This window comes from Nicotiana tabacum, chromosome 3 (assembly GCF_000715075.1).
Source record: "Nicotiana tabacum cultivar K326 chromosome 3, ASM71507v2, whole genome shotgun sequence".
Classification (NCBI taxonomy): Eukaryota; Viridiplantae; Streptophyta; class Magnoliopsida; order Solanales; family Solanaceae; genus Nicotiana; species Nicotiana tabacum.
Window position 1 is genome coordinate 169,338,968 of NC_134082.1, and position 72,089 is coordinate 169,411,056.

The 72,089-nt window shown below is 38.5% G+C and overlaps 2 protein-coding genes and 1 long non-coding RNA gene across 3 annotated transcripts; 2 read left to right on the plus strand and 1 right to left on the minus strand.

Moving 5' to 3' along the window:
- Window positions 1-27,575: 27,575 nt before the first annotated feature.
- LOC107825650 (uncharacterized) lies at window positions 27,576-29,256 on the plus strand. Its single transcript, XR_012704348.1, has 2 exons — window positions 27,576-28,116; window positions 28,617-29,256. It is a non-coding gene; the product is annotated as an uncharacterized LOC107825650 (long non-coding RNA).
- A 6,819-nt stretch (window positions 29,257-36,075) lies between these two features.
- On the plus strand, window positions 36,076-39,833 carry LOC107825649 (GDSL esterase/lipase At5g45670). The gene is made up of 5 exons (XM_016652526.2): window positions 36,076-36,403; window positions 38,312-38,436; window positions 38,560-38,805; window positions 38,952-39,207; window positions 39,329-39,833. The coding sequence occupies exons 1-5, from the start codon at window positions 36,151-36,153 to the stop codon at window positions 39,550-39,552; spliced, it is 1,104 nt and encodes a 367-aa protein (XP_016508012.1). The 5' UTR covers window positions 36,076-36,150; the 3' UTR covers window positions 39,553-39,833.
- A 2,250-nt stretch (window positions 39,834-42,083) lies between these two features.
- LOC107825647 (uncharacterized) lies at window positions 42,084-43,761 on the minus strand. The gene is made up of 4 exons (XM_016652523.2): window positions 43,206-43,761; window positions 43,000-43,115; window positions 42,504-42,812; window positions 42,084-42,440 (listed from the first exon to the last, which is right to left on the minus strand). The coding sequence occupies exons 1-4, from the start codon at window positions 43,759-43,761 to the stop codon at window positions 42,084-42,086; spliced, it is 1,338 nt and encodes a 445-aa protein (XP_016508009.2).
- Window positions 43,762-72,089: the final 28,328 nt, after the last annotated feature.

Sequence of the window (72,089 nt, forward strand, 5' to 3'; positions counted from 1 at the left end):
TACTTGTGCTAGAGTTGTTTTGCTTTAGGTTCTTGTTAGTTATTGTGGTACCTCCTTACCGGAATGTGAGTAATTAATTTATGAGCTGTGTATGGTGCCTATGAATGACCTGTTATGGTATATTTGGTTGTTGTTGATGTGGTTATGGTATTTGTGACATGGATATTTTTTAGATAGTCCATTTTACAAGGAAAACTCTGCCGAAATTTTTAAAAATTTAGGGAGCTAGCCAAAATTTTGAGTCCCTTGGAAGAGTCAGTAGTGCTAAGAAAATTTAAGAGGTTCAAGGACCTAAGGAATGATTGTTAGCTTAAGAATAAGGCCCTAACAATATTCGAGGATGAATGTTTTTAAGGAGGGAAGATTGTAACACTCCTCAAATCTATAAATTTTTCAAGACATGCTAAATATAGAATTTAATTTTTTTAATCTTTAATTATACTTCTATTACAGGTTTAAACCCTTGTGATAGTGAAATATATATATATATATATATACACACACACACACACACACTTAAATAATTGGATATGCAATTAGAAAATATTAATATTTTTAATATTACTAATTACTAAAAATGAGTATCATTAATTATTAATTAAGTTAAAATGAAAAATGAAAAAGAAAAAAAAGAGAAAGGAAAAGCCTAAAGCCCATAAAGCGGGAAGGCAAAAATAAAACTAAAAAGCCTAAAAGCTAAAAAGCCTTAACAAAACAAAAGGCTTAAACGTTCATTCAAAAAGCAAAAGGGATAAGAAGTCTTATACGATAAATTGAAGCAGAACGCTAGGAAACAGAGGCAGCGACTCACGCAGTCAACGAAAAAAATCTAGGGTTCTTTACAAATCACTTGTTCTTGAATTCAGGTATATAAAATTCTCTATTGTCAATTACCCTTGTCACACCTCCTTTTTACATACCCGCGAGGGTACAAGGGAGTTTTTTCCAATTAAAGGACAATCAAAACGGGATTGGTTTATTTATTTCAGAGTCGCCACTTGGGAGATTTAGGGTGTCCCAAGTCACCAATTTTGATCCCGAATCGAGGAAAAGGATGACTCTATATTGTAGTCTGCGTACCAGAAATCCGGATAAGGAATTCTGTTAGCCCGGGAGAAGGTGTTAGGCATTCCCGAGTTCCGTGGTTCTAGCACGGTCGCTCAACTGTTATATTCAGCTTGATTATCTGATTTTATACAATTATGAACCAATGTGCAATTTTTATCTTTTAACCACTTTGATCATTTACTGTTATTTTTATCAAGGATTGCAACGTTGTAAAAATGTATCTCAGACCGCGTTACAATCAATGTACCCGTGATCGTCGACACACTTTGACTCCGTTGAGATTTAGATTTGGGTCACATAAATGTGCACCCGAGTTTAGGAAGATACAATTATTAAATACGTGCCTAAAACGACTAAACATATTGTTATTTTGGGGAAGGACGTAAAATTTACTAAGCGGCCTGTCCCGGATTCTATGTATTTTAGTATATATGCATTCAGAGGGCCCCGCAGCTTATACATTTTTTTTGTTTGTCGAGGCCCGTCTCGTTCTATTTTAAAAGGAATTTGCGACGTCATGGACATGCATCTCGAGCCACGTCACAATCAATGTGCCCGTGATTAGAAATGCATTTCGAATCCGCCGAGAATTGGATTTGGGTCACGTAAACGCGCACCCGAATTTAAGAAGGTGAAATTATTAAATACGCGCTTAAAGAGGCTATCGCGTTATTATTCCGGGAGGTCGTGAGATTTGCTAAACGACCCACCTTAGGGACTGAGTGCTTCAATATATATATACATTTAACGAGGGCCCCGCAACTTGTGCATTTTTTTCTTTATTTGTTGTCGAGGCTCATCTCGTCCTTATTTTAAAAGGATATCCTATAGCAACTACGTTTCTTGTCGCGTTTGTCTCTACTAATTGAAAGCAGTAGATAGCCCTGGTTAATTACATGCTTGCAGGCTTATTTATAACAAGATTCAAAATGCTTTTACAGAATAATAAAAAACGTGATTACGCCCATGGACAACTAATCGAACATTATGGGCCCAAACCTAGTTCATGCGAGATGGGCCAGACTTGGGCCACTGTTTATCCGATACGGGCCTGCTTGGTCTGTTTCGATCTGGGCTCGACCTTCATGAGGTTGAGGCCCTGAACTAGTTCTTTGTTCTGAAAATGAGTTTATCAATTTATATGCGACAATTCGACAGAAGGGAAAGAACTTAACTAATAGTGGATAGTTTTCATACTTGGCCTACATTAGAGAATATACTACACCATCAAACTAAGTCTAAGATACAACTTATTGCAATGGGAATATTTTCATCTAACAACATACATATTGAACTAGCATTCACTAACCTACATTGATATACTAAGCATGTAGGCTACTTCTATTGTCCAAACGAAAATGTAACTATTATATACTACATGACATTTAATACAACAATCCATGTATATATAAAAACAATCTGCAGATCTTCTCTTTTGCATTCATGCTCAAACTTTCAAATTACATTGGTGGCATTGATCGTGTACCTGGTAAGGAAAGGAAAGGAAGAAGGAGAGTAATCAGTTGAGTAGTATGCAACAAGCAACAACAACAACAACCAAACAGCAACAACACAGCAACAAACCAACAACCACAAATGTTCTCCACAGTCCACAGACAAACAACAACAGTTTCCAGAACAAGAGAACCAACAGATGGTCGAGCCCCAAATAAACAATCCCAGAAAAGAGTAGTGAAGCAACAGAAATAACAGAGTATTCAATGCAGCAACACCAGCAGTTCAACAATCACAAGCAGCTCAATCAGGGCAAACAACAGAACTTGGCCAAGACAGCTTGACCAATATGAATTCTTCTGTAGTTTTTAGACAGTGTTTGGTTATAGTGTTTCTGGAAATTTCCTTATATTTTTTCAGTTTTCTTCAACTCACAAGACCTCTCTCAAGACTAAAATTTCCCAGCCCCTTTTAAGTTCTGAAATAGCCTATTTATAAGCCAAACAACCAGTGCAGTCAAATTGCCTGGATTCTGCCAATTTGCAGACTGCCCATATCCTTTAAACCCATGCCTAAGCATCTTTTGATGCCAGCCATTTGTTCCCCACGCCTGGCTTATTCTTTAATCAAGAGTCATGGGCTCATTTTAGTATTCATTTTAAACCCCATACTCTTGTGTCTTGTTCCCCATTGGTATTAGTTTAATCCCAAATTAGTACCCTACTTGTCAACTCATTTAAACTAATCATTTGTTCTTTTCAAACCCCAGACTACCCCTGTTAAACCCTGATTATTACTGCCCTAAACCCATCGTAACATCAGGGCATTTTGAACTTCTGAAAGTTCAATTTCAGAATTGCCCTAGCCTGATTCTTTTAATTGTTTACAATGTAGTTACAAACTAGCATTCACAGATAATGTCCACCATTTAATTCATAATACAGGTTCGTTCAGTCATGTGAGGTTGTACGCATTAGCATATCTGAATATTCAGTCGTAGGAAGTTAATCGACGACATTTATCAAGTCGACTATACTAATTACAACAGGTAACAATCAGTCGTTCATATAAACAATACGTACATGGACCCAAAGAGCTTCGGACAACTTTTGTGCAATTATTGGGAACCTATATGAATTATTTATGCGACGACTATCCTAATCGAACATGTATATCACAGAATACATTCAAAACATACACAGAAAACAATCGACCAAATAAAAGGTCTTTACAAGGACGAAAGAAATTAAGAAAAGCATCAGAAAATACCGAACAAACACAACAGAACATGCTAACAGACCCAATCACATTCAAATAAAACAAAACAGAAAAGGAAAACTTACAAAAAAATGTTCAAAGCAGGCCGACCCCATTCCGAATTAGATTTGACCATTTGAGGCCAAACAAACTCTAACCAAGGGTTCTCAACCGAGAACACCTTGGTTAAGGTCTATTAGACCTCAAACCCTCTATGAAGCAGGTCAGATTCCTCAGGCTCTTGTGTTCTAAGGTTCAGATTCTCAGATTTGAGTTTTTAGGAGTTGTGGGTAGATTCGGACCAAACCAAGCTTGGTTTGGTCACGAGGGAGGTCTGGGGACTGTCTAGTGGGAATCTGGGGTGCTTTGGTATAGATCGAGTTTCGTCTCGAATCTTCAAATCCAGATTCGAGATGATGGAAGGTGATTCGAGGTACAGGGTTAGTAGATTCGTGTTCAGGGTGGTTGGATGTTTCAGGGGTGTGAAGGGGGTGGTCACCGGCGTTCATGCCGCCGGGTTCTGGTGAAAGGGAAACTAGGGCGGCTGCTAGGGTTTGGGGGTTTCAGGGCTTGGGGAAGGAGATGAGTGAAGGGTGGGGTTCGGATAGGGGGCGTGGGGTGTGAGGGAAAGCTTATATACGGAGTAGGGGATTGGATCTGAGCCGTTAGATCAGATGATCTCAACGGCTTGGATCTGATGGTGAGGGGTGAGACGAGGTCGTTCGATATTAAAACGGGGTCGTTTGGTTTAAGTGATGGGTTGGGCTGAACCGGTAGCTGGGTCGGGTTTGGAAACGGGTTGCTGAAGGGGGTCCTGGGCCGTTGGATTGGCCTGGATGGACGGCTCAGATCAAACGCCTTTATACGGCGTCGTTTGGGGATGAGCCTAGGCAGGCCTGATATGGACTGGACTTGAGTGCTTGGTTTGGGCCCTTTGTTTTTTTTCATTTTGGGCCCAAACCGATTTTCAACTCTTTTCTTTTTGTTTTCTAATTCTTTTTTAAAAAAATAACAAAATAATAATAAAACAAATGAAATTAAAACAACAATGTAGCACTTCAACATAATTATCACACCAAATTAAAATGTTTAAGTAAGTTAAATCACAACCTAGAACGGACGGTGCACATATATATTTTTGCATTTTCTTTTAATGACACATATTTTTTGTATTTTGTTTGATAATGATTAAATGCGAAATGGACAGACCCACAAATGACTAACAACACATGTCACGGAAAACTCGAAAAATTGTACAGTGAAGTCATTTGTCACTATTTTTATATTCTTTTGGAGCAATTGTCCGTGAAGCAAAAAATCACGTGCTTACAGCTGCCCCTCTTTGCACGAAGACACGAAGGGTTTTCGCGCAAAGATAAAGCAGGCGATTTTTGCTCGTCCGAGTACTCCGTGTGAAGCATTTTTTGAAAAAGATTTGATCGAACCTTTGCTTCAAAGGTTTCCTACATATCCTGGGCTGAACAGGAATCAGGTCAATGTAGTTCGGGAAAATTTTGGTAGCTGGGACTACCGTGTGACTGTAGTGCTCGCTGCTGTTGTGCGCTGTTGCATGCTGCTGTAGGATGCTACTGCTCACTGATCTCCTTGTTACATTGTTCTTGAAAGGAAAAACAAGAAGCTAAGCTAGAATATGAGATCTCATCTATCTTCAACTTGTTCTCGTTGCCTTGCTTTCTTGTCGGCTAACGCTTTCCTCTAATGCCTTTATTTTGTGAACTTGGGGGATGATACTGGTCCTTCGCCTTTTCTGAATGCCAGTTTTCATCACTTCGCTTGATCTATTGGGAACATGGCCCTCTTCTTCAAGTCTTTCAATGGTTTCTTCAGTGGTATGACTTTCTTCATCAAAATTGTTATATTGGGCATGCTACAACGTTCCCAAACTGCTTCTTTTGAGACGCGTTCCTTCTTCCTTTTGAATTGCGCGCTTGCCTTTGCAGCCTTCTGCTTCTTGGTGCTGAGGATTTTATTATTTCCTGCTTGGGGATCTCTGTTGTAACCTTCCGCCTTCAGGTGGGGTTACTGATTCCAAAATTTAGAGCTGAAAAGTATTCCCGCATTATACTGGTGGGCAACCTAGAACTTAAATGTATTCCCGCATTTTACTGGTGGGCGACCTAGAACTTAAATGTATTCCCACATTTTACTGGTGGGCGACCTAGAACTTAAATGTATTCCCGCATTATACTGGTGGGCGACCTAGAACTTAAAAGTATTCCCGCATTCTACTGGTGGGTGACCTAGAACTTAAATGTATTCCCGCATTATACTGGTGGGAGACCTAGAACTTAAATGTATTCCCGCATTATACTGGTGGGTGACCTAGAACTTAAATGTATTCCCGTATTTTACTGGTGGGCGACCTAGAACTTAAAAGTATTCCCGCATTATACTGGTGGGCGACCTAGAACTTAAATGTATTCCCGCATTTTACTGGTGGGCGACTTAGAACTTAAATGTATTCCCGCATTATACTGGTGGGCAACCTAGAACTTAAAAGTATTCCCGCATTATACTGGTGGGCGACCTAGAACTTAAAAGTATTCCCGCATTTTACTGGTGGGTGACCTAGAACTTAAATGTATTCCCGCATTATACTGTTGGGCGACCTAGAACTTAAATGTATTCCCGTATTATACTGGTGGGCGACCTAGAACTTAAATGTATTCCCGCATTATACTGGTGGGCGACCTAGAACTTAAATGTATTCTCGCATTATACTGGTGGGCGACCTAGAACTTAAATGTATTCCCGCATTATACTGGTGGGCGACCTAGAACTTAAATGTATTCCCGCATTATACTGGTGGGCGACCTAGAACTTAAATGTATTCCCGCATTATACTGGTGGGCGACCTAGAACTTAAAAGTATTCCCGCATTATACTGGTGGGCGACCTAGAACTTAAATGTATTCCCGTATTATACTGGTGGGCGACCTAGAACTTAAATGTATTCCCGCATTATACTGGTGGGCGACCTAGAACTTAAATGTATTCCCGCATTATACTGGTGGGCGACCTAGAACTTAAATGTATTCCCGCATTATACTGGTGGGCGACCTAGAACTTAAATGTGTTCCCGCATTATACTGGTGGGAGACCTAGAACTTAAATGTATTCCCGTATTTTACTGGTGGGCGACCTAGAACTTAAAAGTATTCCCGCATTATACTGGTGGGCGACCTAGAACTTAAATGTATTCCCGCATTTTACTGGTGGGCGACCTAGAACTTAAATGTATTCCCGCATTATACTGGTGGGCTACCTAGAACTTAAAAGTATTCCCGCATTATTTATACTGGTGGGCGACTTAGAACTTAAAAGTATTCCCGCATTTTACTGGTGGGTGACCTAGAACTTAAATGTATTCCCGCATTATACTGGTGGGCGACCTAGAACTTAAATGTATTCCCGCATTATACTGGTGGGCGACCTAGAACTTAAATGTATTCCCGCATTATACTGGTGGGCGACCTAGAACTTAAATGTATTCCCGCATTATACTGGTGGGCGACCTAGAACTTAAATGTATTCCCGCATTTTACTGGTGGGCGACCTAGAACTTAAATGTATTCCCGCATTTTACTGGTGGGCGACCTAGAACTTAAATGTATTCCCGCATTATACTGGTGGGCGACCTAGAACTTAAATGTATTCCCGCATTATACTGGTGGGCGACCTAGAACTTAAATGTATTCCCGCATTATACTGGTGGGCGACCTAGAACTTAAATGTATTCCCGTATTATACTGGTGGGCGACCTAGAACTTAAATGTATTCCCGCATTATACTGGTGGGCGACCTAGAACTTAAATGTATTCCCGCATTATACTGGTGGGCGACCTAGAACTTAAATGTGTTCCCGCATTATACTGGTGGGCGACCTAGAACTTAAATGTATTCCCGTATTTTACTTGTGGGCGACCTAGAACTTAAAAGTATTCCCGCATTATACTGGTGGGCGACCTAGAACTTAAATGTATTCCCGCATTTTACTGGTGGGCGACCTAGAACTTAAATGTATTCCCGCATTATACTGGTGGGCGACCTAGAACTTAAATGTATTCCCGCATTATACTGGTGGGCGACCTAGAACATAAATGTATTCCCGCATTATACTGGTGGGCGACCTAGAACTTAAATGTATTCCCGCATTATACTGGTGGGCGACCTAGAACTTAAAAGTATTCCCGCATTATACTGGTGGGCGACCTAGAACTTAAATGTATTCCCGCATTATACTGGTGGGCGACCTAGAACTTAAATGTATTCCCGCATTATACTGGTGGGCGACCTAGAACTTAAATGTATTCCCGCATTATACTGGTGGGCGACCTAGAACTTAAATGTATTCCCGCATTTTACTGGTGGGCGACCTAGAACTTAAAAGTATTCCCGCATTATACTGGTGGGCGACCTAGAACTCAAATGTATTCCCGCATTTTACTGGTGGGCGACCTAGAACTTAAATGTATTGAAATTGTTTCCCCGTTCTTTCGAGAAAATTTTTGACAATCGGCAGAAAATTTCCTGCCCCTGTTTTTGGTGATTTCCCTGGCGTTGCGTTTTGCTGCCATTATCAATCCTTTGTTTTCCTACAACAGACAAAAGGATTCAGTTAGTTTCAATCGTGGTGGTAGAAGGCGTCTTTCTGGCGGATGATTTTTTCTCTCTTCCCCTTTTCTTGCTTTATGCCTCCATAATTGGTCGGTGGACAAAATTGCTTGCTGGGGGTTTCTAGCCTGCTGGGGCTGGTTTTCAATTTATCCCCTTCCCTGCTTTCTCTTTAAGCACATGCTGTGGGAGTCTGTTTTTCACTCCCGAAACCACTCCCTTTAGGAGCTTACTTCCTCCAAAACTGCCAGGCACGATCATTGCATTGTCTGGGACCGGCTTTTAAGACTGTTTGTGTTATCCTGCATTGGATGAATTCCCCTTCGGTCTCTGGTAGTAAGCTTTGAAAAATCCTTTTCAAGACAACTTTTAGGAAGAGAAATAAAAGATAGAAAAAGGAGAAAATCTTTCTGAACCAATATTTGGTGGGAGAAGAAACTCAAAAGAACTTATCTGGAGGACATGACTGGTCCCCGTGATCATGACGTGCACCATAGATTCCCGACCCAGTCTATTTGTATCAATCGATTTGCCCGATGGTCTGACTTGCTGGGGATGATAAATGACTGTCCATTTCGTTGCGAATGTGGTCGCTTTTTGTTGATCTGTCTTGTCGCCTCATAGTGCCCTTCGAGGGGTTTTCACCAATGAGACTCTCTCTTTTCTCTCATCTCCCGGCGCCTTATGGTGCCTATGAAGGTTTTCACCGATAAGACTCTCTCGTTTTTTATCTCTCATCTTACGTCGCCTCTCGGTGCCTGTGAAGGTTTTCACCGATAAGACTCTCTCATTTTATTTCTTCATTGAAGAATCGGGGTGTTGTCGATACGACCCTCTCTTCTGGAGATCCCTTTGACCATCAATTCAGTCCCAGTCTTATGATCTCTTCTTTGCTGGGGATCGGTGTATTATTCTCGGCTTTATTTGCCTGACTTGGCATCTCTTGGATATTGATCGGGAGGTCTTTTGGACGTCGATGTTGGTTTTGGTGTGGGGCTAACGAAAGGCTATCAAAAATGTAAATAATTTTGATGGGTGATCTGCTACAACTTTTGGAATCGAACCTTTGTTGGAACTTAAAACATAGCCTCTGCCCCAGTTTTCTTGCTTGGGGATTTTTTTTTATATACTTATGTTGAGCTATGTGCGTTACGCACACTGTGCCTACTATGTACATTATGCATCCTATATACACTATGATGCACACTATGACCGAGCCGTGAGGCGCCTACGTATCCTCTTTGAGGAATCAGGTCAAACGTAGTTCCCAACGGTTTTGTATTTCTTATGATTTTATCTTTTTTTTCTTTGTTGTTGTTGTTTTTTCTTTCTTTCTCCTTCTTTTCATTTTCCTTTAAAGATTTTTTTTTCTTTTCTCTCTTCTTTCTTTTCTTTTTTCTTCTTTTTTCCATGTCTTTTCCATTAGTGATTCCAAAAGAGGGGTATGAAAGAATAACTTAAGGCTCAAAAGGGGAAGCAAGGGTTAAAAGTGTTTGGATAGAAGAAAGAATTGCCTCCGTCATCTCATTATCCAATAAATGCCAAATACAAACAAACGAACCAATAATTGCCATAATTAAAGAAATTACGCATAATATCTCTTGACTGCATCAGAATTGATAGCCATGTCGACACATCTCCCCTCGATATCTGTCAAACACACAACACCATTGGACAACACTCTGGTTACAATATAAGGCCCTTGTCAATTTGGGGCGAACTTGCCTTTTGCCTCGACCTGATGCGAGAGGATCTTCTTTAACACCTGCTGCCCTACTTCAAACTTCCTTGGGCGTACCTTCTTATTGTATGTTCTCGCCATTCTCTTCTGATACAGCTGACCATGGCACACTGCTGCCAATCTTTTCTCATCTATCAAGCTCAACTGTTCTAATCGAGCTCTGACCCATTCATCATCATCAATCTCGGCTTCAGCGACAATCCGGAGGGACGGAATTTCGACCTCCGCCGGTATTACGGCCTCAGTTCCGTACACCAACAAATAAGGAGTTGCACCTATGGAGGTCCGGACGGTAGTGCGATAACCCAACAGAGCAAAGGGTAATCTCTCGTGCCATTGTCTGGACCCTTCCACCATCTTTCGCAGTATCTTCTTGATATTCTTATTGGCTGCTTCGACCGCTCCATTTGCCTTGGGACGATATGGGGTGGAATTGCGGTGTGTAATCTTGAATTGTTGGCATACCTCTCTCATCAGGCTGCTATTAAGATTCGCACCATTATCCGTGATGATCACTTTTGGGATCCCAAATCTGCAGATGATATGGGAATGCACAAAATCCACCACTGCCTTTTTAGTTACCTATTTGAAGGTTTTAGCCTCAACCCATTTGGTGAAGTAATCAATGGTCACTAGAATGAATCTATGGCCGTTGGATGCTGCTGGTTCGATAGGTCCAATGACATCCATGCCCCATGCTACAAACGGCCAGGGTGCTGACATCGTATGTAACTCTGTTGGCGGAGAATGAATCAGATCTCCATGTATCTGGCACTGATGGCATTTCCTCACGAAAGTGATACAGTCGTGTTCCATGGTGAGCCAATAACACCCTGTTCGAAGGATCTTTCTTGCCAATACATATCCGCTCATGTGTGGCCCACAAACTCCAGCATGTACCTCTGCCATAACCGTCGTTGCTTGACTGGCATCTATGCATCTCAACAATCCCAAATCCGGGGTTCTTTTGTACAATACTCCTCCGCTGAGGAAGAAACCATTCGACAAACGCCGAAGGGCTCTTTTTTGGTCTCCAGAGGCATGTTCTGGATATATCCCCATTCTGAGGTATTCCTTGATATCATGAAACCAGGGTTCGCCATCTGCTTCTTCTTCTATGGAATTGCAGTAGGCGTGCTGATCACGGACCTGGATGTGCAGAGGATCAACATACATTTTGTCAGGGTGGTGCATCATTGATGCTAAGGTGGCCAAGGCATCCGCAACCTCATTGTGAACTCTCGGGATGTGTTTGAACTTCACCGATCGAAATTGCTTGCTCAGATCATGCAAACATTGTCGGTATGGTATGAGTTTTAGATCTCGTGTTTCCCATTCACCCTGAATTTGATGTACCAAGAGGTCCGAGTCTCCCAAGACCAAGACGTCTTGGACATCTATGTCAGCAGCCAAGCGCAGACCCAGAATGCAAGCCTCATACTCGACCATATTGTTGGTGCAATAGAAGCGTAGTTGAGCCGTAACAGGATAATGCCGTCCTGTTTCAGAAATGAGTACTGCTCCTATTCCAACCCCTTTCGCGTTTGCAGCTCCATCGAAGAAAAGCTTCCAACCCGGTTCCTCAGGTAATTCCAACTCATTTGTATGCATTACCTCTTCGTCAGGAAAATACGTTCTTAAGGGCTCGTATTTTTCATCAACGGGATTCTCTGCCAAATGGTCTGCCAGCGCTTGGGCTTTCATGGCCGTCCTCGTCACATAGACGATATCAAACTCTGTGAGCAGAATTTGCCATTTTGCTAATCTTCCAGTAGGCATAGGTTTCTGAAAAATATACTTCAATGGGTCCAAACGGGATATGAGATAAGTAGTATATGAAGACAGGTAGTGCTTCAACTTCTGAGCTACCCAAGTTAGGGCGCAACATGTTTTCTCGAGTTGAGTGTACTTGACCTCATGTACTGTGAATTTCTTGCTAAGATAGTAGATGGCCTGCTCCTTCCTTCCTGTGTCATCATGTTGCCCCAATACACAACCAAATAAATTTTCCAAGACCGTCAGGTAAAGAATTAAGGGCTTCCCAGGCTTCGGCGGGACCAATACAGGTGGATTAGACAGATACCCTTTGATTTGGTCGAAGGACTCCTGACACTCTGCCGTCCAACCTACCGCAATATCCTTTCTCAGCAACCGAAATATGGGCTCACAAGTTGTTGTGAGTTGGGCGATGAACCTGCTGATGTAATTGAGTCTACCCAGCAAACTCATTACCTCTGTTTTGTTCCTTGGCAGTGGCAAATCTCGGATGGATTCAATTTTGGATGGGTCTAACTCAATCCCCCGTCGACTGACGATGAATCCTAGCAGCTTTCCTGATGGAACCCCGAATGCGCATTTGGACGGGTTGAGCTTGATATCATACCTTCGGAGTCTTTGGAAAAATCTCCTTAGGTCTGCTACATGGTCCTCCTGACGCCAAGATTTGATGATCACATCATCGACGTACACCTCGATTTCTTTCTGTATCATGTCATGAAACACAGCAGTCATTGCTCGCATGTACGTTGCCCCGACGTTCTTTAATCCGAACGGCATTACCCGATAGCAGTAGGTTCCCCATGGCGTAATAAACGCTGTCTTTTCCACATCTTCCTCGTCCATTAGGATCTGATGATAACCCGCATAGCAATCTACAAAGGATCCGATCTCGCGCCCCGCGCAATTATCGATCAAGATATGGATGTTGGGCAATGGAAAATTGTCCTTGGGACTTGCTTTGTTGAGGTTGCGGTAGTCGACGCACACCCTGATTTTTCCATCCTTCTTTGGGACTGGTACCACATTGGCCAACCACTCGGGATATCGAGTGACCCGAATGACCTTCGCTTGCAATTGCTTAATCACTTCTTCTTTGATCTTTACACTCATCTCTGTTTTAAATTTCCTTAGTTTTTGCTTGACGGGAGGGTATGCCGGGTCAGTGGGCAATTTGTGAACCACTAAATTGGTGCTTAATCCAGGCATATCGTCATATGACCATGCAAAAACATCTTTCAATTCCATGAGGGTTTTGATCAATTCTTCTCTGACATTCGGCTCAATGTGGATGCTAATTTTGGTCTCTTGGACGTTATCAGCGTCTCCTAGATTCACAGCCTCAGTGTCATTTAGGTTAGGCTTGGGTTTCTCTTCAAATTGGCACAGTTCTCGGTTTATCTCTTCGAAGGCTTCACCTTCGTCACATTCAGATTCATCGTCACAAACGACCTCTTGCATCATTGAGTCGGATTCAGATTGATTTATTAGACTAGGTCGAAGATCCGCTGCATGCCATGTCATTAGAACCAGTAAAAAGAGAACCGTTCAGAAAGAAAAAGAACAAAACAAAATTAAAATGGGACAAAAGAAAAGAACTTTTAAACTTGCGGGATAAAAGGGTTCACACTTTTACAAAAACGAAAGTAAAATTTGGATTACACCCTTGAATAATCCGAACAAACAAACAAACAAAACATAAATCAAAGCCTACTACCAAGACTCCCCTCGGACAGGAAGATGAGTAACTGTCCAATTGTTGGTCTTGGCCTCAGGCCCCACAAATTGTATCTCTGTTCCGCTGGAACCTTCTCCAGCTTCCACCATACTGACATCTGCGAACAACCTTTCAAAACTCTGATTCAGGTCCTCATTGATACCGATCAACGGTCCTAGAATCTTTGGGACCGGCGACCCCTTGGCACTTGCTTTAACAAAAGACCTTGAGAGACGTGGCACCGGCTTAGGCAGAAACCAGACCCTCTTCTTCATTTTTCGCGCTTGCTTCCTATCTGCTGTGGTTGGTTTGAACCCCAATCCGAAAGTTTCCAGATTTTTAGGAAGGGAGACAGGTTGGACAATCCCTTGAAGCTCGACTCCCAGGCCCTTTCCTGGCACAAATCCATTACCCAGCATTTCTGAGACCATCATGACTGTTGCGGCAGCTACCTTAGGGTGCGGGATGATTTCTCCTTCAGAAATTTTGTTGGCCGACCCTGTATCGAAAATCTGGTAGACCCAAGGACCTTTGTCATCAGCGGTCTCTATGAAAGGTACAATGGCTCCACCCATGGTGCACGCCGGGTCCTCGCCGTGTAACACAACCTCTTGTCTTTCCCACTCGAACTTCACCATCTGATGTAGGGTGGAGGGCACCGCTTTGGCTGCATGAATCCAGGGTCGTCCCAACAGCAGGTTATAAGATACTGTGGCGTCCAACACCTGGAATTCCATGGTAAATAGGACCGGACCAATGGTCAGTTCAAGTACAACATCCCCTACAGTAGCTGTTCCGTTTCCGTCAAACCCTCGGACACAGATACTGTTCTTGTGGATCCTGCCGCGGTCGATCTTTAACTGGTCCAGAGTGGATAATGGGCAAATATTGGCACTTGAACCGTTATCCACCAATACTCGAGTTACCACCGAGTCTTCACATTTGACAGCTAGGTATAAAGCTTTATTATGCTCCGTACCTTCCATTGGCAGGTCATCATCTGAGAATGTTACCTTGTTCACCTCGAAAATCTTGCTGGCAATGGTTTCCAGGTGGTTTACAGAAATCTCATTGGGTACATGAGCTTCGTTCAATATCTTCATTAGGGCCCGCCGATGCTCCTCAGAATGGATCAGTAATGACAGCAGTGAGATCTGGGCCGGTGTTTTTCTCAGCTGTTCGACCACAGAATAGTCTTGTACTTTCATCTTCCTCAGGAACTCCTCAGCCTCTTCTTCGGACACATGTTTCTTGGTTACATCTGGGTTGGTTTTCCTTAGTTCCACCTGAGCGAAACATCGGTCTGATCGAGTCAGCCCTTGCGCTTCACAACTAACTTCTTCCACCTGTTTTCCTTTATACATCACCACCGCCTTTTCATATTTCCAAGGCACATATTTCCAAGGCACAGCCCTGCTGTCAATCATCGGCAGTTGGACCACAGGCTTTATGGTCACCAGTTCTCTACATACCCCTTTTAACACGACTGTCGGTGTGGGCGGGATCCCTGATACTACCAACTTGCTTGGCTCGGGTTTGCTTGTTATGGCGGACGGGCTTTTTCCCAATATCACTACCGGCTTGACGCCTTCTCCCTGCGACTGTACACTCGTTCCTCCACTGGTTGAGACTTCTTTCGGGGCGGCTTGGATCATCATCACTGTTTGTGAGGGTTTTCTCAATTCTCCTCCCTCACACACCAACTCAATCATGTGAGTTTCGTGGTGCGCTGGCAGTGGGTTTTGGTTGATGTTAGGAGCTTCTGGTGTCTGGACCTCGATCTTATTGGTGTCGATAAGATCCTGTATGGCATGCCTTAACTTCCAACACTTCTCGGTGTCATGCCCGAGCATCCCTGAGCAGTATTCACAACTTATTGATCGATCCAAATTCTGAGGTGGGGGATTTGGTTCTCGAGTCTGGACAGGACTAACCAAACCCAATTGCCTCAGCTTGTGGAACAAAGCGGTGTAGGTTTCTCCCAACTCCGTGAAAGTTCTCTACTTCCGCAACCTGTCATTCCTAGCATCTGGATTTCCCCAAAAGCCTGCCCCTGAAGGGTTTCTATACGCCCTCGGTAGAGGGTAGGTGTTTTGTGGTGGTGCATATATGTTCTGGGGAGCCGGCGCGCGCCATTGTGGGCGAACCGGAGGCTGAGTGTATGCTTGGGCCTGGTGTATGGAACAGTGTGGTTCTCGAGGTGGATAGAAATTTTGTGGTGGGTTGTATGGGTAGTTTGACCTGTGAGGTCTGGGTTGGTTGTAGTGCGGCCTGCCAGCCCTAGACCAACTTCCTGCCTCGATCGTGGCAACCTCTTCTTTCTTTCTTCTCAGCGCACCTCCCGTGCCGCTTTGAATAGCCTGGGTTGTGGCCTTGAGTGCCGAATAGTTCAAGATCTTGTCAGACCTCAGACCCTCTTCTATCATGACCCCTATCTTGACCACCTCGTTGAAAGATTTTCCAACCGTTGTCACCAAGTGACCAAAGTAGGTTGGATCCAATGTCTGCAAGAAATAGTCCACCATCTCTCCCTCTCTCATGGGAGGATCGACTCTAGCTGCTTGTTCTCTCCAACGGAATCCAAACTCGCGAAAGCTTTCCCCTGGTTTCTTCCCAGTTCTCAATAATGTGAGACGGTCAGGGACTATCTCGAGATTGTACTGGAAATGACCTGCAAAAGCCTGCGCCAGATCATCCCACGTGTACCACCTGCTGGAATCCTGCCTGGTATACCATTCTAGTGCATATCCGCTCAGACTTTGGCCGAAATAAGTTATCAGTAGCTCATCCTTGCCGCCTGCCCCTCTCATTTTGCTACAGAATCCCCGCAAATGTGCCATGGGATCACCGTGCCCTTCATATAAATCAAACTTAGGCATCTTGAATCCAGCCGGGAGTTGGACGTCTGGGAAAGGGCACAGATCTTTGTATGCTACGCTGACTTGGTTGCCCAGCCCGTGCAAGTTCCTGAAGGACTGCTCCAGGCTTTTGAACTTTCTCAATACTTCATCTTGTTCAGGGGCCTTAGTCGGCTTCTCAATCTCTGCCGGCACTTCCAAATGTGGATTGTAAGCCTGTGGTTCGGGGGCATGAAACATAGGCTCGGGGGGATAGTATTGTGTATCGTGAGCCTGAAACAATGGCTCACTGGTCGTTCTTTGCAACGGGGCTGATGTTGGTCCCACAAAAATAGGAATATTGGGTGTTGGGAGAGGTTGATGGGGTGGTGGAGTTTGGGAATCATGAGGGCTTCTTTCTTGATGATAACGGGGATTTGGGAGGCTTGTAGAAGGGCCGGAGTGAGGGTATTCCGGCATGTGTCCCAGTGGCTCAGGGCTCTTTTGTGCTTTGGCTAGGGCTAGCTGCATTGCATTCATCTCAAGTCCCATCCTTTCAATCTTTTCCATCGCTTCTTTTAACAATTGGCCCATCGGCCTTTCTTCCTCATTACTATTCTCTGAAGTAGTCATGCTTGTTGCTACCGATCCTTTGGATCTGGTTTGGTAAGAGTGTGTTGCCAGAATTCTTTAACAACTAACTGTCTGAATCAGACAACAACAAACTTTGTTAGCGTTAGTGTTAACAGATTCGATCACAACACATAGAGGATGCAATGCTCCTAGGCAGTTAACCGTTTCTACATGCTTTGTTTCAAACAACATGCGTCATCCCGGCTTGGTCATTTGTCCCTTTTTAAAGTATTTTGGAAACCCTGTATTTTATTTGTATTTTTTTTTCTTTCTTTATTAAAAACGGTCGAATCTTATGGGGATTGCCTACGTATCACGTCCCCGCGCGAATCAGACCAGGCGTAGTTCTGCCATAAAGTAAAGATACATAGAAATTCTTTCGGAGTCACTTAATTTCATTATCAAAATTTGCTATTACACATTACTTCAGACAAAATAGCAACAATACAGACTCCACAATTTTTTAACTTGGTTTGACTAAACAACATATGGGAAAAAAACAAAGCCAAATAAGCAGGACTCGACCCAAGCCTAATTTTCCAACTTAGGGGCCCACGAGGCATCTTTCGGCCCTTTCGCGGCCCTAGGTGTAAGGTCTCTTTGCAGGCTCTTCAACTCGTGCATAATCCGGTGGACGCAGCCCATGATGGAAACAAGGAGGGTCTTCCGAGGTGTTCGCTCACATGCCAGGCATTTCATGTAGATGTAATGCCCGATTTCGTCAATCCTTGCTCGACTGTTATCCCTTTCACTGAACAACTGCCCGATTTGTCGGTTCTTCAATCCTAGTGCCTGAGCATTGTCGGCAAGTCGATCCTGGAACAACTCCATTTGTCTTTCCATGCGGGTCATTGCATCGTAGCACTATCTCCTGTCGACCTGCGCATCTCGTGCTTGTGTGATGATCCGATCATGTAGAGTGGAGTTCGTCTCTCTTAATATCCCGATGCTCATTTCATAATCCCTTATGACCTGTTGCAGACGCTGTCTTCGGGTTGTTGTGCCTTTTGCCCATTTGACCTTCATCCTTGCGATGCAAGCTTCTGATTGTTCTAATTCTTCTTGGCTCTGAATGACCTGATTTCTTAAACTTGCTATCAATCTTTCGTCGGAGCGACGTTTCTGTCGGTCAATGTTATTCTTACTGGCTTGGCGAAGGTGGGCCTTCAAGGTCTGGTTCTCTTGGGCTAGCTTGTTTTTTTCCGCCTGTTCCGAGGCGACTTGCACATTATTTTCAAATACAAGTCTTTTAACTTGACGCTTTAGCTTCCCGATTTCAGCTCGGTAACCTTCCTCTTTTGCGAGCCAGCCCCATTGTTCTTGTGATGACTCAACAAAATCTTGGAGGTGAGGCCGTTTGGTGGGCCGCTCCACAATGTTCTTCTTATTATGCCAAGCAAGATAAGCTGGTGAGACTTCACCTCTGGATACATCACCTACCCGAGTATTTACCGTCAGGTACTGGCATTCTCCCCATATGCAACGAACTGTCTTTTCAGGAAATTGGCCGTCACTGCTGACCTCGACTGCATAAGTGCTGAGATCTTCGTCCGGGTGTACTACTTGACACCTTCCTAACTGCCTCATAACCCTGTAAGGGGCATAAGGTTGAATACCTCTGAGTCCTATCAAGAGGAAGTGAGGACCAGTGGCGGGCATGTATACGATTTCTTCCACAGAAAGCCAACCCAAAGTCCAGTTTATTTAATCTGCAGTTATGGCCCGGAGATAGGATGTCTATTCTTCGAACCCTTCTGGTAATCGGAAACCTGAAACCCTCCGGTTATAACCTTCGATGCAGTCCTCGTTTGTATACATGTAGCGCATACACTGAGGATGGCGGCACAAGTGTTCAATCATCCACATCTGCAATAACAAGTTGCATCCTTCGAAGAAATCTGCCCCGGCCTTACAAGCCGTGAGGGCTCGGTATATTTCCGACACTACCATAGGAGCAAGGATGCTTTTATCATTGGTAATCAGGACTTTAACGACCCCAGCCACCTTCAGATCGATATTTCTATCTTTTCGGGGAAACACCGCAAGGCCCAAGAATGCCACCATGAAAGCGAACCGCCTATGCTCATTCCACTTTACCAGATTTCCCCTACCGCAGACACCACTTTCTGGATCATTGAATCCTCCTATGTTCCCGTACCTCTGGTATATGAATTGCAGGGTAGAAAAACCTCTATCCAGTTCAGCGTATGGGACTCCCTTGCTTATCTTCAACAGATCCATGAATTTGTGTGAATTCACAGCTCTTGGGGCGATCAGGTATTTGTGCCTCAAACCTTCAGTGACGTCCATGTAACCTGCCACTTCTTCTAAGGTTGGGGTGAGTTCAAAATCCGAGAAGCGGAACACATTGTGGGCCGGATCCCAAAATGTAACCAAAGCCTTTATGATGTCGCACCGAGGCCTGACGTTCAACAAATTAACCAGACCTCTCAGGTGCAGTTTGATCGTGTCTTGCTCTGACTTTTCCAAATCCTCCCACCATAATCGCACTTCCAGAGGGATTTTGCTTCTAACTGTTACCGGCAAACTTGGACTTATGCTCATTCTGCATGTTTATTGAGGTGATTAAGCAAAGATCCAGACTCATTGGACTCAAATACCAAATTGACACACCCTTTTTTTTCCTAGAAAAACGAAATTTGGTTATTTCTGAAAAGTATGATGTCACCTTAAAAACTTTTGTTCTTTGGATTGTACCTATATTTTGAAAAACAAGTTGAGCCCGATGAGGGTTGCCTACGTATCTCGCACCTTGCGAGAATCAAACTGACGTAGTTCAGGCATAAGCCGAATTTTGGAGACACACTATTTTTCTCTTAGAAATAAATCAAAGACTCTTACTTTCTAAAACAAATTAATAAGACACACATTTTTCTTTTTCTTTTTTTCAAAATTCTGGCAGAGCTTTAACCGTTTTCTGGGTATTGATTTTTCAAGAATAAATAATTATCTCCCTAACCGTTATTCTTTTTTTCTCTCTCTTTTTTTTTCAAACATTCCCGATATTCAGAAGCCGGTCAGCATGCAAGCCTTGAAACAAGTAAATGCATAAAGCAAACAGGATGTAGCAGGATGGTCTTTATTCTCAGGTTGCTTGTCCTAGACGGACCCAGCCCCTGTGCTGAGTCCCCTAAGTCAAATGCACATGATGCAAATAAGCGTTCCTACTAGGGATCCGGCATGAAGTTATGTTATACTAAGCTGTAAAACCTAGGTGTTTGTTCTAGACCTGGCTTACCCGAGCGGACAACTCGAGCCAAGGATGAGAGCTGTGTACCGGTAACCAAAAGGCCATCCGATTTTGCAACTCCTCCGAATCCTCGTTCTATTTTGGCATATGACACTAACAGAAAGAAGCCACGACCAGCGTGCGCTCCTCAAGAGAGAAGAGAAGGGTTTCGGCACAGTTTATATGTACAGTTCAAATAATATCAAAGCAATTAAAGCATCATTTAGCACATTGGGCGCAAACACGTAAAAATCAGATAATCACGCAGTCAACGAAAAAAATCTAGGGTTCTTTACAAATCACTTGTTCTTGAATTCAGGTATATAAAATTCTCTATTGTCAATTACCCTTGTCACACCTCCTTTTTACATACCCGCGAGGGTACAAGGGAGTTTTTTCCAATTAAAGGACAATCAAAACGGGATTGGTTTATTTATTTCAGAGTCGCCACTTGGGAGATTTAGGGTGTCCCAAGTCACCAATTTTGATCCCGAATCGAGGAAAAGGATGACTCTATATTGTAGTCTGCGTACCAGAAATCCGGATAAGGAATTCTGTTAGCCCGGGAGAAGGTGTTAGGCATTCCCGAGTTCCGTGGTTCTAGCACGGTCGCTCAACTGTTATATTCAGCTTGATTATCTGATTTTATACAATTATGAACCAATGTGCAATTTTTATCTTTTAACCGCTTTGATCATTTACTGTTATTTTTATCAAGGATTGCAACGTTGTGAAAATGTATCTCAGACCACGTTACAATCAATGTACCCGTGATCGTCGACACACTTTGACTCCGTTGAGATTTAGATTTGGGTCACATAAATGTGCACCCGAGTTTAGGAAGATACAATTATTAAATACGTGCCTAAAACGACTAAACATATTGTTATTTTGGGGAAGGACGTAAAATTTACTAAGCGGCCTGTCCCGGATTCTATGTATTTTAGTATATATGCATTCAGAGGGCCCCGCAGCTTATACATTTTTTTTGTTTGTCGAGGCTCGTCTCATTCTATTTTTAAAAGGAATTTGCAACGTCATGGACATGCTTCTCGAGCCACGTCACAATCAATGTGCCAGTGATTAGAAATGCATTTCGAATCCGCCGAGAATTGGATTTGGGTCACGTAAACGCGCACCCGAATTTAAGAAGGTGAAATTATTAAATACGCGCTTAAAGAGGCTATCGCGTTATTATTCCGGGAGGTCGTGAGATTTGCTAAACGACCCACCTTAGGGACTGAGTGCTTCAATATATATATACATTTAACGAGGGCCCCGCAACTTGTGCATTTTTTTTCTTTATTTGTTGTCGAGGCTCATCTCGTCCTTATTTTAAAAGGATATCCTAGCAACTACGTTTCTTGTCGCGTTTGTCTCTACTAATTGAAAGCAGTAGATAGCCCTAGTTAATTACATGCTTGCAGGCTTATTTATAACAAGATTCAAAATGCTTTTACAGAATAATAAAAAACGTGATTACGCCCATGGACAACTAATCGAACATTATGGGCCCAAACCTAGTTCATGCGAGATGGGCCAGACTTGGGCCACTGTTTATCCGATACGGGCCTGCTTGGTCTGTTTCGATCTGGGCTCGACCTTCATGAGGTTGAGGCCCTGAACTGGTTCTTTGTTCTGAAAATGAGTTTATCAATTTATATGCGACAATTCGACAGAAGGGAAAGAACTTAACTAATAGTGGATAGTTTTCATACTTGGCCTACATTAGAGAATATACTACACCATCAAACTAAGTCTAAGATACAACTTATTGCAATGGGAATATTTTCATCTAACAGCATACATATTGAACTAGCATTCACTAACCTACATTGATATACTAAGCATGTAGGCTACTTCTATTGTCCAAAGGAAAATGTAACTATTATATACTACATGACATTTAATACAACAATCCATGTATATATAAAAACAATCTGCAGGTCTTCTCTTTTGCATTCATGCTCAAACTTTCAAATTACATTGGTGGCATTGATCATGTACCTGGTAAGGAAAGGAAAGGAAGAAGGAGAGTAATCAGTTGAGTAGTATGCAACAAGCAACAACAACAACAACCAAACAGCAACAACACAGCAGCAAACCAACAACCACAAATGTTCTCCACAGTCCACAGACAAACAGCAACAGTTTCCAGAACAAGAGAACCAACAGATGGTCGAGCCCCAAATAAACAATCCCAGAAAAGAGTAGTGAAGCAACAAAAATAACAGAGTATTCAATGCAGCAACACCAGCAGTTCAACAATCACAAGCATCTCAATCAGGGCAAACAACAAAACTTGGCCAAGACAGCTTGACCAATATGAATTCTTCTGTAGTTTTTAGACAGTGTTTGGTTATAGTGTTTCTGGAAATTTCCTTATATTTTTTCAGTTTTCTTCAACTCACAAGACCTCTCTCAAGACTAAAATTTCCCAGCCCCTTTTAAGTTCTGAAATAGCCTATTTATAAGCCAAACAACCAGTGCAGTCAAGCTGCCTGGATTCTGCCAATTATCAGACTGCCCATACCCTTTAAACCCATGCCTAAGCATCTTTTGATGTCAGCCATTTGTTCCCCACGCCTGGCTTATTCTTTAATCAAGAGTCATGGGCTCATTTTAGTATTCATTTTAAACCCCATACTCTTGTGTCTTGTTCCCCATTGGTATTAGTTTAATCCCAAATTAGTACCCTACTTGTCAACTCATTTAAACTAATCATTTGTTCTTTTCAAACCCCAGACTACCCCTGTTAAACCCTGATTATTACTACCCTAAACCCATCGTAACATCATGGCATTTTGAACTTCTGAAAGTTCAATTTCAGAATTGCCCTAGCCTGATTCTTTTAATTGTTTACAATGTAGTTACAAACTGGCATTCACAGATAATGTCCACCATTTAATTCATAATACAGGTTCGTTCAGTCATGTGAGGTTGTACGCATTAGCATATCTGAACATTCAGTCGTAGGAAGTTAATCGACGACATTTATCAAGTCGACTATACTAATTACAACAGGTAACAATCAGTCGTTCATATAAACAATACGTACATGGACCCAAAGGGCTTCGGACAACTTTTGTGCAATTATTGGGAACCTATATGAATTATTTATGCGACGACTATCCTAATCGAACATGTATATCACAGAATACGTTCAAAACATACACAGAAAACAATCGACCAAATAAAAGGTCTTTACAAGGACGGAAGAAATTAAGAAAAGCATCAGAAAATACCGAACAAACACAACAGAACATGCTAACAGACCCAATCACATTCAAATAAAACAAAACAGAAAAGGAAAACTTACAAAAAAATGTTCAAAGCAGGCCGACCCCATTCCGAATTAGATTTGACCATTTGAGGCCAAACAAACTCTAACCAGGGTGTTCTCAACCGAGAACACCTTGGTTAAGGTCTATTAGACCTCAAACCCTCTATGAAGCAGGTCGGATTCCTCAGGCTCTTGTGTTCTAAGGTTCAGATTCTCAGATTTGAGTTTTTAGGAGTTGTGGGTAGATTCGGACCAAACCAAGCTTGGTTTGGTCACGAGGGAGGTCTGGGGACTGTCTAGTGGGAATCTGGGGTGGTTTGGTATAGATCGAGTTTCGTCTCGAATCTTCAAATCCAGATTCGAGACGATGGAAGGTGATTCGAGGTACAGGGTTAGTAGATTCGTGTTCAGGGTGGTTGGATGTTTCAGGGGTGTGAAGGGGGTGGTCACCGGCGTTCATGCCGCCGGGTTCTGGTGAAAGGGAAACTAGGGCGGCTGCTAGGGTTTGGGGGTTTCAGGGCTTGGGGAAGGAGATGAGTGAAGGGTGGGGTTCGGATAGGGGGCGTGGGGTGTGAGGGAAAGCTTATATACGGAGTAGGGGATTGGATCTGAGCCGTTAGATCAGATGATCTCAACGGCTTGGATCTGATGGTGAGGGGTGAGACGAGGTCGTTTGATATTAAAACGGGGTCGTTTGGTTTAAGTGATGGGTTGGGCTGAACCGGTAGCTGGGTCGGGTTTGGAAACGGGTTGCTGAAGGGGGGTCCTGGGCCGTTGGATTGGCCTGGATGGACGGCTCAGATCAAACGCCTTTATACGGCGTCGTTTGGGGATGAGCCTGGGCAGGCCTGATTTGGACTGGACTTGAGTGCTTGGTTTGGGCCTGTTTTTTTTGTTTCATTTTGGGCCCAAACCGATTTTCAACTCTTTTCTTTTTGTTTTCTAATTTTTTTAAAAAAATAACAAAATAATAATAAAACAAATGAAATTAAAACAACAATGTAGCACTTCAACATAATTATCACACCAAATTAAAATGTTTAAGTAAGTTAAATCACAACCTAGAACGGACGGTGCACATATATATTTTTGCATTTTCTTTTAATGACACATATTTTTTGTATTTTGTTTGATAATGATTAAATGCGAAATGGACAGACCCACAAATGACTAACAACACATGTCACGGAAAACTCGAAAAATTGTACAGTGAAGTCATTTGTCACTATTTTTATTTTCTTTTGGAGCAATTGTCCGTGAAGCAAAAATCACGTGCTTACAATGACGATTTTAAATCTAAGCTATATCTTGTTATCTAAGAAGGTCTTAAACTACTCCCCATTATCCAGGAGGGTCGTGACAATTCATAAAAATGCACTGATTTTTGTAGAATTGTTTGACTGATGTCAATTGGACTGGGGCCTACGTATTGGCTCTAGAAGTGTTAGGTGAGTTGATATAACCATTTACCAAAGTGGTTTAACTCACAAAAGTATCCATACAAGGTATTTGATGAATTGGCTAAAAGAGTGAATATGTACTTAATTGGAGTGAGTGAGTTCCTATTAGCTTAGAATTATTTTAGTTAAAGTTAGATGATTTATTTTGATATATGTGCATAAATTTTCAGATATTTGTGTTATTCTTATATGCCATTTTCATGTTGAAAATTCATGAAAAGCAAGAATATTTAGAAATAATTTTGAATATTTATTTCATTCTTATGACTTACCTTACATTTAAGAATTTTAGAATAAGTATGTTCGAAAGATTTAGACTTGAAAAGTCACAAGAAGAAGTTTTAGAAAGAAAAGATTTTTGGGAGTATCCTTTATTCTGAGAAGGGGTCATCGTCCAGGCCGAGGGTCCTGACCATGGCGTTAACTTCCTGAAACTACTTGTGCCAAAGTAGGGAGCACACGAACCGAGGGTCTCGTTGCTGAGAATTCACTTAGCCAGGCTAAGGTATGATATATGAGCGCTGAGAACCATGAAGCGAGTAGCACCTCGTGGAATGGGCCTATTCGATCAGGTTGGGATCGAATCCGTGCCGATCACATGGTGACTAAGACAGAAATAGGTCAGAATAGTTGGAACTCCCAAAGTATAAAGAGAAGTGTTTTTTTGAAAAAGAAAAGAATTTCTTTTAGAATATTCATAAACTGCTAGTATGCAATTATTTTAGAATTATTCTTATAAGCTTTATGTTTTACATGCATTTAGAACCTTTGCTCGTAATGTATATATTAGTAAAGTTTCGCCCCTGTTGTTGAGACTCACTGAGTACAATGGATGGTACTGACGTTCTCTTTTGGGAACCCACGTTGGTCTGCGGTACAACGCAGGAACCAGTTTTGCAGGCAAGCATGCTACGGGTTAGGACTTCCTTCTCTTCTAGTGCTATTGGTGAGCTCCGCTTTTGTTCGTGGAGTATTCCTTTGAGTCATTTTTATTTAGTTATTTCTTTGTTTACTTAGAGAACTGGCCAGGAAATCTCATGTCTTGAGCAATGCGTCAGTTTATAAGTAGAGGCTTCATAGACATAGTCATTGGGTTAAGATTCAGATGTTTTTGATAATAACTTAGCAGTAAATCAGTAGTTACTACGAATAAAGTTTTGGAGTTGATTTATTTAAATATTTAAATTAATCAAAGTATTTGGTTGGATGTTGCCTTATTGCATATAAAGTTTGGAGTTATAATAGATTTGATAAGCATAGATGGTTTGCTCGGTCATGTTTAGTGATCGAGTGTCGATCCCGACTTATTTAGAAAATGGATCGTGATAATTAGTCTCGTATCGCCTAAAAATGTTTTGAGTAATAACACGTTTATTACAGAAGAATAGGAAATAAATTACTATAGGGTTTATTTGAATTGAATTTAAAGTCATAAACATTTCAAATAAGGAGAAACTTAATTATTAAATAAAATTTTAGTTGATTTTAAGTTCTATCTATTTTTTAAGTGTGAACTTGATTTTCACCGAAAAAAAAAGGCGAATGATGCAAGCTTTTAGAAATCACGTAAACAATATTGAAAAAATATATTTGAGTTATAAAATCGAATCTAAGAAAATAAATCATAAGTTCATGAAAATGACAAATATTAAATTGTTGATCTTATTTAGCTATCTCACTCAAGAAAGAATTCATACAATAACAATAATTGATATTTAATTGTTTTATTTAAATAAATTTAATTCCCAACTAATTGGTTATGTAAACATAGAATATTTGTTTGATGCACATAAGGTTTGATTCCCAAACATATTATCTATTTACATGTGGAGGAGTACTTATGATCGATTTGGTCAACAAAATAAACTATAATTGCTACTTTCTCAAATCATACAAAATTAATAATAATTTATGAAGCAAGCCAAGAGTACGTTTCGATAAGATCAATCACTAAACGTATTAAAAAGAAGTGCGATCTTCTTTAAAAAGAAAATTACAACCAATTGTATAAAGATAATGTCGTTTGCATAACGCAATTGCAATGATATCTTATCAATTTGTCAATAATTAAAATATAGTAATTACTAATGTATATCATATATATATATATATATATATATATATATATATATATATATATATATATATATATATATATATATATATATATATATATATATATATATATATATATATATATATATATATATATATATATATATATATATATATATATATATATATATATATATATATATATAAATATCTATTAATTTATATTATACTTAGTATGTGTCATTTTGAATGTAATAAGTCAAGCATTTGTCAATAAATTAAAACTATGTTTAACATAAATCTTTTTTGAATATTGAAAATAATTTTGATGATTATTTAATTTTATATTATCATCTTCACCTTATATAAAAGAAAATGTTCATGTACTCCTTTTAAAACCCTCCTAAAACCCAACAGTTTTCTTCACTGTCGGGCAAGTCAGCCACCGCCATTCCCGGTGGTTCCAATGCGCAGAACCGGCGTAACTCCCCCAATCTCTCTCCTCTTACTCTTCTTCCTCCTTCTCTCTAACCCACTACCTAGTTCCTCCTTTTCTTTCCCCTTTTCTAACTACCGCACTCTCTTCTCTGTCTCTCATTCCCTTTTCTCCCGCGTCGCCAACCTCCGGGAAGCCCGCGGAGACTCCGCTGGCGCTGCCCGAGCTCGATCCATTGCCATAAAACTGGAGAATGGTTTGGGTATTGGGTTCTGGAAAGTCATGTGGAACGTGGGTTGGGACTATGCGAGAAATTATGCTTGGAGAGATACGACATCGTTTGATATGTTCGGTGCTTTGTCGGAGTTGAATGAAATTCTACGTGGTCTTAGTGATTTTTCGAGTGTCAGTTCAGATAGGGAAAGGGTTAACTGGATGAATCGGAATTATGAGAATCTTTTTAGAGTTTCCAAATCCCTTTTTGGTAGATTCCGGAAGATGTTTCGACATTCGGTAAGATTTATTTTAATTTTTCCGGGCAAAATTTGATGCGTATGCTATAACTTCAGTTTAGTATTGTATTGCTCCCCCATCCCAATACAAGTGATGTGTTTGATTGGGCATAAAGTTTAAGAAAAAGAGAATGACTTTTGAATTATGGTTTAAATCGAGTCATAATATAGAAATGTATCTTTTTTTTTTTGACTCCGTGTGATCAGGAGGTCACAGTTTCAATCCGTGGAAATAGCCTCTTGTAGAAATGCATGGTAAGATTGCATACAATAAACCCTTGTGGTGCGGCTCTTCCCGGGCCTCGCGCATAGTGGGAGCCTAGTTCACCGGGCTGCCCTTTTTTATCCTCTTTTTGGGATGAGTAAAAAGGAAAGAACACCACATAAATTGGGATAGAGGGAGTACTAGATATTAAATTGCCAATGCTAATGATTAAACTAAAAATGAAGTGATGTTCCATTGTATTTGGTCTAAGTTTATCTCTTTTTATTTTGAAGCAGGGTCCATTGAAGGAAGTCACGGAGACACTTCAGAAGGAAGTAGTAGATGGTGATTTGCTTAAGGACTGCCTTGAATTGGGCGCTAATGATTTGAAGGGCCTGATCATGGTTTTCAAGGATATTTCTTCAAAATATACCTCTACTTCCTCTACCAGGACAGACCTGTGACTTAGTGAAGTTTGGAACCAAGGTATTATGGTTAACTCTGTAACTAGTTTTGTCGCTTTCCAGTGCAGTACCAACATGGCAACATAAGCGTAAAAGATCAATGTAGAAGAAGCTGATTTTTTTTTCAAGCTGTATTTATGTGACTTGTTAAGAACCAAAACTATCTTCTGCATATTTTTGTTAGTGTAAAAGTGGCTGATTTGTGTTCAATGAAAAAGAGAGTTTCTGAAAGGAACTCAAAGAGAAATGCTGTTAATGTGGTGGGACTCCTCAAGTAGAAGCTGCGTGACATGGGCTGTCGCTATAGCCATTACTAGTAGTATATTTGGATCTGTATATTTTGATTTCATTTTTTGGCAATCATGTCGATCTTATTGAGAGTTGATCTGAAGCCACTTCTCCAAAGTTGGAAACAGTGTACAATCAGAACTGTCTGGCTTTAATATTGCTAATCACACTGAATTTTGTTTTATTACGATATTATCTTCTTTTTCCTCTTGTCCCTTGTGCAGTCCTCTCTGACCTTAATGACAATTAGCTAGTAAATGTTAAGTCATTTGTAACCAAAAGTGCTATTTCCCTTGCATTTGTCCAAATTGAAGTATCAGTTGGTGATTGACACATGAGCTTCTGTAAGTGTTTCGGCCGGGGGGAGCAACTCTGGGACAAACTTTTAACATGCTCGGGCAGCCTGTTGTAATTTAGGGCCTGTAGTTTTCTTTCCAGGTCTGTAATTTTCTTTTTCCTTGCCTTAGACTCGGCGGAAGGTTCTTGTGTTGGATAATGCAGCGGTGTGCATGTCCACATGGTGTTCATGATAACCTACTTTCTAAAGGCTTTTATATTGTGAAAGAAAATGCAAATTATGGTTGTTTTGCCTTAGTGTTATTCTATCAAACGTTAATCTATTCTACTAGCATTTGCTGCATGTCTTACCATAGAGCAAGATATACTGGCATGGAATTCGTGATATATGATCATCCTCACTTCCTCATGACAAGGGAAGGCAAAAGAGAATGTTGTTTTTAGCTTAATATTATTCTATCAAGTGTTAGCCCGCTCTAAGCATTTGCTGCATGCCTAGCAAGTATTAGGCAAGATTACATAGTTAACTTAACTATTGCATACATCTGAGTAGCTTGAATTTTAAATCTGGAGTTGCCCAAGCATCTCATCAGATGGTCAGCCACATTGATGCATTTAGCTTCAGTCTCGGTTTCTGATTGGAAAACTATAAAGCTCGTGGACTATTAGAGCCCTATAGTGGAAAGGAACTTTGAACTACTGAGGGAATTTGCAAAAGAATCAAAGTAGTGAGAACTGATGGTCCTGTACATTTAATGCCAAGTTCCCTTTTTGGAAATTTGATTGTTTGCAGAAGATCTGAAATTTAAAGATTAAAACTTGATTAATCCAGATCCTAATGAAGGTTGAAAGATTAAAAAAGAAGTTTGATGACAGCTAGAAGAATTCAAGAACAAAAAGTTGTGAAATTAATCCATACTGAAGAAGCATCACGAAGAAAAGGACCTAGGAGCTCAAGTCCAAGGTACCTAAACGAATAAACTAAGAAAAAGGCCCAAAAGATATGTCCACTTCGGCGAGACTTGCTCAAATAGAATCATTTCAAGTTGTTATTTAACTTTTGTCTCCGTTTCCGTAAATTTTGTAAAAGTAGGTTCGGGGAGCATAACTTGTTCAAAGTTCTTATTTGAAGAAGGTAAAGGAGGTAAATTTATGGGGGCAGACATAACTTTGAACAAGCGCGGGGAACAAGTTATGTCACCTGCTTATTCTTATATCTGCAAAAAATAAAACTCAGAGAAAATTTAAACACCAGCCCTCAATGTATCCTATTTCTGCAAAAGTTTGACTTAGTTATGGGGCTCACTGAAATTTTTTGAAGCTTTGAGATCTTAAAGCTAGCAATTTGAAGTTTGCTAAAGGTACCTGATATAATTGAAAAAGGTTGAAGAACTAAAACTAGTGTGTTGATCTGGAGGTCCATTATCTTAAATTCTTATTAGTGACTAAGGGAACTCAATCCCAAAATCAATTACATTCTTGAGAATTTTAAGCGTGGAGGACAAGGGATTTTAGAGGGTGTTTGGCTAAGCTTATAAGCCAGTCAAACTAGCTTATAAGCACTTTTCGGCTTATCTATGACGTTTGGTAAAGTTAAAAGCGTTTATAAGCCACGTGCTTATAAGTCAAAAATAAGCCAAAGCCCATAAGCTGGTCATCCACAACTTATAATTTTTTAGCTTATAAGCACTTTAAGTTTGACCAAATTTTTACTATTTTATCCTTAAAATATATTTTTTTCGAAAAAACTCATCGATACTCACTGCCTCAAGTATTGTTTCAACCTAAACCCCCGCCTCTTCAAGTCTTGAATTCTCATTGACTATTTAAGATAAGTAAATTCTATATTCCTTTGCATATTTGTATCTATGTGATTGTGTATTAATCTTTGAACTGTGTGTAATAAATGAGGGCATATCAAAATTTTTGGTGTATTGCTTTCTAAGTGTTGTGGTGATGAAAACAGTGTTTGTTTCTCTTCAAATATTTTGTCCTATTTATGTTTATTTTTTACTGAGAAACTTTTGTCAATTTATTAATTATTTTAACTTATAATTATATGCTTATCATAAAATAAATTATATTTATCATAAAATTATCTTATCTAAGCACAGTCGTATTTAAAATAAAATGACAAATAGAATATTTTATATATTTGAATCGGTCTGGAATCTAAAATTTTGAAGAAATTATGCCCTTAAAAATGTAAAGCTATTTAAGTCATTTTAACAGAAAAAAAGCTTATCAGCACCTTTTTATCAAATACTGCAGCAACTTATTATCAATTTAAGCACTTGTATCCAAACATGTAACTGCTTATTTATTAAATCAATTTCAGCACTTAAAAGTTCTTTTTAGCACCTAATGCTTATCAGCTACTTCAAACAAGCTAATTCAAACGGGCTCTTGATACTTATCCTTTTACTGCTCTTTTGTTGAGAGTTAATTTAGAAATCTAAAGATCCATTGTGGATTAAAGGGTGGAGATTTTATCAAGAATATAGGAAGTAACTTCACTTTTAAAGTTGAAGTAAAAAAATTCTGTAAATAAATTTGCTATGCTATTTAATTGTAAGAAAATGGATAATATACTTATTACTCGTATTCTATCTTGGTATAAGTCGGTTGAGCTTATGAGAAGTTCTTGGTATAAGAAAATTTGATAAGTTTGTGTTTGTCAAGTTAAAGTAACTGAATTTTACTGTGGTAAAAGGAAAATTATCCACTTCTTTCCCAATTGAATCCCAGCTGAAGATGTCTGTTATTATCTCAATTGCATTTTTCTATGTTAAATTAAAACAAGAAAATTACAAACAAAAATGTTTTGAGATCCAAAAAACGAATCCATCTCTTCTAGTTTAAAAATTTAAATTTGTCTCTGGCTTCTCTGATCTCTCTAACATCTCTGATGTTGCCTATGGAAGAACGGGGTATTATCATTTTTAGTCCGCGTCAGAAATTATTTATATCTAATAGCTGCAAAAGTATATAAAACTTTTATAATTCTTGTAGATAACATACATAATGTATATATATACAAAAAATATAAAAATATTATATATTTTTCCGGCTATTATTTTTATAACGGCTATACAGTGCCATTTTTCCTCGAAGAACAACCACCCAGAACTTTACCGGTACACCATAGACGGGAGCTCAAGGTTTTGTGAAAATGATAAATAAAGAATTTACTGAGATATTCCAGCAAATGATCTTGCTAAATGTAGTATGGGTGAAATTACGAGCGATTTTAGTTTATAGGATTCATTCAAAGAGATTATTCAAGTGAAATTATTTTCTGAGTATAAAGATGGCTCTGAAAATGTTACGACGAGCTTAATTATAGCTAATTGAAGTAGGTGCTTGCTTTAAGCAAAACGTTTATTCTTGTCATCAACGATTTAATAATGGACAAGTCTATTATTAGTTTGACTTTGGAAGGTCGTACAGATCTATACCATGTGCATTATCATAAATGACTTCTTTAACATCAGAACTATCTAGCTTGGACAATACCGAATGGCAAGCATCCCCACTTACAACCTCGGGATTGTAAGTTCGAGTCATCAAAGGAGTACTAGCTCTAACAAAAGGAATCAAAGGGAAGGGAAATTAAAAAAATAATAAAAAATACTACCAAACCCAACCAATTATATTTGGTTTTTTAATCTCAGTTTTTCGAGTTTTTGGTTTCTTCCAAAATTTTTTCATAAAGTCTTCGTAGCACAAAACATAAAATTTGTGCTTCAAATATTTCAATAATTCTAGTAACACAGAACTATATAAGGTGTTTTTGAAGAAAATAACGTAAAATTATTAGATGAGTCATGGCATTGTACTAAAATATTCAACAATAAGGATAATAAAATCATATAAAATAAATATTACTAATAAGCCATAATGAAAATAAACATAATCTAAAATTAATAAGTTGCTATAATGAGTACGACTAATAAGTGCTACAATATTATTTACATGACTAAATACTAAAAAAAAAGTTATACACGTTATCTAAACCATGGAAAAAACTAAAAAATAGATATTCAACACTATTGTCATTCCTAGTACAATTGAATTGAATATCTTTTATTAATATTAGTATTGATTTGAGATTTATTTGAGTTACTAACTTTTATGGACTTGCATTCAAAAATTATAAGTCCAAGCTTGAAATAATACGTTAAAAGATAATCCAATGAAAAAGTTTAAGAAATATTTATAAACTATACTACAATTACTATTGTTTTTATGTATTGAATATATAAAACTTCTATACATATAATATCGGGTTGATTTGATTTCGGTTTGACTTTTTGTAGTTAAAACCAAAACAAACTAATTATGATCGAGTTTTTTTCCTAACACCAAATCAAATTAAATCAAACCAAACCATAATCGAATTCTTTTTCTCGATTTGATTCGAATAAGTTTGTCGATTTCCTTTATACACCGCTGCTTAGTGTGCCACTTTCAGCCAAGAATCTACACGTTATATCACTAGTACTGTATCTACGTGCATGAATCAAAATTAGTCGACAAATGAGCCTCGGATATCGAATAATTAAATTCTAAAGAAAGTATACATGTAAACACTAAACACCCACCTGCTCCGATCCAACTCCCACTAAAACGAGAAAAAGAGGAAAAATGAAAAGCCTTCTCAAGATAGACATGTCGGCAAGTAGGTATATGCAATAAATTCTTCAAAAACCATGTGACTGGTAATTTTACGTGCATTAAATACCCTAGGGTCCCTATATCTTCATGACTTCCCTTCATAAAATCTCAACACTCATTCATTTCTCCACTCCCCCTCCATGTTAGCTTGCTGTTTCTGTCTGACTAAGTCGTTCTGAGCATTAACTTGACCTTTTCCAATGGAATTTATTGTAATGCCTCATACAGCTTTCTCTAACTTGAATAGCGATGTATATCATTTACGAACAACTTGATCCTAAAATTAAATTAGTAATAGTTACTCATCAACTTTCTCATAGGCATGTTAGTTGTTATTCTTGTATAACTGTCGTGTGACATGGTGAGTGAGTGATTGCGGTGATGGATCTAGACTAGACGCAACTGGTTCAATAAATTATTCTACTGTGTCAAACTCGTTGTGTCTGGCTCAAACTATATATACATGTGTGTGTGTGAGTGACTCAGTGTGAGGGCAAATAGTTGACAGATAATAACAATCAGAACTCAATTTTGGATTCACCACTGATTGCTTGTCCATAATAATGATTCTATTTTTTCCAGACATGGTCATTTTAAGTAATGTTTGCAATTGTTGGCATGGGCGGAGTCAAGGGCGGAAGGGCATCCCTTCGCCTGAAAATTACACTATATATATTAGGCCCAAATTATTTTTTATGTATATTAGTAGATGTTAAACTCAATTTTGACTTATTAAAATTTCTAGTTCCGCCACTAATTGCAGGATATTTTCACTATTAGCTAGTAGCCAATATAACGGTTCCACATGGGAGAAAGACTTGCCTTGGTTTTTGACAATAACACTAAAATCAAGATAGGGTAACTTTTTAATTAATTTAGGCCAATGATCATGTAAGAGTTGAATTAATGGGCGTTGATGATCGTATACGGTCGAAATCAGGTATGCCCGATTTTATGGGTTCGAAGAGTCTCTTCAAGCCCGAGTTCAGAATGAACCGAGTTCGAGCCCGATGACGGAGTACAAGGCTCGAAGATCGAGGTACGCGATGAGCATCGAGGCCGAGTATGACCAACCCCGAGATGATGCCGTTATGGGTTTGTAACAGAAGAGAAAGATTCCCGCAACGTCCCTAAGATCATGGCGTGAATTCCGGAATAGATTTGTACGAGTTTGTACGGATTTGTAGTAAGCGGTTAGATAGCTGTCCCAATAAGATTCCTTACTGTAAATAGAAATGTACCTTATTTAGGGTTCCCCTACTATATAAAGGGGATACCAATCATTTGTAACGCATCATCAATCATTGACATAAGAATATACTCTCTTACTTTCTTGCTCATTACTCACCAGAATTGTCTTTTAACTTTATTGTCTTTACTTTACTGTTCTCGTTGACCTATCTCGAGGCCATCATAGCTTGAGGTCAAGACTTGCTTAAGCACTGTTTGATTCAACTTACTTGTTTAATTTATACGTTTTATTTCTTGGTTATTAATTAGTATTGAACTAAATCACATATCTTTAAAACCACAAACAAGCCTAATTGTTACTCGTATTTTCGAGGTAAACAATGATAGATAAACTACGTCACATATAGTAAAACGGTAGAAAGAGCGATGACAGCAGTGCAATAAAGGAGCTGATGAGTATAACACACCATACCCATATTTTACAATCATTGAGAAAATGATTTCTTTAGCAGCTATGAGCTAACTACTACCATGGAATACACAGTTCATTTATCCCAAGATAAACTGTTGGTTCTCTTCCTTGTTCAGAAGTTGAAGTCCCATGCACATGCACGTCAGTTTCAGAGACATTGGAAATCTGTGAAACTAAAAGGAAATATGCATAATACAGTCACTGTTGAATCTCACTGCTCATCAGTCATCACACTTTCTCCGCCGCGTGAAATTAAATGCATCCAACTAACCTCTTAATTACTGGATTTTCATAAATTAAAGTCTTCCCAGTACTCTTTAGTCTTTTTGTCTCTCACTTATTGACCTCAACCCATATATATACACACTAGACACTGATTTGAAGCTTCTCATCCCTGTCCCAAAGACTCTTTTTTCCCTCTTTTTCTTACTTAGGATTATAATGGGTAGGGAAGTGATGAAATGGATGATGGTGTATGTGGTGCTTTTGGGATTGAATTTGGGTGAATATTATGGGGCAAGAGGAGATCCTCAAGTGCCTTGTTATTTTATATTTGGTGATTCTTTAGTGGATAATGGGAATAACAACAACATTCAGTCATTGGCTAGGGCTAATTACTTGCCTTATGGTATTGATTACCCTGGTGGTCCTACCGGAAGGTTTTCCAATGGAAAAACTACAGTTGATGTTATTGGTAAGTATCTCTCTCTTGGTTTTCAGCTCTGTGTTTGTTTTCCCCTGTAATGTAACATTTTAATTTTATGACTGGTGTGAGATTTTGTAAGCAGATTCTTTACAGATTTTACCTAAAAAAGTAAGAGGCATAATACCTTAAACCACCCTTAAACTTGACTCAGATTATTAGTATCCTCCCCGAACTATGACTGCTCTTAATTACCCCCTCAACTTGGCATTTTGAGAGACATTACCTCCTAGACGCTGATGTGACAAAAAGTGTGGCTGCACTTGCCTGCCACGTGAATTTTTCTGTATATGTGACATTTTTTTGAAAAATAAAATATATTTTTACCGTTTTAAGAATATTACTTTTTTAGATAAATTTTTTTCGAAGACAGTTTATAATAAAACTTGGATAGAACTACATTATTTTGGCAAAATATTTTTATTTGGCCAAAAATAATAAAGTTTTAGTTAATCCTTTTTTGAATTTGACCTGAAAATAAAGATTTATACAATTGAAATAAATAGTCAAGACATCTAAAAACTTATAAAAAATACATAGTATGAAATTAATTACTTTGGTTATAAATTTTTATAAAGCTCTAAATCGGTGCTCTAATTTTTTTTTCTTCAAATTTTTCCTAAAAAATAAAATACACAGTTGAAATACATAGTCAATGCATCAAAAGAAGAAATAAAAAGAATGTATTGATGCAATGATTATTTATTTTTTATAGCTTTTTAGATGCCTTGAGTATTTATTTCAATTGTATAAATCTTTATTTTTCAGGTCAAAACAAAAACAGATTAACTAAAACTTTATTAGTTTTGGCCAAATAAAAATATTTAGCCTAAATATGTAGTTCTATCCAAGTTTTATTGTATTCGAATTTTTTTTATCTAAAAAGTAATATTCTTAAAACGGTAAAAATATATTTTATTTTTCAAAAAAAATACCACATATACAGAAAAATCCACGTGGCAGGCGAGTGCACCCATACTTTTTGCCACATCAGCGTCTAAGGGGGTAATGTCTCTCAAAAGGCCAAGTTGATGGGGGTAATTAAGACCGGGCATAGTTCGGGGAGGATACAAATAATCTGAGCCAAGTTTAGGGGTGGTTTAAAGTATTTTGCTTTTTTAATTAGCTAAGGTATTTATGGTACCAAAACGAGCCTGCAGGTAGCTTATTCCAAGTTATTAACATACTTAAGTAATGCATTCTGTGGGTGTGGATTAAGCGCCCATGCTCTCAACCCCATGGAAGAAATACGACCTCTCTCAAATTAATTAAAAATAATATTGTTATGGTTTCTGTTTCATTCTAAAGCTAAAAGCAAATTTCATGTAACGAATATAAAATTCATAGTAATACTCTTTGATATGCTGGTTGATCAATTATTCCTTATTGACTGATGGATTTATTTCTTTGGAAAGGTTTGTATTTGTCTGTCTCATAAAAAAAGAAACTCTTTATGATAGACTTATTATGTAAAGCACCACTTGTTCCTTCCGTTTGTAGAAAAGATTCCTATGTTACCTTTTATTTTTTATTTTTATACAAGCATTAGTACGTACCTTTCATTTTTTACACTAATTTATTCCACAATGGGATAATTAATATGTGTGCGCTAATTTATTGCACTAATAAATTGCTGTGAATTAAGCCGTGTAGGAGTAGTATGTCAATTATGATACTATCCCAATCATAATAAGTTCTACCTAACATCTAAAAATTTAAACAAAGGCATAACTCTACCTTTCCATTAAAAAAGAGGAAAAAGAAAAGGCAACTAAAGGTTGAAAATAAGGAGTAACATAAAAGCCTTAGCTTTCCTTTACACAATTCGTTTTATCTTTTTAACTTTTCCAAAATAAACCAAATATTCTTATTATATAAACATTGTGTTTAAATTTACAGCTGAGCTTTTGGGGTTCGAGGATTATATTCCACCCTATGCAGCTGCAAGGGGTGAAGACATACTCAGAGGTGTAAATTATGCATCTGCTGCTGCTGGAATTAGAGAAGAAACTGGCCAGCAATTGGTAATTCTATGGAAATATATAAATATTGTTGTTTCTTCATTTCCTTTGATTTTCTTCGGTTTTTGTGCACTGATCTTTTCTTATCTTCACATTTCTGAATTTCTGTTTACATAATTTTTATAGGGAGCGAGGATTAGTTTTGCTGCGCAGGTAAATAATTACAGGAATACAGTGCAACAAGTGGTGCAAATACTAGGAGATGAAGATTCAGCTGCAAATTATTTGAGCAAGTGCATATACTCTGTTGGATTAGGCAGCAATGATTATCTCAATAATTATTTCATGCCCCTTTATTACTCCACTAGCAGACAATTCAATCCGGAGCAATATGCTGATGTTCTTATTCAACAATATACTCAACAATTGAAGGTGAGTTTACCTATTTTATTTTTTAATTTAAGCGGTTGAATGAACAACTATTTAGGTTAATTCTTTATTTATTTTCGGCAAATTAACCCACACCATCACACGAGTCAACTCTTATTGTGCTATTGCGTATTTGTGTATTGCTTCAGACTTTGTATGATTATGGAGCAAGGAAGTTTGTCTTAATTGGAGTGGGGCAAATTGGTTGTAGCCCAAATTCTCTGGCACAAAACAGTCCTGATGGCAAAACCTGTGCACAAAATATAAATGTTGCAAACCAGATATTCAACAATAGGCTAAGGGGTATTGTGGATGATTTCAACAGCAATACACCAGATGCCAAATTCATCTACATTAATGCTTATGACATCTTCCAAGATTTAATTGACAACCCCTCAGCATTTGGTAATGTTTTTTTTTTCTTTCTAATAATTCTGTATTGTATGCTAAAGCAACCTATGACTCAAGAAATGTTAACTAAATAAAAATTTTGGCTAACACATTTGACTTTATAATTTTTTTTCAGGATTTAGAGTGACAAATGCTGGATGTTGTGGAGTAGGAAGGAACAACGGGCAAATAACATGTCTTCCTCTACAAAATCCATGCCCAAACAGAGATGAATATCTGTTCTGGGATGCATTTCATCCAGGTGAAGCTGCAAATGTAATTGTCGGGAGAAGATCATACAGAGCTGAAAGGCCATCAGATTCTTATCCTTTTGATATTCAGCGCTTAGCTCAACTCTGAAGATAAGAGATGAGGCTAAATCAGATCACTCATCCTCGTCTAAAATATTCTTGTGGAATTTTCTATTGTAATTGTCATATATAATGTACTATGAGTTATTAATTAATTTTATTATTTGAAAAATGTTGTAGCTTTGTCCTACATGTGAGTTCAACGACTTGCTTTTTAATTTTATTTTTTTCCTTTTTAGTTTCAAATAGTGTGTCTGTAGATTTTCCCATTAAACAGTGTATTCGATATCATTTAATAAATCGAAAATGGTCTGATCTGTTCCTCTACCATGATAAATTGTTTAAAGTTGTCCTCCGCTATACTATTGGACCATAAAACTTCTTGCCGTCTTACTATCCGAACAAATGTATCCTTAATTGGACGGAGGGAACACATGGCACCCATCCGTGCCCTTTTTACATCTGGGCACATATTAAGCGACCCACTCCACGAAACCCCCATACCCATAACCCGTAACCCGTGATTTATAACACAAAATAAACCCCAATCCTAAGTTATACTTCTACAGCCATTTCCATCAAACCCTCTATGCTCTAAGCTCCTTCAAGACTGCATTGCAACAAATTTCTTTTTCTATTGGTGGTGGTAAAAGTGGATCAAATATCGGAGTCTAGTGCTACATCAAAGAGGAGGTGCCATTGTGGAGAGATTGCCAACTACTTTCGATCGACCACACCTCAAAATCCCGGAAGGAGATTCTATAAATGTGCTAAACCTGAAGTAAGTTAAAAAATTTCATGTGTTTAGTTTATTAATGGTTTGTACAAAAATTAAATTTTTATTCCTTCTAACCTAATTATTGTTCATTATTGTTAGTGAGTCGTGTGGATATTGGGAATGGCAGACGAACCTTTTTCGGACCGACCGTTAATAGAAATCAGTAAGTTGCAGTGTAAATTGGATGCTGCTAATATACAATCAATATGTTGAAGCAACTGTCGGAGTCATGCAAGTTAGAAAGGGACAAATTGTCGGAAAAAGTTGAAGAGTTGGAGGTTGAAAAAAATGTTGAAGTGAACAAAGCAAGGGAAATCGAAGATAAAGTGGTTAAGATGAAGATGTTTATTTTGATTTCAGTTGCACTTTTTGTTGGATTTGTTGCGGAAATGTGGGTGGAGTAAATTCTGTAAAAGAAAGATGGCATATTCTCCATATTTCACTTCCTAGTTCTTGTAATACTTAGACATTTGTATGCTCTTATCTACCAACTTTTTAGCCATTGTAAAACAATGACATCAATTGCTAACGTATGTTCCAAGTACTAGTGTTTTGATGTTCTATCTATTGTCCCCTTTTAATGCTCATATCTACTGATTTGTACTAGTTTCAATTATTTAATTCCTTTGCTAAAGTTGTAAATAAAATATGTTTTCTTTCAAATGCTTGAAGATACTTCGAAACATAGACATTTGAAACATAGACACCCGAAGACAAATGCTTACAACAATTAAACTACAACTTAGAGCTTAGAACTAACAACTTACAATATTGAACTCCAATATGGCAAGTTAGAACTTCGAAACAGTTAGATTAATATGGCATCCAATTTCAGTAATTACATCACCAAAAACATACATTTTTCATAGTAACTCCAGTAATTACATCACCAAAAAACTATAATTTCAGTAATTACATCACTGGATGATAATATAATATCCAGTCATAACATTCAGAACCAACCATTAATGACAGAATACTAAATGAGAGATATCTGTCTATAAGTTTGCAGTAAGTACATCCCACACATAACAAAAAAATTCCAGCCTTGTCTTCATTTTTTCCTCTTTGATTTCAGCTTCCCAATTCTTTCTTGCCCTTGTTTTCTCAACTAATTTGCAGTTATGATAGCATTCCCCTTCCACTGTAATGTTGGGGCTGAATATGGTAGATTTGTTGGCACACTAACACCACTGTGATCATCAGTGAAGTTGATTGACCTTGTCCTAGCTGGTATTTGTACCTATTGTTTCATCCTAAGCCTTGTAGTTACTTCTGATATAACTCTGGGCCTAAGCACAACATCTTCTTCATGTCTAACTCTTGAACTAAACATTCTTTTAGGTGTAAGCATGAACCTAAGCCCACTGTCCTGACTTGGTTGAGTGGCTTGAGGTGCTGAACAATTGATATCATTTTCAGCTTGAGGTGCTGAACTGTCCTGACTTGGTTCAGTTTCATGATCTATCAAACAACTTGGCCTCTTCCTCTGCTGCTTTCCTTTTGAATTTTTTGCAGCAGGTGCTGAACTGGTTGCAGCCTGCTTAGTTGTTGTAGCAGGTGCTGAACTAATGACAACTTGCTCAGTTCTTCCACTCTTGCTTTGCTTCTTTCCCTGATAAAGATAGTTAAAAAGACAAGTTAGAAATATTCTTTATGTCTAGTATTTAATGCTTTGAAGTTCATGTAAAACAATTACCTGATTACAAGTCCTTGCATTATGAGTTGTTTCTCTACATTTGCTACAAGTCATGATTCTTTCTTTTTTGGACTGTGATCACACTCCTTGTCTTTTAATTGCCTCATCCTTCTGCTATCTCTCTTAACCTTAGATCTGCCAGCCAAATCACAACCTCTAGAGGCTCCATTGCTTGAGATGATTCAATCTTCCAAAACTTTTCTCCCCTAACAAGCTGTATCTTGTGCCTATAAGTCAGCAGAAATGCCTCCTTGCTATACCACCAGTTTATTTCTGTCATTGAATCACCAGAGTCATGAAGTATAGCTCTAATAGCATGTGGACATGGGATTCCTGTAAGGTCCCATGACCTGCAAGTGCACTTCTTCACAGCCAAATTGACACAATGCTTGTCAGATTCTTCTATAACTTCATAGCCATTTTGACCATTTGCATTTACTTCACACGCTGTTTGAGCAATCTACAGGTACTCATTGTACAAGTCCATGTATTTTGGACTGAAATCATGTCTCCAACTCCTAACTTCTTCTTCATGTTCTTTTAACAGGTTCATGGTCTTGATTCTGATGTCCTCTAGCATCTTGATTATAGGCTTATGCCTTGCATCCACAATCCACTTGTTAAAGGATTCAATCAAGTTATTTTCAACTAACTGATTCTTGCATATTGTGTCCATATATGTTCTACACCAGGCCTGAGGTGGGTACCTCAACAAAGCCTCTGCAGCATCTTTGTTCAAGTCCCATATTTTTTCTAGCTGATCTTTTAAATCTTCTGCATATGTGCACCATGTACACCACCATAAAACCTTCTTGTTTTCCCTAGTTTTGTACTGTTTGCACCAGTTAGATTCAATATGTCTAACACAATACCTGTGATGTGCCTAGGGAAGGACTATTTTGACTGCATCAAGCAATCCCTACAATGGTTATCCAAAACATAAAAAGCTGGTTAGAAACATATATCAAGTAAAAAGTAAATAGAAAAATGAATAAAAGTTGATAGAATTGTTTAGAAACTTCATCTTTTGCATATCTGACATGAAGGTGATTCCTTCCCCTTCCTTGAGGTCCAAAGAAGATTGAAGCAACTGCATGAACCAATTTCAAGTATTTTTTTGTCTCTTTATCAACAACTGCCCATGCCAAATGGTAAAAATGATATTGTGAATCCTATCCAATTGCCACTAACAGTTGGCCTTTGGCTTTGCCCTTCAAAAAAGTACCATCCAGACCAATAAAAGGTCTCATTCCTAGATTGAAACCCATCTTCAAAGCATGTAAACACACATACATCCTCAATAACCTTCTTCTTCCTTCTTCAAGTGCACTCTTTGAAAGTGTAACAACCACATCACTACCAGGGTTACTTTCCCTCAATTCATTGGCATAAACCTCAAGTTTATTGTACTCATCTGAAAAACTACCATCTAGTGACTCCAATACCATTCTCTTAGCCCACTTGCACTTCCCATGACTAACATTTAGCTCAAAGATTCTCTTCAAATCGAACATCATCTCCCTAACCATGTACTTAGGATTATCTTGTAACTTCTTCTTGAAATATTGTGCAATGGTACTAAAATCAATAGTTTTGTTATGAAATACAGTGCCACAATCCTGTTCAACATTTAATGTCTTAATTTTAACCCCAACAAATTTTTCTTTTGATATTAAACAAACAAAGGGACAACCAACAATATCACAACTATACCTAAGCCTTTCTAGGTCACTCTTCTCTAATTTCAATCTTTTCTTGTTAGCCAGAGAATATAATTTCATATACTTCCTAGCTTCTGGTATGTCCGTTTGTATAACTCTTTGTGGTCACTAAGTTTTTCAGTTATTTTCCTTTTCTTTTATGCTTTAAATTTTTCTAATTCTTCAGAATTGTATCCGTCAGAGTCAGTACTAAAGTCAGATCCTATATAACTTAAGCTACAATCAGTACCAACATCATCCACAACTTTATTAGATTCTTCTTCATATTGTACAATATTGGGAATAGAGTAAATAGGGGACTCACATTCATCTACACCAAATATGTTCACTACATTGAATTCATTTTGTATTAACTTTTGTAAATGTCTAACACCATCATCCTCTTCAATCACATAAAATTTATCAGATGGGCAGCAACTATAAGTTGTTGTTAAATATGTCACGACCCAAAATCCATTAAAGATCGTGATGGCGCCGGACATCGCTGTCAGGCAAGTCAACACTAAATACTTGATTTAGGTCTCATTTTAATATTTTTACAATCATAGTTTTCCTTCAATTAAATAGTAGAGGATAAAAAAAATTCCGAGTAAATAATAACATTTTTAACAATCTCAATACTGAATAACCCATAATCACCCCAGAATTCAGTGTCACAAGTGTATGAGCATCATTACGAAAATAAAAATGAAATACAACATCTGTCTGGAATACAAATTTGGACAGGAAAGAAATATAAATACTCTGAAGGAGACTCTGTTGGCTACGAGTCGTATGGAATGCAACTCACCTAAGTCCCCGCATTAACCACGTCGCTGCGCCCACAAGGCCACTAAATATATATGTTCTTGCACAACAAAATATGCATCAAGTGTAGTATGGGTACGTAAACAACAAGTACCCAGTAAGTATCCAGTCTAACCTCGAAGAAGTAGTGACGAGAGGTCGACTCCGACACTTACTATGGGCCAACAATAATATACCGATAATATAATTAATTATGGATTTTATAAAACAGCTATAAACTCAATAATAAGAAGCAAGTAAACAATTCTTGTGTTAATAAGATATTTCCAAATTTTATTTTCATCACTTATCATCTGTACCTCAAGTCAATGAAGTAAAATCAATTATTATAGATTTCAGAGCAACCAATTAAATCATGTGCAATCATGCCGAGGTCATACGACCCGATCCAATATAATATTTAAACTGTGCACTGTCGAGGGTCGAACAGAACGAACCATAGATGCATCTATCTGCTACCGAGGCATTTGGCCCGCTCCACGAAAAGAAAGTACATTCAAACAACCAAATCAAGAATTATTAAGGGGCACTTATTCAAGGAAATACCAAATTCTCATTTAACATTCAAGAAAAAAAATGAAGTTTAACCTTTTCAAATTTCTTTACCAAGTTCAATATGATTTAAGCAATTAAATTAAGAAGAAGGTTGCAAGCATCACAAGTATAATATGAATTGGGTCCTAGACTACCCGGACTTAAGCATGATAGTAGCTACATACGTACTCTCATCACCTCGTGCGTACGTAGTCCCCCACAAATAGAAACACATATTGAGTTATTTTACCTATGAGGTTAATTTCCTCTTAAAAGGTTAGAAAGGAGACTTACCTCACTCCGAAATTTCATAGCCGGCTCCCAAGCCTTTCCAACAACTCAAACAGATGCTCAACGCTCCAAAACTAGTCAATAAATGTTCAAACCCATAAAAATGTACTCTAATACTCACAACAATTCAATTTAAACAATTTTTCCAACTCCGCTCGAAAAGTTGACAAAATCACACTCGGGCCCACGTGCACGGATTCCGAAAATTTTCGAAGATAAACTTTACTCATAACACCACAAACTCAAATATATAATTTATTCCAAGTTCCATGTCCAATTTCGTGGTCAAAATTCGAAAATATAAATTTCTAGGTTTTTTTTCAAAACCCCGAATTTCCACTAATTTCTCGTGATTTTCCATGTTAAAATCCAGATATAATCAAAGTAATTAACTTGCAATAGGTGAGATTAACATACCTCCAAGTTACTAGGTGAATACCCCGATCAAGAAGTTCCAAAAATCGCCCAAGAATGAAGAAATGAGCGAAAATGCTCAAACCCCAGCTTTAAAAACTCATTGCCCAGCGATCTTCGCGCCTACGACAAAATCCTCCACACCCACGGTAAAATCCTTCGCGCTTGCGGTGTCTACGCCTGCGATGGATTTTTTGAACTTGCAGCTTCGCATCGCAGCAAAATTCTTTGCGCCCGCGGTGCCTGGCCAGCCCATGCATTTTCGCTTCTGCGACTCATGCCCCGTTTTTGCGAGCTCGCACTTGCGTCTATCCAAGCACAGGTGCGATCGCACCAGAAGCTGGGAGCTTCAGCTGATGCTCTCCAAGTTCTAACTTGGTCTGAGGCTCATCCGGTTAACACCAGAGGCTCCCGGGGCCTCGCCCGAACATACCAACAAGTTTGAAATCATAAAACGGGCTCGCTCGAACCCTCTAAATGCATAAAACAACATCAAAACTAAGAATCACACCTCAAATCAAATTGATTCAACTTAGAAATTTCAAACTTCTACATTCGATGTCGAACCCTATCAAATCACGTTCGATTAAGCTCAAATTTTGCACACATGTCACATTAAACATTACGGACCTACTTCAACTTTTGGAATCGAAATCCGACCCCGATATCAAAAGTCCACTCCCGGTACTTCTCAAAAACTTTCAAATTTCTAACTTTCGCCAATTGACCCCAAAATGACCTATGGACCTCTAAATCCAATTCCGGACGCACTCCCAATACCAGAATCACCATACAGAGCTATTCTCAGACTCGAAATCCCAAACGGACCTCGATAACATGGAAATGCACTTCAATCCAAATTTATTTAATTCTTCCAAAAATGCTAACTTTCTCAATAGGCGCCAAAACTCTCCCGGGTCATCCAAAACCCGATCCGAACACACGTCCAAGTCCAAAATTATCATACAAACCTTTTGGAACCTTCAAATCCCGATTCTGAGGCTGTTTAATCAAAAACTCCAACCTTAGTCGATTCTTCTAACTTAAGGCTCCCGAAATGAGAACTTTCTCTCCAAATCAACTCTGAACTTCCTGAAATTCAATTTCGACCACGCGTACAAGTCATAATACCTGAAGTGAAGCTGCTCATGGCCTCAAACCACCGAATGACGTGCTAGTGCTCAAAACGACTGGTCGGGTCGTTATATTCTCTTCCACTTAAAATACGTTCGTCCTCGAACGTGCTAAGAACTGCTTTGGAGTTGTATGAAACCATTGTTTAATACCTCGTGCACCTACCCATGTTACCACAACTCAGTTGAGCATATTTGCTCAAGCAATCTGAAGATTCCTCTTTTGTTGAGTCAAATTAGCCTTAGAGCCAAATTCCAATGTCCGAAGTTTTCCACCAGGCCCGTTTTCAACATACGAATACCGTATCAATCACTACACACTGTACCAAATCATGATTGCACACCCTTGCCGAATTCACACAATGCACCACATAATTCACGTGACCATAATATCATTCTTTGATGACAATAGCCAAAATTCTACGAATTCGACACCCACAACACACCTCATGACACATATAAGTCCCGTTCCAACTCCTGCAATGCTGCCACGACAGAAGAGATGTGTAAAAATTCATAACCAACTGCCGAGTCAACAAATTATTGGGTTCATCCTCCTGACAAGGACCGCTACCTCATTCTGAACCACACAATGATAATTGCTCTTTAATATACTTCATACAAATCCGACCGCATCGATCCTAGGTCCAATAATCTCGTGTCATCCAGTACAACTCGTTCCGACCATAACCACCACAAACACTACCTAAGATCTCATGTGATACCGGCAATGCGCCAGCCATCCGTAATTTGAATATGATACATAAGGAGGAACGAGCTCTAGAAAAGAACTATCCAGCATGCGTAACGACTAAAACGGCCATCAAATACTATGAGCCTTTCTCAGAGAAAAGAAATAGGACACACAAAACACATATAAGAAACCATACTCAACATTTCACTGTTGCAGCGTGCAACCCGATCCACACACAATACTATTGCAGCGTGCAATCCGATCCACACACAATACTGTTGCGGCGTGCAATCCGATCCAAAAAACATACATATGGCGGTGTGCCACCCGATCCAACCATATCCCCGTGGCAGCGTGCCATTCTGTCCACACATAATAATCTATAAGGAAATACTTATCGAGTTAAAATGCTCATAACTACGAGATACCTAAATATCGACCACAAGCATGCCAAGTGCATAATACCATCCCTAGGGAGACAGACAACGCCATACGCCACAAAACTCAAGCACAACCAAGGTGTCATATATGATTTGCATCTCGAGAGCCATCCTGTTTATATAACACCACAAACTACACGGAATCTCAATACGAATGTGAATAATCAAACCAACTCACAACCCACATAGCACAATAGAGTATTACATGAAATGGCCAACAACAGAAATATCATCCAAGGCCCGACGACCCCTCCGAAAACAACGCTATGATGAAATGAACACATCCGGCCTGATATAGAGCCCACATTCATATTTAGATCCATCCACGTACCTCGAGCAGATTCTGATTGTACTGTACTGGGATAATAACCCTTTAAGGTTCCACAATAACCCCCTATGTTCTACACACAAAAACAACCATCAAATTCGGAACAAACTTTCACAGTTCACACCTAAATGAGTAGAGTGCCTTTCGGGCCTAAACTCTCACATTAACGATAGTACCAAAATCTCCATACTTGGTTTCAATCTTCAATCAATCATGTGACTATATTCACCCTTCTACCATCTTCCTGTGGGATACGCTCCCACGGCCATTCCGCACCAGGTAACGAGTCTACACATCCATACCACTGGCCACACTCATGCTGCAAAGAGAATCAAGGATCCGCAAGTCATTACACAAAGCCTCTTACTCATGACACTGATCTTAGGTGACATTGAAGATAATATCAGCTTGATAATACTAATGCTCGTCCGAGCTTGTGACATTCTTATTAACACCGAACTGCCACCTTGATCCTCAACTCCAAATTCCCATGCTACCCACTGCACTTAAATCATGCCAATACGCAGGAGTACAAGAATTTCATCATAACTCCTGAACACTAATAGGGTACATACTTCATCGTATAGAAACCCTTAACTTAACTCATTTCAATAGAACCATTGCAACACGTGACTAAATTCTCATAACCGCAAAAAATACCAACCTCAAGTAGTGGTATAAACCACCATAACTCTCCCGGGATCCGTCTACACATAACATGCCATACTACTCGAATGCCTCTAAATAAATCAATTACGGCGGCCGTCAAGCCTTGCACGTATTACCGCAAACCACATGTATAACTTAATACGCTGAAGGAACTGATCACTACCACCATCATGACAATTCAACCGTTGCTAACTGATCCGACTTATTCTAATTTACTCTAGGATTACCTTAGGAATAATAATAGCCCCAATCAATACATCACAAACCCAAATCCGAACTCATCCTGAGTGACCTTATTTTACGAGACCACATTGTCTCAAAACTCACGAACCATTACATACCTTCCTTGTGCGCATATTCGCGTATTCAACTGGTACAACCCTTGTGATAATTCCTCCATGAATCCGAAGTCATTTTCTCCCATTCCTCTCATGCTACACTGAAGACCAAAGATAACATAGAACACTCCAAGCCCCATTTTTCATAATCTGCTGCAAAAGCTAGATACTTAACCATACTGCGTACTCGAGATCCTTAGGCACCACACTTTAACTTTTGAATTCACTAGGACCGTTGTTGAGAGTCACCCACTCTGACTTGGCCCCGAATATAATCAACTCCAAGGCTCCGCTAGCACATGAACACCCTCTCAAAGTAACACCCGGCCGAATCACCTTTCTTGGAAATCATCTCTACGCAAAACATAAATCCAGAGTCTTCCCAAAATCTGAACATAAGTTGATAAGGCCAATCATAGCACACATTCCTTAAATCCTTTGCTCAAAACATCACTAGTGTCCTCTTTTCTTAGTCATAATAACCCATCAATATGCCGATAACCAGAAACCTCACTAGTAGATAACCAAGCAATCCAATCGTAGGTGGTGAGGCTCTCCCACTTAGCTTGAAACTACCATTGCATAAAACTGGAACCCACCAAGATTCTTTCTTTATTGTTGACATGATGTTGCACAATCAACCCGCCAAATTTCTCAAAATCTTTCTATTAAATCTTTCATGAACATTCTGAATTACTAGCCATATTTACTTATCCGGCCTCTTACTGGATAGCCAAGAGAGTTCTTCGTAGAAGTCAACACCACGCGACCGTTAACCTTCCCACAAGAGATAACCACCTGTGGAAATTACATGCCGACATATTCCAACGTCGTTGCACTGGTTACAATTACTACAACATCAGTGACCTATCCTGAGCCCGTGCTCATTCACCAACTGTACAAGTCCATTCACTCCTCATGGAAATCAACTAAAGGTGTGAAAATATCTTCCAATCCCAAGTCATGTTGTATCCTTCTTCATATTAAGCAACTCCTTCCTATCGCATCCAAATCTCCCGCCATATAATAGCCGATATTCTGAATTAAGTCCGTTGACCCAGTCACTGTCCACCATGAATCCCAAATCACTCTAAACTTCCTTAAGGCGTGTAGATATTCTACCACAGAACCCATAAGCTACCCTTCCACTCTGCTACTTAGGTCAAACTCACTCGTATGAGCAACTACTCGACTCCTGTTTCTCATACTTAGCCTTCTAGAAGTTTATCTACCATAAGACACCTTACACATGTCCTTCTTCATCCTTCGCTGCCTAGTTGTTACCTTAAGTCAAAATCCATCTCTGTAGCATTTGACCCAATAGATCGCTACCAACTTTGAACCCCTTCGAAGATCATCTTTCTCGATCCATCAACACCAGGAACACCGATTCAATCCTGAACCACTGCACACCGCGATCTCTGATAGACGCTTCTCTAGCACTAATTCACACCACCCTGCCCCGATGGGGATTTGACATAGACCATAGCATCGACAAACTTAACACATTCAATCAGGGGCGGCAATACCACATTATTGATGAAAAATCTACCACGCTCGAAAATACCGAGTCTCGTTACTTCATCAACCTAACTTGAACATTCATAGTCCGATTGCCTTTCCTCTGCTGGAGATAAAACACCGAATCTCTGAATCATGCATGGAGAAAATCTCCTTTCAAGTTATTCACTGCCCCGACACTTAGACAAGCATCTGGCCATTACATCAGTACTGTGCGATCACAACTCATGAACATCATATCAACCTGTGCATGGCCTCAAAAACCATCAGAAATACCGCTACTAAGTAGAAATGGCAAAATATCCTTCCGCAAGACGACGACATTAACCCAATCGAATATGTAGGGAGAAACATCCTGCACCACACCTACAGTACCTTTACAATTCCTCAATTCCAATTGATAACAAGCGCTTCACGTCACATAAGATTGAATAGGAAAGAAATAAAGGCATAAGCCTCAAAGGAATCAAATCGCACGATGAGAAATCAAGAAAGGAAGTGCTCCTAGCAACCCTGTAGCCTCTCAAAGATAAGTACAGATGTCTTCGTACTGATCCGCAAGACTCTACTAGACTTGCTCATGACTTGCGCAACCTAAGTGAACCTAGTGCTCTGATACCATGTTGTCATAACCCAAAATGTATTAAAGGTTGCGATGTCGCCATATACCGCTGTCAGGAAAGGCAACACTAAATACTTGATTTAGGTCTCATTTTAATATTTTTGAAATCGTATTTTGCCTTCAATTAAATAGTAAAGGATAAAAAAAAATTACGAGTAAATAATAACATTTTAACAATCTCAATACTGAATAACCCATAATCACCCTAGAACTCGGTGTCACAAGTGCATGAGCATCATTAGGAAAATAAAGTAAAATACAACATCTGTCCGGAATATAAATTTGGACAGGAAAGAAAATATAAATACTCTGAAAGAGACTCTGCTACTTGCGGATCGTAATATGGAATGTAGCTCACTATGTCCCGCATTAACCACGCCGCTGCGCCTACAATTCCACTAAATATATATGTGCCTGCACAATAAAATGTGCAGTAAATGTAGTATGAGTACGTAAATAACATGTGCCCAGTAAATATCTAGTCTAACCTCGAAGAAGTAGTGACGAGAGGTCGACTCCGACACTTACTATGGGCTAGCAATAATATACCGATAATATAATTAATTGTGGATTTTATAAAACAGTTGTAAACTCAATAACATGAAGCAAGCAACCAATTCTTTTGTTAATAGGGGATTTTCAAATTTTATTTTCATCACTTATCATTTGTATCTCAGGCCAATAAAGCAAAATCAATTATTCTAGATTTCAGAGCAACCAATTAAATCATGCGCAATCATGCCAAGATCGTGCGGTCTGATCCAACATAATATTTAAACTATGCACTACCGAAGGTCGAACCACACGAACCATAGATGCATTTATCTGCTATCGAGGCGTTCTGCCTGCTCCACGAAAAGAAAACATATTCAAACAACCAAATAAAGAATTATTAAGGGGCACTTGTTCAAGGAAATACCAAATTCTTATTTAATAGTTAAGAAAAATAAATGAAGTTTAACCTTTCCAAATTTCTTTACCAAGTTCAATATGATTTAAGCAATTAAATTAACAAGAAGGTTGCAAGAATCGCAAGTATATCATGAATTGAGTTCTAGACTATGCGGACTTAAGTATGATAGTAGCTACACACGGACTCTCGTCACCTCGTGCGTACATAGCCCCCACAAATATAAACACATATTGAGTTATTTCACCTATGGGGTTAATTCAACCTTGGGCCCACGTGCCCGAATTCCGAATATTTTTGAAGATAAACTTTATCTATAACACCATGAACTCAAATATATAATTTATTTCAAGTTCCATGTCCAATTTCGTGGTCAAAATCTGAAAATATAAATTTCAAAGTGTTTGTTCAAAACCTCGAATTTCCACTAATTTTCCATGTTAAAATCTAGATATAATCTAAGTAATTAACTTGCAATATGTGGGATTAACTTATCTCCAAGTTGCTAGGTGAATATCCCTCTCAAGAAGTTCCAAAAATCGCCCAAGAATGAAAAAATGAGCAAAAATGCTCAAACCCCCGCTTTAAAAACTCAGTGCCCAGCGATCTTCGCGCCCGCGGCAAAATCCATCGCGCTCGCGGCAAAATCCTTCACGCCTGTGATGGATTTTTTGCACCTGCGGCTTCGCACCCGCGGCAAAATTCTTCACGCCCGTGGTGCTTGGACAGCCCATGTATTTTCGCTTCTGCGACTCATGCCCCGCTTCTGCGAGCTCGCACCTGCGGCTATCCAAGCACATGTGCGATCGCACCAGAAGCTGGGAGCTTCAGCTGATGCTGTCCAAGTTCAAACTTGGTATGAGCCTCATCCGATTAACACCCGAGGCCCCCGGGGCCCCGTCTGAACATACCAACAAGTTTGAAATTATAAAACGGGCTTGCTCGAACCCTCACAATGCGTAAAACAACATCAAAACTAAGAATCACACCTCAAACCAAATTGATTTAACTTAAAAATTTCAAACTTCTACATTCGGTGCCGAACCCAATCAAATCACGTTCGATTGACCTCAAATTTTACATACATGGCACGTTCAATGTTACGGACCAACTCCAACTTTCGGAATCGAAATTTGACCCTGATATCAAAAAGGCCACTCCCGGTTAAACTTCTCAAAAAATTTCAAATTTCTAACTTTCGCCAATTGTCTCCAAAATGATCTATGGACCTCCAAATCCAATTCCGAACACACTCCCAATACCGGAATCACCATACAGAGCTATTCTCAAACTCGAAATCCCAAATGGACCTCGAAAACATGGAAATACACTTCAATCCAAATTTATTTAATTCTTCCAAAAATGCAAACTTCCTCAATAGGCACCGAAAGCTCCCAGGTCATTCAAAACCCGATCCAAACACACGTCCAAGTCCAAAATTATCATACAAAGCTGTTCGAACCTTCAAATCTCGATTCCGAGGTTGTTTACTCAAAAATCCAACCTTAGTAGATTCTTCCAACTTAAAGCTCCCAAAATAAGAATTTTCTCTCCAAATCAACTCCAAACATCCCGAAATTCAATTCCGACCACGCGTACAAGTCATAATACCTGAAGTGAAACTGCTCATGGCCTCAAACCGCCGAACGATGTGCTAGAGCTCAAAACGACCGGTCGGGTCGTTACACCCTAAAAATCCTAGCTCATTTGTGAATTCATTCACTATGTCTATGTGTAAAAGTAAGTCAGAGTCATAACCTAACCAAGTCTTTACCAATTTTTCTGTGTAGAAAACTTCAAGCTCAGTAACCCAATCACCATCATAATTGAGTATTAAGTCAACTAGCACCATCTCCAACAACCTATCAAGAACAACAATAAAATATACCATTTAGAAGACATAAAGTAAACAATGTAAAAGTCAGTAGTGAGAAAAGAATAATTAATTGTGGTTAAATGTCATTAACAAGTAGGTGGTTGGTAGCAAAAAAGGCTGTCCATCAACAAAATATAAGTTTATAACCACCTACATCTAATGCCATCACATTCAAAACAATCTAGAAATCTGCAGATTTAGTCTTCACATGGGTTCTTTCCTTTTCTTCCTATCATCTTAATATTCTTTCTCCTTTGTTGTTCAAGCTAGTTAGAAGTGATTGCTGCCTTCCCCTTCCAGGTTGTCTTGGTTGGGGAATATGACAAGTTTGTTGGTTTGCAAACTCCATTATCATCACCCATGAAAGGAATCCTCCTATTTCCAGTTGGTGGCAACCTTTGAGACTTCCTCACCTTCAACTTTGTTAGTTTCTCAGAAAGAATCTCGGGCCTTAATGGTGGATCTTCTTCATCACCAATGGGAGGACCATATGTAGTGGACTGTTGTGTCCCATAACAAGTGGATTGTTGTGTTGCATATTCATTGTTGAATATTAATTGTACTATCTATTATGTTCCAGCATCAACAACTTCTTATTCAAGTATTTCATCTTCAAATGTATCATCTTCAGACACTTCATCTTCAGATACTTCATGTTCAGATACTTCATCTTCAAGCACTGAACACTGTAATGATTGGTTTTTATTTGAAGCCTTTCTCTTTTTGGTTTTGGAGATTTCTCCAGCAACATTATCCTGCAAAACAGGAAATTAGTTACTTAATTGTAGTAAGTAAAACTTTAAGAAGAAATAAATCTATGTTACCTTTGGACAACCCCTACAATTGCGGTTAATTTCACCACAATTGTTGTACTCCATGACTCTTCCTTTTTTTGATAAACTCCACAAACCTTTTCTATTACTTGCCTCATCAGGTTCTCTATTTCTTTTCACCTTAGGTCGACCAACTGTTTTGACAATCTCTGGGAGCTCCATAGCTTGAGCAGGATCAACTTTCCAGAATTTAAGACCCCTAACAGGCTGTAACTTATGCTTATATGTCAGCATATAAGCATCTCTACTATGCCACCAATTAACACCAGTTAAAGGGTCATCTTTATTGTGATTCATTGCCTTGATTGCATGAAGGCAAGGTATGCCACTCAAGTCCCACAGTCTGCATGTGCATCTTTTTATCTTCAAATCCACAGTATGCCTATCATCTCCTTCAGATATCTCATATCTATGGTCCCCATTAAATACAACTTTTCACACATTAGCAATAATCCTGTAGTCATTGTACAACTTCATAGCAGTTGGACTTATATCAGAAGTCCAATTCATAACCTTTTTCTCATTGTCTGCCAACATGTTCATGACTTTCACCCTTATATCTTCCAACATTTTAATAATTGGTTTGTGCCTAGCTTCAAGGATTCAACTATTAAATGATTCAGTAAAATTGTTATCAACCATTTCATTCTTACACTTTGTATCAAAATAGGCCATACACCATGCCTGTGGTGGATATTTGAGTATATTTTTTGTTGCTTCTTCATTCAATTCCCCTAGCTTCTTTAGTTGGTCTTTGAACTCATCCTCATAAGTACTCCAGGCACACCACCATAATAGTTTCTTCATTTCACCACTCCTCCACTTCTTCATCCAATTAGTTTCAATATGTCTCACACAAAATCTGTGATGTGCATCTGAGAGTATTGTGCGTACAGCATCCAAGAGCCCTTACAGTTTTCACATGATCAAAAACGGATCTAGGATTTAAATTATATGGGTTCAATTTTAATATTTTTAACATTGAACCCATTATAATATGGGTTCATATCTACTATTTTTGCAATTTTAGTGAATTTTTACATACAATTTTTGACTCCGCATCGAAAGTTATGGGTTCAGTTGAACCCGTAAGTTATACATTACATCCGCCTCTATTCACATGATCAAAAAAAATAAAAGTATCAATTCTGTTTCAAAGAAAATATCAAAACAAATGAAAATAACTAATAAAGATCAACAAGTTTAATTACCTTTTGCATGTCAGAAATGAAAGTTACATTTGACCCAATTTTCAGATCCAAAGACAGCTTCAAATACTCCATAAACCATTGCCAGGTCCTGCTATTTTCTTTGTCCACAATTGCCCAAGCAAGTGGATAAAATTGGTTCATACAATCTTGTCTAATTGCCACCAGTAACTGACCCTTGCACTTTTCTTTCAAGAAGGTACCATCCAAACCAATAAGTGGTCTCAAACCATTTTTTCAACCTTCTTTCAAAGCTTGGAAGCAAGTGTACATTCTCAAAAACCTCCCTTTTCCTTGTTCAAGTACATCCTTTGATATGTTAATTACAAAGTCAGCTCCTGAATTTGTATGTCTAATTTCTTGTCCATAAGCTTCTAACTTGTTATACTCATCTCTAAAGCTGCCCTCTAGCCTCTCAAGGGCCAATCTTTTAGCCCCTTTTAGCTTACTTTTAGACACATTCACCTGAAAGGTATTCTCCAACTGCCCTCTCATATCTTTTACAGCATACTTAGGATTGTTCTGCACATGCTTCTTGAAATACAAAGCTAAAGTTTTGTAACCAGCTCTAGGATTATCAAAACAGTCATCACATAAATGTTTAGACTTCAATGTTTTGATTTTACAAGTAGATGTATTCTTATCCTTTGAAACAAGACACACAAATGGACAGCCAGTTTGACAAATGTATCTAACTCTAGTTGTATCACTTTTTTTGACTTTAAGCTTCTTCTTATTAGCTAAAGCATAAAAGCCCACCACTTCTTTTGCTTCATTGATTTCCTTGAAGGACATTCCCAGTTCCACCTCTCTATAATGTTCAAGTCCATTAGCCACTACTCTTCTTTTTTCCATGTCAATTCCATCAAAGTCATTACTATCATTTTCACTACTTTCAATTTCTTCTAACATATCATCACCAAGTTCATATTCACAATCAGTCCCAACATCAATATCAACAATATATGACTCAGTGTGATGGATAATATTTAGGATAGACACACTAAGATCATACTCATCGACGACAAAGAAATCAAGCACCTTGAACTCTTTAGATAAGAGAAATTTAAGTACCTTAATTACTTCCTGGTTTTCTACCAAATAATACCTACCAGATGCACCAGTTACCAACAGCTTCTTAACAGTAAGATACCCTAGTTTGGAAGTGAATTCTTCACAAATATCCTTATTAGAAAGTGAATGTGCATCATAACGAAGCCAAGAGTGCAGAAATCTTTTATTGTAGACTAGTTCAGGTGAAATGACCCAATTGCCACCATAATAGAATAAAACATCAACTTCTTCAATCATCTTCAATTAGCACATGCAACAAAAAGAAAAGGGCAAACACAAAGGGACCACATCAGCATTGAAAACAACAGTTCAAAAATAGAGTTAAACCATAAAAAAGAATTAAAAACACTAACCACACAAACATATTCATTCTGAGATTGAATTAAAAACCCTTAAAAAAGATTCATTTATTTTAGGACCACCAACCCCATACAAACAGATTCATACTATAATAAACAAACATATAAAGACACAAAACATGTGAATAAACTAATGAGATGGTCACAATACCAAGAAATGTCACATGCATCTCTATTCCCCTTTTTTAATTGCAAACCTCTACGGCTCTACCCCACGGTTTAAATGCAAATAAACCAGTAAAAAAACTTACCTTGACAACAAAACGACAGCTTCAACACCAAATCTTCAAGCTTTGATCAGAGACGAACACTGCTCCAGAACCCTAGATCATCATTCAATTTGGGTATTTAGTAGAAAGAGAAATGTAAAATGGTTAAATGGTGAAAATAACGAGGGGTTAACTTATCAATAATGGGTTAGGTAAAGATTTGGGGTGGGCCCGAGGGTAGGGGTAGGGAAATAATAAGGGGTTGGGGTAGTTTTAAATCCATGTGGCATTTTAAATTAGGATTGAAATTTTTAAATAGACAAATGTAATTCCACGTGGATTTTAAAGTCTCCCGTTGTGGAGAAGGACATTTTTGAGCCCATTTTTAGACGGCAAGGGCAGATAAGGGGCCAACTTTTAACGGAGGGCTTTGATGTCCTATTTCATATAGTTGAGGGGCATTTTAGGCCCTTTTCCATTTAATAAATTATACTTTCTTACTAGAACAATGTCGTTTTAGTTTTAACTTACTTCATTTAGAAGTGTGTAACGACCCGATCGGTCCTTTAAAGCATTTTGCATTTCGCTCGGTTGTTTGAGGGCATGAGTAGCTCCGTATGAATTATTATGACTTAAGTAAATTGTCGGTTTTGGTTTTTAGGTTATTTGGAATTGATTTAGAAGAATGATTCTCAACTAGAAGCTTTAAATTTGAAATGTTTGACCAAATTTTGACTTTATAGAATTTGACCTCAGATTAGATTTCTGATGGTTCCGTTAGCTCTGTTGGGTGATATTGGACTTAGAAGCACGTCCGGATTGTGATTTGGAGGCTCGTAGTAGAATTTGGCTTAAAATAACGAAAGTTGAAATTTTGGAAAGTTTGACGGAGAGTGGACTTTTTGATATCGGGGTCGGATTCCGATTCTGAAAGTTGGATCAGGTCCATAATGTCAAATGTGACTTGTGTACAAATTTTGAGGTCAATCGGAAGTGATTTGATAGGTTTCGGCATCGGTTGTGGAAGTTTGAAGTTTCAAGTTCATTGATTTTGAATTGAGGTGTGATTCGTCGTTTCGATGTTGTTATGTATGTTTTGAGGCCTCGAGTAGGTCCGTGTTTTGATATGGGACTTTTTGGTATGTTCGAATAGGGTCCCGAGGGGCTTGGGTGGTTTCCGATAGATTTGGGCTGGTTGCGCTCGTTTTTTATATGTTTCGACATCGTTTTTCAAGCATAAATGGTACTATATTAAGCAAATGAGCTTCGAGTTCTATATTTATTGAAGCATTAGATCCGTATCATAATTATGGAGCCATAGCAAAAAGAATCGTCGAATTTGGACATCGTATGAGGATTTTATGGTCATTTTACTAAGAATTAGATTGCTAGATTTTTCAGATTAATTACGAAATTGCCACTGAATTCGTATTTAAAAATCCGCACTATTTTCAAATATTGAAACCAACATATCTCCTTCAATATAAGGTCAAATGGAGTGATTCAAGAGCCTAACTTGACTAAAATTTCACAAGGAATCCATTGGATGCATCAAAAGAGAGTTTTATGATCGTTTAGCATAAGAATCGAGGAAAAATATGTGGCAGGAAAATATACAAAATAAGGGTTTGTTCATTTTATCATATTTTGAGTTAGGGAGCTCGGATTTGGGCAATTTTGGAGGCTATTTTCACCGTGGATTGGGGTAGGTATTCTTTATTCGATTTTAGTTATATTTCATGAATCCATCTTCGTTTTTGGCATTTGATTGATGATTTCAAAGTGAAATTTAGGGGGTTTTGCCTAAAGTTTTATAAAGTGAATTTTTTAGTTTTGAATATCGATTCGGAGTCGGAATTGGATGAAACTAGATTTTGTAAGTTTTATCGGGTTTTGAGATGTGGGTCTGAGTTGGGCTTTTTGGCCGATTATGGGCTTTTAATTAAATATTTGACCTTTTTCGATTGGGATTGGTTCCTTTAGTATTGTTTGATATATTTGAGTTATTTTTGGTTCGTTTTGAGCTGTTCGGAGGTCGAAAAAAGCGAGATAACATTTTTGGAGCCTCGCTTAGCTTGCTCGGTATTGGAATTGGCTTGTTTGAGGTAAGTAATGATTGTAAATCTAGTCTTGAGGGTATGAAACCCCAGATTTCGCATCGTTTTAATACTTTGAGGTGACGCACATGCTAGGTGACGGGCGTGTGGGCATGCACTGCTGGGGATTGTGACCTGGTCCGTCCCATAACAACTATAAGTTGCGTATCTGGCTGAAACTATATGATACTTATGCGTTTTAGAAAGAATTTCTATAAATTAGGCTGAATGCCATGTTTGGGCCTTGTGCCAAAGCTGTTTAGACCCTGAAGGGCCTTTTTCTTACTATCCTCTCATTGTTTTCGATTGAAAATCTATACTCAGTCATGTTATACTCATTGATTTCATAACTCAGTCTTTACTATATTGTTTTCATGCATACAAAAAATGTTATTTTGGGCTGAGCACCCTGTTTTTATCGATAGTCAGAGTAGATTGAGAGGTTGATGACTGAGTGAGGCCGATGGCCTAATTTGTGAGGATATTTATGGGATCAAACTGCACGCCGCAGTCTGTTGTTACTGATTCATAATTGAGTGAGGTCGAGGGCCTGAGTGTTTATGCCACGAGGTGGCTTTTTATGAGACTGAGGGCCTGATTGATTATGCCACGAGGTGGCTTGTTATAGCGCTTAGGATGTAGGAACCCTTCCGGAGTCTGCACACCCCCAGTGAGCGCGGGTACCCTGAGTTAGTGATATGTTGTTTTGCCTGATGGGCTGTTCTTGATCCATATTTTGCCCGAGGGGCTGTTCTTGATTCATGATGTGCCTGATGGGCTGTTTACGAGTGATTGTGAAGTATGCCCGAGGGGCTGTATATGGGTGACTGTGAGGTTTGTCCGAGGGGCTGTTTATGTTTCCATCATTTTTACTCACTATTTCATCACTTGTTTGAAAATTATTGAAAATGTTTTTAAAAGGGTTTACTAAAACTAGATTTAAATGAGCTGAGTTGATTTGAACCCTGATTTTAAAAGCCTATTGTATTCTATTGAGATTTCACGATATGAACTGTATATGTTTTATTGCTTGTCACTACTGCTCAGTTTTTATTTGCTTTTATTACTTACTGAGTTGGCGTACTCACATTACTCCCTGCACCTTATATGCAGTTCCAGGTATTTCTGGACCCGGTAGCGGGTGTTGATTATTCGGTGGCAGATCCATCGAAGTTAGCTAGGTAGCTGCCCGTCGATCGCAGCCCTACTTTACTCCCTCCTTATCTTCCCTTAGTTGTATTTAGTTATTTCCAGGCTATGTTAGTCTTGATATTGTCAGACGGTTGTAGTAGATGCTCATGACTAGTGATACCCCGATGTCGGGCCTTCTCTTCCGCACTTTTGTTTTTGATTTTCACTCCTTATAAAGTTCTATATTAAATAACTTTGGAAATTATCTTGAAAATAAAAAAACATTATTTGTTTTGGTAATGTATCGGCTTGCCTAGTACCATGATAGGTGCCATCACGACATGGTTAGTTTTGGGTCGTGACAAAGTGAACTTCAAGCAAAATATATAGCGTATTATGTAACTATACATAGTCTCGTGTTGTAAAAAGTAAAAACTGCAATATGCCAAACAGAAGCCCCTAATTGTCTTTCCCATCAACATTTGCTCAAGTGGCTTCGAGATCAACTCCTTCGGGGAATCCACTATTAAATAGTCTTTAGTTAAGCATGAACAAAAACTATACTTCAGTTATTGAGAGTATATGCACTTGTGTATTTATTTTTGTACAAGTAGTTGTAGTGTAGTTGGTACAGCTGTACACAAATGTACTATACATATGTATATAAATAGGTGTAGATATTTTGTACAGAGTGAATTTTTCTTACATTTCATTCAATTCATTTTAATATTAGAGAAAGGTTCCAGAAGTTTCTCTGCCTAAGGATCATTCATTCTCTATTAGAGCTCGTCTAAGGTCATCTCTTCTTCTTCATTTCTACTGCTATTTCGATATGGTATCAGAGCTAGGATCTCAATCCTAAGCTCAATCAATCGATTCTTCATTCAATCAATCTTTGCAATAGTTTTTGTGCGAGTAGCGAATTTGTTCCCCAATTTCAATATAATCGTTGAGAAATAGTTCGAACAAGGTCAATTTCTCCTCAAAATTGATCGATAAGTATGGCTATTGACGAAAGCACCATAGATTCCACAAATCCACTTCTAGATTCTACAAATCCACTCTACATGCAAATATCTAAAAGTGCAGGTTCTATGCTTGTACCGGTACCCTTCGACGGATCGGGATATAGGTCATGGTGAAGAGGAGTTCTTAGAGCTCTTTTAGTGAAAAACAAAGTAGGATTCATAAGTGGAAAGTGTAGGAAACCGGATTTAAAGGACCCTAGTTACGATCAATGGATACGCTGTGACGACATGGTCACGTCGTAGATTCTAAATTCCCTTTCAAAGGATTTAGCGGACAATATGCAATATGTTAATGATGCTCAGGAACTTTGGGAGGAATTAGAGGATATATATGATCAGACAAACGGGGCGAAGCTATACCAATTGTAGAAAGAGATAAATGATTTGAGTCAAGGAAACCTAGGCATCACTGGGTATTACTTTAAGATGAAGAAACTCTGGGAAGAGATAAATACACTGAGTCCACATGCTTAGTGCATATGTAATTGTACCTGTGGTGCTAAAGCAAATATACAAAAGGATGAGCAAGATAGAAGGCTGATTCAGTTCTTAATAGAGGCTAAATGAAGTCTACACTGTGGTGAGAGGAAGTATTCTAATGATGAACCCATTGACATCACTAGCACGAGCTTTTTCAATCCTTATCTAGAAGGAGAAGCAAAGAGAAGACAAACAAAATAATCAATTTGTGATCGAGTCTATTGCCCTGAGTGCAAATAGGCCAGGGAGAAATTCTTTCAGAACAAACTATAATCAGCAATCAAACATTTCTGACAATGCTGGATATACAAACTACAATCAACAAGGGAGCAAAACTGGGAACAACAACTATAGGGAAGGATACTCTGGGAACAGACCCCGACCTTTTTTGTGACTATTGTAAGAAACCAGGTTACACTAAGGAGATATGCTACAAAAATACATGGTTATCCACAAGATTCAAGGTTCAACAAAGGAAAAAGAATTGTTGCCAATGTATATAGGAATCAAAGTGAGAATACCATTGAAGGTGAAGATGGAAGCAATAGTCAAACTCAAGAAAATGATCGAACCATGCAGAACCTTACAAAGGAATAGTACAACCAACTGCTCAGCATTCTGGAGAATTTTCATGCTGGAAGTAGAGGAAATGATCTGAAAGCAGGGGTTTGAACTTTGCAGGTATCTCAGCATGATCAACTTCCTTTGATTTTGGTGTTAATTCATATGAGTGTTTTAGATCAAATGATGATTCTTGGATACTTGATTCTGGGGCATCAAACCACATGACTTATAACAAATCCATGTTGACCAATGTGAAAACCCTTGTATATCCTTTCTTAGTTACATTGCCTAATGGCTATAAGGTGAAGGTGATATTAATGGGAGATGTAGTCATCAGTCCTAAGTTTACCCTCAAAAGAGTCCTTTTTGTTCCTAGTTTCATATTCAAACTAATCTCTGTACATTGTTTAACAGTACAACTTGATTGTTTTGTCATCTTTACCAAATTTTCTTATATCCTTCTGCAGGCCTCTTCATTTACTTCATCTAGCAATTGGTAAAAGCAAAGATGGTTTGTACCTTTACTCTTCAGATTCCTGCAACTCTAATTCCTTGATTTATGCCACTTCATCTGGTTCATCTAATAATAATGATGTAGTTACTCACTCTGTTTCACATGTTTCATCTAGTTCACCTAGTAAGAATAATATTGTCTCACACCCTATTTCACATGTTGTATCTAGTTCACCTACTACATCTCATGAATGTAATAAGACTGTCATAAATTCTCATGAGTAATGTAAATGAAATACCAATTCTGCATGCAATGTATCTATGTATGATAAAGAAATGATTGATATCTTGTGGCACAATAGATTGGGACATGCACCCTTTGTCAAAATAAGGAGAATCAAGTCGACACCTGTCCACTTTTCATCCAAAAAACCTTTTATTTATCCTATATGTCCAATGGCTAGACAAAACAGTGACAACCAAAATATTTGAAATCCTACATGTTGATCTATGGGGGCCTTATCATGTCACAACACATGATGAGTATTAGTACTTCATCACCCTAGTGGATGACTACAGTAGGTTACTTGGACACACCTGCTTAGCTGCAAAAGTAATGCTCTGCAGGTAGTCAAAGCCTTCACTGCCATGATAAGAATCAATTTAGTTGCTCCATTAAAATAACCAGAATTGATAATGGACTTGCGTTCATAATCTCTAAAACTACTTCTTTTTTACAATCTGAAGGCATTATACACCAGAAAGTATGCCCCTACACATCCCAACAGAATGACATAGTAGAGAGGAAACACAAGTACCTTATGGAAACAGCCAGAGCACTGTTGTATCAATCTAAGTTGCCCATGAAAATACTGGAGAAGATGCATTCTGACCTCAACCTATCTGATTAACAAACTTCATTTTACTACCTTTAAAAATAAATACCCATTGGAGTTACTTTACTAAAAGAGACCTAACTATTCCCACATTAAAAGCTTTGGATGCCTTTGTTTTCCTACAACCCTCAAAACTCAAAATGATAAGTTTGAAACAAGATACTTGCTTCATGTTTTTGTGGGATACCTATTTGGAACAAACTATTACAAGGTACTCAATCTAGTCACAAAGAGAATTCATGTATCAAGAGAATTTATATTCCATGAAAATATATTTCTTTTTGATTTGTCTTCTAATTCTAATAGTCTTTCACTCATTTCCACAAGTAAATTCAGAATTGGCACAAGACTTGTTCTTTTCTCATGAGTCAATCTCTTCTCCTAGCTCACCTGGTCAACATCTCACAACTATGTCACCTGACTCCTCATCACCAGGGCCAAGTGAACCTAATTCTAATACAATTCCAAATCTTGAAGAATGTCCTCTATCCTCCTTGCCCGATAGCCATCATAATGAAATATCTATAAACAACACTCCCAATTCAATGATGCAGCAACCTAATGAAACATCAGGCAGACCCTCCAGAACACTCAAAGTCCCTGTCTTTTTGAGAGATTATAACTATTCATTTCCTAAGATACAAACAAACCACCTTAATTCTCCTTCCAGCAGTAACCAAAGTACCGCCTCACTTTCTTTTAATGCCCATATACCCAATGCCCAATATGTTTCTCTCAGTGCATTGAGTTCTGACGGTCAGCAATTAGTCAAAAGCATCTCACATGAATCTATGCCCAGTTCATATAAAGAAGCATTTGCTAATCCTGTATAGCAGACAACTATGAATCAGGAATTTGAAGCACTTTATGCCAACCATACTTGAAGCTTAATGACACTTTTAAATGGGAAAAGAACTATAGGATGTAAATGAGTATACAAGGTGAAGTACAAGGCAGATGGAAGCATAGAAAAATTCAAAGCAACACTAGTGGTAAAGGTATACACTCAATAGGCAGGGGTAAACTATACATAAACTTTTTTACCAGTTGTAAATATGACAATTGTAAGAGCTCTAATTGGGACAACAATGAAGAAGGGATGGAAGATCTTTAACTAAATATCAATAATGCATTCCTCTATGGGGATCTCCATGAGGAAGTGTATATAGAAGTACCTCCAGGTCTTGTTGCGGAAAGACCAGACTTAATGCGTAAATTAAATAGATTCTTATATGGATGGAAACAAGCAAGCAGGCAATGGTATGAGAAGTTAACTGCATCACTTTCTTCCAGAGGATACACATAATCCCTACTTGACTACTTACTATTTCTACAAGAAGCATGGAGCTTCAGTGGTGTTTGTGGCTGTTTATGTAGATGATGTCCTGATAACATGTACTAACTTGGAAGAAATTGAAGCACTGAAGCTTTCTTACATGAGACCTTCAAGATAAAGGACCTAGGAAGGTTGCATTATTTCCTGGGTTAGAAATTTTATACAAGGATGATGAGGTACTAATATCCCAAAGGAAAATTCACAATGGATCTATTGACAGAGTTTGATTGCATCAAATACACTATTTTAGATTCACTACTTGTCTCTTCTGCTAAGTTGAGTGCAGAAGCGGGACCCCTATTGCTTGGTCCTTCTCACAACAGAAGACTAGTAAAAAAGCTGAATTTCCTAACCAATATAAATCTTGACATATCTTACAGTGTGCAACATTTGAGTCAATACATGCTAAGTCCAAAGGAGCCACACTTGAAAGCTGCATATCATGTACTAAGGTACCTTAAAGGTGATCCAAGTTTAGTGATCTTCCTATCCAATAGCAAAGACTATAGGGTTAGAGCCTTTTTGTGACTCAGACTGGGCAACCTATCTTTAGTCAAGGAAATCAGTTAGTGGCTATGTTATGCTGCTGGGTGACAACCCTATTAGCTGGAAATCTAAGAAGCACAACACCATTTCATTATCCTCAGCAGAAACAGAATACAGATCAGCCAGATAAGTTCTGGGTGAACTAGTATGGTTAGTTAGATTGCTTGAAGAATTGATAGTCCCCTTAACCTTGCTTGTCCCAGTATTTTGTGATATCTAAACAGCTCTCCATATAGCCAAGAATCCTGTGTTCTATTAACGTACAAAACTCATCGAAGTAGACTGCCTTTTTGTGAGAAATCAACTACAGAGGGGCTCATTTCCTTACATCACATCTCTACACATGAGTAGCTGGCAGATATATTCACCAAACCACTTACATGGACAAAACATTGTAATTTACTTAGCAAGTTGGTTGTGAGTTCCTCTCTTCCAACTTGAGGGGGGATATTGAGAATATATGCATGTGTGTATTTGTTTTTGTACAAGTAGCTGTAGTTTAGTTGGTACAGTTGTGCACAACTGTACACAACTGTACTATACAGGTGTATATAAATAGGTGTAGATATTTTGTACAGAGTGGACTTTCCTTTTGTACATTTCATTCAGTTCATTTTAATAGAAGAGAAAGGTTCCAAAAGTTTCTCTGCCTAGGGCTCATTCATTCGCCATTAGAGCTCGTCTAAGGTCAGCTCTTCTTCTTCATTTCTACTGCTATTTCGATATCAGTCTATGAATGTGAGACTCAATCAAGTACGTACTTAATTGGCACCATTTGGAAAAAATGACGAAAATGGACACTTAGATATATTCTTGAGCAGTTTTGAGCTTTTAAGTTTGTCCAAAGTGCGAATATTTGCCCTTATTCAAATATTTAATAAACTATGATTGCCAAATGTAATGAAAGTTGTGATTTTTTTAACTAAAAATATTAGGAAAGTTCCTGCAAATTCTAGAAAATATAACACCAAAAATTGTACCTGACACTAGAATAGATAAAAAATAATAAAAATTACATGATAAAAAATTGCAACCAGATACTAGACATAAACAAAAATAGATCCTGCAGGCAAGTTTGAAGGGAATGTGATGAGTGGCCAATGCTTGCAATACGAGAAGGTCGTTCCAGCCCAGGCTTTTTTATGACAATCTGGGGCGCTCTCACTATTCCTTAAAAAAAGAAAGACAACAAATAAAAATAACAAGTGCAAAAAAATTAACCTCTAAATATGAGTTCCTGTTAAATTTTTTTCCCTAAAAATTATGTCAAATCTAATAGCCAGAGTTTATTAAGTGTTTGACATAGATCAAAAGTACTCATCGTGACAAACTTAAAAGACTAATATTGCTCAGGAGTATACCTAAGGGATTATTTTAGACCTATCTAAACAAAAGGAACCTTTTTGTAATTTTCTCTTTTAATTACTCTTCGCTCTAATGAAAATTTTGACTAATTTGTCCCGACTTAAAAGTCACTAATTATAGGACATTTTTTGCTTGCTTCAAAATTGCAACATTATCTTTCCTAATGGGAGCGTTTGTGCTCTTGTGATGTTCTTGATAATGTATGTCAATATACATGGGCTAGGGTTTTATCTAGTAAATATGCGGTTGCTAGGGAAAAATTTATAACCTCGTTTATTTGGAAGAGTCTCCTAAAGGGTTGGTATTTTTGCAACATAGATATTAGATGGGGCGTAATTAACAAATCCACATTAAACGTCTGGGAATCAAACTGGATACCAAACGTGATGAAACTTAGAAGGGTTATTGTAAGCCCCTTGAAAAAACACGAAAACGACCTTACAATGGATAATATTAGAAATGGTCGCCAATGAAATCTAACAAAAATCTCCTTTAAACTACCTACACAATTTTTTGATAATATAAATGAAATTACTCCTCCTAACGACCATAAAATAGGCAACAATATTATCTGGAGCTTCAACTCCAGTGGCCTCTTCACGACCACATCTTGCTATCAAATTATTAATAACAAGGAGAAAGTCTAAAAAGATTTCACATGGATTTAGAAACTACACTGCCCTAATAAAATAAAAAATTTCATTTGGAAATGTTACCATGATAAACTCCCTGGTAGATCATACCTATGTAGAATAGGTATTAACATCGATCCACTATGTCGAGTTTGCAAACAAGGGGAAGAAACAATGCATGATATATTCTGGGAATGTAATATTATTAATAATTTGTGGAACACTTATGGGATAACTTATACCCTTTCAAATAACAAAAACCACTGGATTGATTACGTAGGAAACACAAATTGTACTTTCTCACATAAATAATCTTCAGTGGGAAGATGTATTTTCTTTTGCATTATGGCATATATGAAAAAATAGGAACAATAACAACCATAACAATACCACATATCGTATGGAATGGTTCACTATTATTAATCAAGCATTAGAATACAAGCTTATGACTGAAAAAAGGACGACCAACACCACCCACAAAGAAATTAGAGTAACATGGAATAAGCATCCAAATGGGTGGTTCAAGTTAAACATAGACGGAGCCTTCAACAAAAATAAATGCCAAGGCGGTATTGACAGCATAATAAGAAACAATGCAGGCTCCTGGATTATGGCATTCAGCAAAAAGATGTCAACATTGTCTGCTACTCAGGTGGATCTCCAATCCCTCCAGCAGGGTCTACATGCGATATTGGATCACAACCTATTTTCAATGGAAATAGAGACGGATGCATCAGAGGTGATGAGCATACTAGAAAATGATCGCCCTACTTACACTAACTTAGTTAATGATTGCAGGTTGTTGTTGCACCAGGCAAGACAGAAGCGCCAAGTAACTCTCACGCATAACTTCAGTCAGGGAGATAAAGTGGCACACGTTTTGGCTAAGGAAGCACTGATGCAGTCCAACATAAATAAATTATGGCTCTTCGCAACACCTCCACAACTGGCGATGGAAAAGTATCAAAGGAGCCTGGAAGGTTTTTCTTGTGTAAAATATGTTTCCCCTAATGTATACACTAGGTTGGTTGCTCTAGGTAATGCTGATGCCATAGGAGGCAATGGTTCGTATGTAGGTGCCAACAATGGCAGTTTGGTTTGTAATATGTCAAGATTTGATGACTAGTTATTAATATATTATCCTTATTGCTCAAAAGATAAAATGTATGTCAATATACTTGTACTACAATATTAAGAATTGCTTGACCAATAATACGTGGACCCTCCCTATTTGACGACCATTAATTGATTTAATTTCCTAACTTGCAATCTCTAATTCACAGTAGTAACATTGCTTTCCAAAATCCAAACTAGGTATCACTTATCCAACCTTTAAGCTTCCAAATTCTTGTATGTATGATTGTACCACTTTGATCTTGGACTTTCTAAGGCTATCCAAGGCATCTTCATCAGCTGAATCCAAGATCCAACTGCATATATAAAGAGCTTGCACAAAATTGACTTCCAGATTGGACTTTGATCGTGACATGAGGATTTATATTGCTAAAGTTAAAGATATATGCGATGACTAGATGTTCAATGTCTAATATGTTTTCTTTAAATAATTTTTAATACTGCTAGTAAATCATATTGTAAACAGAGTACCAAATAAATAAAAGTGGACAAAATCAACAAATTATTATGGTTCGAGTTAATTAAATAGAAATTAAAGGTCATAACAGCTCAACTAAAGTTATAAGAACAAGCCTGATTGGCAATTAATAATTTGACTATCAAGGACCTGATCTTTCTACTAAAGTTCCACTTGAATTAGGATCCACTTTCTGTTTGGGTTTCTAATAAAATTCCAATTGAGGAATTAGGATCCAACGGAAGCGGAATACCTCGAGTGCAAATTTGGAGTTGAGCCGACGGAAGCGGGAGTTGAAGTGAGGCTTGACTCTCAAGTCATTCCCAAGAAAGGTAGTTTCAAGTACCTTGGATCGGTTATTCAGGGGATCGGGGAGATTGACGAGGATGTCACACACCGTATAGGGGTGGGGTGGATGAAGTGGAGGTTAGCGTCGGGAGTCTTGTGTGACAAGAAAGTGCCACTGTTACTAAAAGGAAAGTTTTATAGAGCAGTGGTTAGGCCTGCCATGTTGTATGGAACTGAATGTTGGCCGGTAAAGAACTCACACACCCAGAAGATGAAAGTAGCAGAGATGAAGATGTTGAGGTGGATGTGCTGGCATACAAGGATGGATAAGATTAGGAATGAAAATATTCGAGAGAAGGTGGGTGTGGCCCCCATGGAGGACAAGATGCGGGAAGTGAGACTCAGATGGTTCGGGCACATTCAGAGGAGGAGCACTGATGCACCGGTGAGGAGGTGTGAGCGACTGGCTGTAGTGGACACGCGGAGAGGTAGAGAGAGACCTAAGAAGTATTGGGGAGAGGTGATCAGACATGACATGGCACGACTTAGGATTACTGAGGACATGACCCTTGATAGAGATTTATGGAGGTCGAACATTAGGGTTGTAGGTTAGGGGAGAGTGTGAATATTTCTACAACACAATAGAGGGAGACTATCCAGTTAGGAGTTAGACTAGGAATGTCATTGATCGTCTATTGAGGCAGGGCTTTACCTTCTAGTTGTACTATACCAGCCATCTATTTCGTATTTTCGTATTTTCGTATTTAGTAGCCTATATTTCATATTTCATATCTCTTATATATTGTTGTTATTTTTATTACGCATTTTTATGGTACTAATATATCATCTCCTATTGTTTTTTGAGCCGAGGGTCTCCTGGAAACAGCCTCCCTACCCTTCGGGGTAGGGGTAAGGTCTGCGTACATATTACCCTCCCCAGACCCCACTTGTGGGATTATATTGGGTCGTTGTTGTTGTTGTTGTTGTTTCTGTTTGAATTTTTTTTAGACAACGAACCCATCCCTAAATTATTTTATTTCTTTAAAAACCAATTATTATAAAATCAATTCCGCAACCAAATTCAAAGTGGCCAAATGGTCAACGATATAATGATCCCATAACTTTCTGTATCCTACTTTCCTCTTCAAAACCATGTGGCTGGCAAGAGTATCCACTATTCAATTTCAATCCACACTATCATCACTTCTCCTCATAAATACAAGAACTCCTTATCCCTATTTATGTAAATCGTAGATTTTGTTCACCATATATATGACTAAGTCTTCCCAAAACTTTGCATTAATGGCATTGGCTCTATGGCAAGCTAGCTAGCTATTAGCTAGCATGGCTATTGATAGGGACTGTTCTTCTACTGAAACTCGCTATCTTCTTTGTCTTCTCTGGGCCATTACTCACATGCATGTTTTTTTTATTTTATTTGGCGAATAAAGTGTAAAGTCAAACCAAATATTTGAGGCAATTGTAGAAGACTTTGATCATTTCATGGTTTGCTCATGACAGCTGATTAAGACTTTGCAATATGCATTTTGGCACTTTAATGTGCAAAATCAATTTTATATGCTTGTCTAGTAGTTGGGAGGTTGTGAATTTAATTTTTGCATGTCGATCGATTTCTGATTATTAAATATGAAGATAAAATAATGTAAAATTGAATTTATATATGCATGTGGTAACTAGCTATATACTATTCTACATATCATC

Excerpts from the sequence above, each read along its gene's own strand:
- LOC107825649 (XM_016652526.2), top strand. The coding sequence starts at position 36,151 with ATGGGTAGGGAAGTGATGAAATGGATGATGGTGTATGTGGTGCTTTTG. Across the intron at positions 36,404-38,311 it reads AACTACAGTTGATGTTATTG|CTGAGCTTTTGGGGTTCGAG; the intron begins GTAAGTATCTCT and ends TTAAATTTACAG. Across the intron at positions 38,437-38,559 it reads AAGAAACTGGCCAGCAATTG|GGAGCGAGGATTAGTTTTGC; the intron begins GTAATTCTATGG and ends TAATTTTTATAG.
- LOC107825647 (XM_016652523.2), bottom strand. The coding sequence starts at position 43,761 with ATGAAATTATATTCTCTGGCTAACAAGAAAAGATTGAAATTAGAGAAG. Across the intron at positions 42,813-42,999 it reads TCAGATATGCAAAAGATGAA|TACAAAACTAGGGAAAACAA; the intron begins GTTTCTAAACAA and ends TGGTGCAAACAG. Across the intron at positions 42,441-42,503 it reads TAAAAGAACATGAAGAAGAA|ATTGCTCAAACAGCGTGTGA; the intron begins GTTAGGAGTTGG and ends GAGTACCTGTAG.